Source organism: Orcinus orca, chromosome 6 (genome assembly GCF_937001465.1).
Source record: "Orcinus orca chromosome 6, mOrcOrc1.1, whole genome shotgun sequence".
Taxonomy (NCBI): domain Eukaryota; kingdom Metazoa; phylum Chordata; class Mammalia; order Artiodactyla; family Delphinidae; genus Orcinus; species Orcinus orca.
In genome coordinates, this window is record NC_064564.1 from 28,600,497 (window position 1) to 28,672,585 (window position 72,089).

Consider the following 72,089-nt stretch of genomic DNA (forward strand, 5'->3'; position numbering starts at 1 on the left):
AGAAATTACTCTTAAGTAAAGTGATTATTCATATCTTCATTTTGACTGAATTCAAATAGATCTTTGCGCCAACTTAGCCATCACAGTTATGATTGCCACTGCCCCTTACCCCACCCATCTTGTCTGAAACCCTTGAAAAGAAAATAACATAGGTTGAGTTCAATGAGTAATTTCAATGTCTTTCATTCCTAAAGAGAATTGAGGTATAAATATGTACACCAAACTGCATATGAAGTGTACAGTACAGATGATATTTGACATATGCATAAACACAAAAAACTATCACCAAAAATAGAGATCATAAAACTATACATCACCCCCAAAATCTTCCAGGCAATCCTTCCTTGGCAATGCTTCTCTTCTATTCCTCCCTACTAGGCAATCATTGACTAATTTTCTATCATTATAGATTTGTTTGCATTTTCTGGCATTCTATATAAGTAAAATCATGATTACATACTCTTGCTTATCTGGCTTCTTTCACTCACTGTGATTATTTTGAGATTCATCCTGTTGCAGGCTGTATCATCATCAGTCCATTCATATTTACTGGTCAGTAGTACATTGCATTATTACATATTATGGCCATATTACATATTATGGATATACCATAATTTTCACATTCACCAGTTGATGGACATTTGGGTTCATTCCAGTTTTTCCTAGTAAAAATAAAATGGCTATGAATATTCATGTACAAGTCTCTGTATAGATATATGCATTTTTTTTCGCTTGGGTAAGTACTTAGGAATGGAATGTCTGGAACAAATTGTGGGCATATGTTAATCTTCTTAGGAAACTATCAAGATAACATTCAAAGTGGCCCTACTGTACCATTTTTAAATTTACCAATTTAAAACTATGCCAATTTAAAACTTAATATCAGCAATATATGAGAATTCCAGCTTCTGTGCAACTTTTTCAGCAGTCAATATAGTCATTCTTTTTAATCCCTGCCATTCAAATAGGTAAGTGGTAATATGTCACTGAGCTTTTGGGTTACATTTCCCTAAAAATTAATGTTTACATACATCTTTTCACAGTCTTATTTCCTATCTGTATATCTGCTTTAATGAATTATCTTTTCGAATCTTTTGTCCATATTTTTAAAAATTGGGTTATTTTCTTAATATTATAAGAATACAAGTCCTTTATTAGATATAAATTTTGAAAATATTTTTATTAGGCTGTGGCTTTTCATTCATGTAATAGTGTCTTTTGAAGAGCAGAGGCTTTATAATTTTGACAAAGTCCAGTTTCTAAATTATTTTATGTATTATTCTTTAGGTATTATATCTAAGACATGTTTGCCTTACATTAGGAAAAAACTGTTTTCTGCTAGAAATTTTTTAGTTTTAGTTTTTACATTGAGATCTATGACCGATTTTGAATTCATTTTTAAATATAGTGCAAGGTAGGGACTAAAGTTTAAAAAGATAGTTGTCCACATATGTGCAGGCTTATTTCTGGACTCAATTCTATTTCATGTTCTACTTGTTTATCTTTACACAAATACCACACTGTCTTGATTACTATAGCTTTACAAGCAGCCTCAAAATCAGGTCATGTTAATTCTCTAACTTTACTTTTCATTTCATTTTTCATTTCAAAATAGTTTTGACCAATCTAGGTCCTTTGCATTTCTATACAAATTTTACTACGAACTTGTCAATTTTTATGAAAGGGTCACTTGGGCTTTTGATTGGATGAAAGTATATAATACAGTCATTGGATGGGACTGAATATATGTATTATATACATATAATAATATATAATTTGGGAGATTTGAAATCTTAATATTGAGTCTTCTGACCAAAAAACATAGTATATCTCAATATTTATGTCTTCTTTAATTACTCTTAGCAATTTTTTCTGTAGTTTTCAGTTGAAATATCTTACATATTTACATAATATACTTACATAAGTATCTGATAGTTTTCAGTGCTATTGTAAATTGTAATTTTTAAATTACAATTTTAGATTACAACTACTAGTATATAGGGAGACATTTGCTATTACCCTTCAACCTTGATTAACTTGCTAATAGTAGAGACTTTATTCACTTATTAGTTAAGAATAACTTGTAGCTTATTAGTTTTTAGTTTCTTTTTTGTAGATTCCATCAGAATCTACAAAAGCCCAAGTGAGGTATAGTCCTATTGAAAAACAATCTACCTGCCCTGCAGCAAACAGAAGGCTTCATCATGGACTTACCAGAGTCTGTTGGAACTTCCCTCCCATCAAGTGGATGGATTAAGGACATTCCCCAAACCAAAAAGTGCTTGTGCCCAAGTAATTGCACTGCAAAAGTGGCACACATACCTGCAACAACGTAGTGTGTACAACTCAAGCCTGCTGTCTGAAGAATTACATGCCCTCCATGGGCCAGTGTCTTATGTAGATCCGGACGTGGCTCCTTAGACATCACCCATCACTCCCCCTCTCAGCCAAGTCAGAGAGGGAACCAGGACCCCATGCCTCCCTCTGGAGACATGGTTCACCAATGGCAGCAGTTGAGGCAATACCCTCACTAGACATGCTTCAACAGTTTTCCTGGATTCTGACATCACTTGGTTTGAAGAAGGTACTAAGCACAGCAATCATGGATGAACTGAGGGTGGTAAGGATTGTGATCACTCACAAGTCTATGCCCCTCTACATAGCCACAGACAGCTGGGCTGTACAGGAGGGTCTGACCATGGATGCCACAATGGCATCAGAAAAGCTTGACTATCTTGAGATGGCCCCTGTGGTGAACTGATACAGACAAACTGGGACGTGTGCACACAACCTGGTACCACCATCATGATATGGTATGTCTCAGCACATTCTCTAACTACACTGCCTGAGAATCACGAATCAGATGCCTTAGCCATGGTGACAGCTGTTCTGGAAGGGTCACAGACTCTCAGATGTGGCAGTGGCTTCATGGGAAGTCAGGACATCGAGGCCTCAGTACCACTTGGGAAGCCAAAAGGTTACACCTGCCTTTAAAATACAGTGACCTACAGGCAGTAGATAGGAACTTCCATCATTGTACCTGCAGTGACAACCCCTGAGACACACCTTTCCTTTGGTCATATCAGATGAGCTACTAGGCCAGTGACCAGATGGCAACTGGATGATATTGGCCCCTGCCCTTAACAGAAGGACACAAGAATGCATTGACCTGTGTGGACCCAGCAATTGGGCTGACACAGACTTTTGCCAGTAAAAGGGCAAATCAAGTAACCACTATTAGGGGTTTGACCAAGTTGGAAAGTATTACAGTGGAAAGTACTACCCACTTGCGTTGAAAGCAACCAAGGGACCCATTTCACTGGACATGACATACAAGAACGGGCTAAACCCTGCGAGATTTTATGAACCTTTCATCTGTCGTATAACCCCAGAGCTGCAGGGTTGGTATTAAGAATGAATGGGTTACTGAAAGAGACACTGAAGTTTTCTCCAGATGGGTCTTTAAGGGGATGATCTCCAAGACTATTAGAGGCCATCTGGCTGTTAAACATTGAGCCCACCACAGGCCACATATCTGCTTGTGAGAGACCGACTACACCTGCTCTGCAAGCTACTGTAAAAGTCTTAGGAGGGCTGAGACTCATCCAACAGGATGCAGGTCTTAAAAGAGTGCCACAGGGGCTTCCCTGGTGGCACAGTGTTTAAGAGTACGCCTGCCGATGCAGAGGACACGTGTTCGTGCCCCGGTCCGGGAAGATCCCACATGCCGCGGAGCGGCTGGACCCGTGAGCCATGGCCACTGAGCCTGCGCGTCTGGAGCCTGTGCTCCGCAACGGGAGAGGCCACAACAGTGAGAGGCCCGCGTACCGCAAAAAAAAAAAACAAAAAACAAAACAGTGCCACAGGACCTCCCACTTGGGGAGACTATCTAAGGTTGGAGACTTAAATGATATCCTCCTTCCAAGTGTCTTAGCATCCTTATACCTTGGAGGGAAGGGCTAGCCTGCAGCATACTATCAATATTTCCTCAACCTTTCTAAGTGAAGGCCCAGCCATAACCAAGGTGATCCAGATGGGGGACTAAAGTAGGGCTCCCCTTATGGGCTCCTACTTAAGTTCTCGCATGTATCTCCCAGCAAACTTCTGAAATAAAGGGACAAAATGTCTGGCATTTTCCTCCAGGAAAAGTGTCAAAACCTGGGGTGATCCTGGCACATGGAGACTGGACTGCTACCTAACCCTAATCACGTAGAGACATTTCTTTTGCATACACCTTCACCTGTTGGTTGACCTCCTTTCCTGGCAAATGGGGAACTGCCCTGTTAGGCATTATTCTTTATCTAGCAGGGATCCTTTTTACTTGGTGTTGTGTATATTGCTGTTGAGGTATAAGCATGCAGGCTACCTCCTGACATCTGGCCCTAGGGTATTTGCAGAAGAATAGTGGATAAGATTGTGCAGGTCATATAGATGTTAGGTATGAAATATGTGGCTGAGCCACACTGACTCCATTTTGTCAGCTCCATCTTAGGCCTGCAGTCCCACCCCCTTCCTTTTCCATGTGGCTGAGCTTTAGCCTAACTCACAAGGAACGTGCCTAAGTCAGATGAGTTCCCTATAAACTTTTACCCGTGCCTCATCTGATATGAAAACTAGAAGAATGCCTTTTACTGATGCAGATGGTTAATGGTCATGAGACCACCCCCCAGGGGGAGGAAAAACCACTGGTTCCAGTTTGTGTGGACATGTTTCTCACTTGGTAGTCAGATTCTATTAAATTTCCCTGTATCCCTTTCGGTGGTACACAGTGCAGCTGCAAATGCCTCTGGATTTTCCGTCCACCACATCCTTTCTACCTGTAAGTTACCTACAGTAAACTTCATAATTGCACTGTATGGAACTGCCTACTGCGTTTTTTGGTCTCAAAGTTCCTTCTCAGTTCAGAGGATATTATTATATTATTATCTCCACCTCCCAACACAACACCCATTGCATGTGTGCAATAACGTATGGCCACATGTTCTTGCTTCGTTAGTAACTCTTGCTTCTCTATAATCTTTCCATAGTTTACTATTAAGCAACTATCTGGGAGTCACCATCTGCTCCTACATCTATCTCATTATGTCATCCACCTATAGCCTACATGTCTAAACTTAACTTTCTAATTATAACATGGCCATTCCTTTTAAATCTTACTAGTACCACAAAATTTATCAGTGCTTTTCGGAAACTGTATACCAGCAGTTGGTTTTTGATATCCCATCTTGCTCTCAATCCTGACTTATTTCTTCTATCATCGTAGATTTCTTAGTTACCATGGCTGGTCATTCTTTGTATCTCCCGACATTATCTGGGTTAATATAAATAACCTCTGGGTTAACTGGTTCATGAAATGCAGACAAACTTTCTTTCAGTCCATTCGTTACTCAGTCTTAACTCCTGTAGTTAAGAGGTAAGAAGAGTGTGGCATCACTCTCATGATGAGATATTAAGACAAATAAAATCCCGAAGTCCTGAGGAGCAAAGAAAAGGGCAATGATTCATTCATACTTCAATAAACACTAAAAACCAAAAATGTGGACTGTGAACTGAATCAGCTTGAGGCTCTTTTTCTGAGTGTTATTCTGGGTGTTATCACTTTTAACCAATCTGCATTTATATTGTTCCTAACATGAAAATCAAAAACATATAAAAAGGATTCTGATCTTATTTTATATACAATTGACAAACTAATAATTCATAAAAGACATTTTTACCAAGTAGCATGTATGATGCTTGCTACAGATGCTTTTAAGTTTAGGGACACCTCAACCAGGTGATCAGGATTAGCCTTTTCAGCGATCATTCATGTTGACAGCATATACTTTTAATATGATGAGAATGACATTTTATCTCTGTGGTCTTCCAACAAAAAACTTGTAACAGCAATGCAAATATAGAGCTATGAGAAAGCCAAAACTGAGGGATATCCTACAAAATACTTGACAAGTACTCCTCAAAACTGTCAAGGTAACAAAAACATGGAAGGTCTAAGAAACTGTCATAAACCGGTGGAAGCTAAAGAGACATGACAATTAAATGTAATGTGGCATCCTGAATGGGATCTTGGAATACAAACACATTAGGGGAAAAACCAGTGAAATCTGAAAAATTAGTGTTTAGTTAATAATGTATCAATGTTACTGGGTTATGACAAATGTACCAGAGTAATATAAAATGTTAATAATGGGAATTGGGTGAGCAGTATATAGGAACTATCCCTGTAACTTTTCTTTATATTTAGAACTATTTGAAGTTAATTTTAAATTTCTTAAAAAATGCTCCAGGTTAATTTTTTTGTCTATAATTTTCTGTAAAACTCAAGCATGTAGAAAGATATGCTTTTTGACTATTATTTCCCTTTTTGGCATTGTGAAATAAGCTAAAGTTGCATCAAGGTGTCAGAGACTGAGGAGGGGCAAACATATTCTCTTAGTGGCTAGATCGCTCCTGCCACCACGAGTGCTGATCCAATCTCTTGTGTGCTAGCCCTGGTGGTATGATACAGCACTCATCGAATGGTGGACTCTTGATCCTGGATCTTTTCTTTGACAATGATGCCACTAAGTTAAGTGATAGCAACGCAGTGTCAAAGAAATGTCTATTATCCAATTAATGCTAAAGATATACCATCATTTTCCCTCACAAAGTATTAACATATATGGAACAGAAAATTCAGGGAATAAACTTATGTCCTCATGCTCAATCTACCAGATAATATTTACAGAAAGCAACATGCCCATGGTAGAAATTCTTAGTGGTTCAGGTTTTAAAATGAGGATTTCATTTACTTTCTTTTCTGTGCTGACCAAACCATGCAGCTTGAAATGACAGCAGATTGATCAAATATTTTCTTGGCCAAGACTATAGTACATATATTGTTTCCCCAAAAGTAAGTCTGCTTTTCAATACCAGTGCAGTGCATATGACATGGAAGTAGTCCCTATTTTCATTCCAATTCCAAAAATATCAATGGTTTGCAATGCTGCAGTGTGAGCAAGCATCTTGAGATTGGAAAAAGACCCTAGACAGGATGCTCAGGCTACATGCATATAAGAGGACTTGCTTTATAATTACAAAATGAACCACAAGAGTGGCATAAAATGTAGGCCCCCAAACCTTTTAAGAATCAACACCCACCCCTCCCCCTAAACACACAAGAATGCTTGAGAAATCTGATGGATGTCCCAGAAAAACAAGGCCAGACTAATATTCAGACATAGCAGGCAGGCTATATTAGATACATATATATGGCATCAAGCTTTTAGAGCAAAGCCAACAGAAGGACATAGACTGTCACTCAAAAAAAGGAAAGGAACAGTCCAGAGCAGGTTTGGCTACTGCCTTCTACTAGAACTCACCAGCAATAATGAATCCTCTTGTTACACAGACTCATACAGATGTACCACATAGCTCGGAGACTAGTCAAATATTTATTGGTGTTGTCCACAGAATTCAAGTTATCCCTCCATCTCAAAAACTTCACATTACATAATGAGTTTGTGTACAGGAAAATATATTCTTACATAGTTTCTATAAAACTTGATATTACATATAAAACACAAATTTTGGTACATCAGTCCTGAGAATTTTATTTTCAATTCTGAAACTCATACATTCCCTCAGAAAAAATTTATCTGAAGCAAACTCAGTAATTGTTTAAAAATGTCATTTATCAAAATATAAGATTTTAGTCTAATCTTAACTATTTGATGTTTAAAGTTTACTCTGCAGAAAAGACTTTTGTGTTTTTCCCTGAGATTTCTGATTTTTATTGAAGCCTTCTGATCATTTAGGATATTGACAGAAGTTTTCTTCCCCATGAAAAATCTCTGATACAAACCTATAGGTTAAATTCTTAAAGGTCTTCTGACATTTATTATATTCATTGGTTTCATCCAACTCAACAGACAGTTGGCTAAGCTATATGCATTTAACCAACAGGCCAAAATCTTTAAGAGCTCAACAGAATAAAAACTTAATTCTGGCTTAAAAAAACAACAAAAAAACCCAAAAAAACAATTGGTGAAGATCTGTCAGTGGAGAATTGTTTCACTCAGTTATTGACTCTAGCTTCTTTCACCTTGTGCTCTGCCATATTTAATACACAGCACCCAAGTCTGCCATGGAAATCTCTCAATTCCAGTATAACACAGGATAGGAAGAATGTAAGGTGACTTATTAAGGCCATTTATTACTTAAATGTAATAGCATCATACTCCATGACCAGCCCCACCCAGACGAAGGAAAAATTGGGAAACTAAGACAAGCTATGTGCTCAGTGGAAAAGGAAACAGTTAAGGAAAATAATTTGCCAGTCTATGTGACTTGAGCTTTTCTACTGTGTTAACTAATAAGGTGTAACTTCCCTTAGCACATCCCAAATTCATTACATGCAAGGGTTTTCTCTCTGGAGTGCATTCTGGTGTGATGTACTCTAAGAGCTGCCTTACGGACAAAGGTTTTTCCACATTCATAACATTTGTAGGGTCTCTCACCTGTGTGAATTCTCAGGTGTACTCCAAGAGTTGAATTTTGGGCAAAAGCTTTCCCACATTCATTACACTCATAGGGTTTCTCTCCTGTGTGAATTCTCTGATGTGCACTAAGGTGTGACTTCTGAGAGAAAGTTTTCCCACATTCATTACATTTGTAGGATTTTACACCTGTGTGAATTCTCTGATGTACTCTGAGGGTTGAATTATGGGCAAAAGGTTTCCCACATATGTTACATTCGTAAGGTTTCTCCCCTGTGTGAATTCTCTGATGTGCACTAACATACGACTTCTGGGAGAAAGTTTTCCCACATTCATTACATTCATAGGGTTTCTCCCCTGTGCGAGTCCTCAGATGTGCTCTGAGGTGTGATGTCTTGGAGAAAGTTTTCCCACATTCACTACATTCATAGGGTTTCTCCCCTTTGTGAATTCTCTGATGTGCCCTGAGGGCTGAATTATCTGCAAAAGTTTTCCCACATTCCTTACATTCATAAGGTTTCTCCCCTGTGTGAGTTCTCTGATGTGCATAGAGGTGTGTCCTCTGGGAGAAAGTTTTCCCACATTCATTACATTCATAGGGTTTTTCTCCTGTGTGAATTCTTTGATGGACAATGAGGGCTGCCTTATAGACAAAAGTTTTCCCACATTCATTACATTCATAAGGTTTTTCCCCTTTGTGAATTCTCTCATGTCCACTGAGGTATGATTTCTGGGAGAAAGTTTTCCCACATTCACTACATCCATAGGGTTTCTCACCTGTGTGAATCCTCTGATGTGTACTAAGACGTGTCTTCTGGGAAAAAGTTTTCCCACATTCATTACATTTGTAGAGCTTCACCCCAGTGTGAATTTTCTGATGTGCTCTGAGGGTGGAATTATGGGCAAAAGTTTTCTCACAGTCATTACACTCATATGGTTTCTCACCTGTGTGAATTCTCTGATGTGCTCTGCGGGCTGAATTATGGGCAAAAGACCTCTCACAGTCATTACATTTGAAGGGTTTCTCCTCTGTGTGAATTCTCTGATGTGCTCTGAGGGTTGAATTATCAGCGAAAGTTTTCCCACATTCATTACATTCATACAGATTGACTCCCATATGAGTTCCAGGATAATGAATAGGATGTGAATATGAACAAAAGGATTTCCCACATTCCTCACATTCATAAGGTTTCTCCCCTGGGTGGGTCCTCTGATGCTGAATGAGGTGTGCTTTCTGGTAAAATGATTTCCTGCATTCAGTAAGTTCAAATGACTTCTCTCCTGTGTCACACTGCTGATGTACACTGAGGCCTGAGTTCTGATAGGAGGATTTCTCGTATTTATCACATTGATAGAATTTCTCTTCTTTGTGAATTCTCTGATGTACTGTAAAGTCTAACTTCTGGTAGATGGTGTTTGTAAATCCATTATAAACACAGAATGTATCTCTAGCTTGTGTCTTCTGATGTACTATACGGCCTGAGCTCTGGCTCAAGTTTTCTTCACACTTACTGCTTTCAAAGGCACCTTGTCCTGTAACAGTTCTCTGAGGCTGAGTGAGGGGTGAATTCCCACTGAAGTTATTCCCACTTTCATTACATTCATAGTGTGCCAAAGCCATGTGAACCTCATTGTATTCACAGGATTTACCACATTCATTAAGATCAAAGCATTTCTTCCTTGTGCCAGTTCTCATGTGGTTAAAAAGAGCTGCTTTATCACAATTTCCCCTAAATTCATTATCCTTACAGGATTCCTCTCCTTTTACTGAACTCTTAGCTGTAACACAGATGGTCTTATCATGTAAAACTTTTCCATATTCATTACATTCAAAAGATTGCTCCAGAGTTTGAAATTTATGATGATCTTTCACATAACTGAGAGCTTTCATATTTTCATTATATTTGTAACACTGCTCTCCAGTATGAGTTTTCTCACGCTGAATATCCAGCTGCAACTTCTCACATACATTTATGTAGTCAGTCTTGTTTCGTGAATAATTCCTATCACTAAGAATTAATTCAGAAACAACCGGCAAATTCATTCTACATAAGTCACGTTTAGAGGGCATTTTTCCTGAAAAATCTGGAGTTATACTGAAATAAAATGGTTTCTCTAAAGCTTTCTGCTCTTCTTTACTCAATATTTTGTTATCAGTGAATACTACTTGCCACAGAGGTTTCTCTTGTCTTTCCTGGTTCTCCTCAATATGGACATCAACTCTGTAACATCCTAAAATGAGAAAAATTGAAAACATCTTATGAACCCTACATTTCTTATGGAGAGAAGCTTAAGATCATATGTTTTGTTATTTATTGTATCTATTGTTTCTAGTCATATTTCCAAAGATTAATAATTCACACACAGAGAAAGACACATACACTCAATCTCTCCTCATCCATGTTATTAAAAAAAAAAAAAAAAGATATTATTTCCAGTGCTGGCCGAGATGGAGAAGCCTCATTTTTCCAAGGTCCACCCTCTTACAATTAAAATTTCCTGGACAAAAAAAAACATACAAACAAATGAAGATGCTACAAAATGGAACAGAGGTGAACTTTAGAAATGACATGGCAAAGAATTCCAAAGCTTTTCTTTCTGCTTCCCATATATCTTATACGGGGTACTGTTGAGCTGGAGGAGCCTAAAAAACAAAGTCAACAATAGGGGGAGATAATAAGAGCTTCAAGAAAAATCTGTTCCTTCTTAGTCAAACATTTGAGAAAAAGGTGGTCCCACAGAACAGAAAACTTTTTGACAATATTCACCTTACTCAAGCCAAAAAGAAAAAGGAACACTCTTCCCTATGGTTCTGCTACAGATATAAAGAATTCACACACTCTTCCAAAATTTTCCTCTATGAGCCAAACCAACAGCTCACAAGAAAGATCATGAATTCTGAGAAAGTTCAATTCATGGGACACTCTATGAGATGGTAACAGCAACCACCACCAAAATTCTGCCTGGAACCATATTCCTACTGACTCTATGGACTCTGCAAAGTCAAGAGTAACAAATCTGTTGTTTTAGGGCACTGGTAGCAACTCATAGCAGGTACAGGAAGGAGAGAAGGAAAATAAAGAACAGAAACAAGAAAAGAAGCAGGAATATATGGTAGGCCCAATATTACAGCTAGAAAAGATGAAGTAGGACTTGTAAAAATTACACCCTCAAACTCAAGAATACAGCATAGTTAAAAACAGGTGAATTCACATTATTCTCAAATGTGTATGAAGCATTCATGAAGATAGACCATATTCTGGACTGTAAGACAAATATTCACAAATATAAAAGAAGTCACATAAAGTATAATCTCAAGCCATAGAGAAATCATCATACTAGAAATCAGTAACACAAAATTATCTGGAGAAATACAAAATATTTGTAAATTAATAAGCTTCTAATTAACCCATAGGTCAAAGAGGAAGTCTCACAGAAAATTAAAGTATTTTACATATATGAAAACAAAACTGTCAAAAACATATAGAAATTTGTGGGATGCAGCTAAAGTAGTACTCAGAAATAAATTTATAGCTTAAAATTTTTATATGAGAAAAGAAAGCCCTCCAACAATTACCTAAGCTTCTACTTTAAGAAACTAGACAAAGAGAAGGTGAATCTAAAGAAAGCAAAATAAAAAATAATAAAGATTAGAGAAAACAATAAAATGGAAAACAACAGAGAAAAATCAATCAAACCAAAGCTTATTTATTTAAACATTTTTTTAATGATAAAATTAAAAGAAGAAAAAAGACATACATTATCAACATCAGAAAGAATGCAGAAGGGGATATAACTACTGACACAACAGACATTAAAGAGATAATAAAATATTAAGAGAAACTCTATGCCTATAAATTTGACAACTTACATGAAATAGACAAACGTCTTGAAAAATAAAACAAAACAACTAAACTCACTCAAGAAAAATGAAATAACGCAAATAGATCAGTAATTAAGAAACTGAATATGTGGTCAAAAAAACATATACTTCCAAGAAACAGCTCTAGGATCAGACTGTTTTAACTAGTGAGTACCACCAAACATTTAAATAAGAAATAATACCAATTTTATATAGTCTCTTCTAGAAAATACAAGATGAGGGAATGTTTCCTAAATATTTTATGAGGCCTGTACTATCCTCACAGCAAAACCAAACAAAATAATTCAAGAAAAGAAACCTAGTGACCAATATATCCCTCATGACATCAGTGCAAAAGTCCTGAAAAAAAAAAAAAGTAGCCAAAAGAACAGAGCAATATATAAAAATAATAAATCAGGATCAAGTGGAATTCATCCCAAGAATGCAAACTGTTGGCATGTTTTTAAAAAAAACCAATCAATATAATCCATTATATTAATCATCTATGGAATTAAAACTACAAAATCACAGAAATTCTGGCAAAAAAAATTCACAATATTCAAAATCCATTCATTAACCTAATAAAGGGAATCTATAAAAAGCCTGCAGCTAACATCATACTTAAGAGTGAGAGAGTGAACACTTTAACCCTAAGATTGGAAAAAGACAAGGGTGTTTACTCTTAGCACTTCTACTCAAACAACGTAAAAAGGCAAGAATAAAAATGAAGATACTGAGTAAGTCTACACAGAAAAATCACATGAAGATCTTTAAAAAACCTCCTTGAACTAATAAGTTTTGCAAGAGCAAAATATAAAGCCAATATACAAAATCCAATCACATACAAACAATGGTCAATTAAAATGTGAAACCAGGTAAATAACACGATTTACCATAGCACTAAAAAAACAAAACCCCAAAAAACTTGGTATCTGTATGCTGCAAAAACAGTGATAAAAGAATTCAAAGAAATCCTAAAGAAATCCTAAATAAATATGTTGTCTATCAATTGGAAGACTCTATATTGTTAAGATGCCATCTTCATTCTTCCTTAAAACTTTAAGCATCTTATATCTGTTATATATATATGTACTATATATATGCATACATATGTATGCATATGCACACATATGTATATGTAAATATACATATTTAACTGTACTTAGTGGATGGAGTAGGAAAGAATACATTTACTCCATCTTTTCCCTGGTTAATGCTTTTCATATCTTATTAATGCCTTCCTTAAACAGAGTCATAAACATGTTTTCCGTATCATATAGAATATTTTTAGTTTTGCTTTGATAATCAGGTTTTTAAGCCACCTTAATGCAGTTTTTTGATTTGATCCATAAGGTTACCTTGGGATTCTTTCTCCACTTTTCTGTGGGGTAGTGCCACCTGTCAAAGACCAGCTGTCTATAAAGTACATTTTTTTTCTTGAGCTTTCTCTTCTGTTTCACTAATTTATTAAACTATCCCACTCTCGGCTCCATAATACTTAACTACCCTGAGATTTACATAAAGCCTTGATATCTGGAAGAGCAAGTCCTTCCCACATCACTCTTCATTATGAATGGGATTTAGTTTGATATTGCATTAAATCTTTACTAATATACCCCCACTTGAACTTATTCAGTTCTTCCTTTCCTTTGTCCTTGTTAGGGTTAGCTAAAGTTTAATCTATTTGATTTTTATTCTAAGAACCATTCTATAATTTGTTTTCCAGTTTATTAATTTTTTTGGCTGCGTCGTTTTTTTGTTTTTTTTTGCTTAGTTGTGGTATGCGGGATCTTCGTTGTGGCATGTGGGATCTTTCGTTGCAGCATGCGGGATATTTCGTTGCAGCATGCGGGATCTTTGGTTGCAGCGTGGGATCTTTCATTGTGGCATGCGGGTTCTCTCTCTAGTTGTGGCATGTGGGCTCCAGAGCACATGGGCTCTGTAGTTAGTGGCATTCAGGCTCTCTAGTTGAGGTGCACAGCCTCAGTAGTTGTAGCGCATGGGCTTAGTTGCCCCATGGCATGTGGGATCTTAGTTCCCCAACCAGGGATTGAACCTGTGTCCCCTGCATTGTAAAGCAGATTCTTTACCACTGGACCACCAGGGAAGTCCCCAGTTTATTAACTTTTAACTTCACTTTTAAGTTCTGTTTTCATTAGTATATTTTTGTTATTGTTTTTGCTTAATTTATTAACATAAATATGAAACTAAAAATTTACCTGTTAACTATTTAGCTATCTCATAAGGTTTCTAACATGTAACATTTATTATTATTTTATAAATGTCATGCAGTTTTGGATTTGGTTTTCTTTTATGTACTATTATTTAAACAGATAATTTTTTAAATTTTCACATCCAAAGAATTTTTTTTTTACTCATTTTATCAATTTCTAGATTTATCAAACTATGTAGAGAAAATATTACCTGTGATGCTTTTAACTTGTTGGATTTATTGGTATTTTCTTTTTAGACTAACTATATTTTCACTATCTTACGATTATATTCTATGGGAAGCTGAAAGGCTTGTTATTTGATTTCAGCATACACATACACAAATGTTTCATTTTAATAAAATTATATCTTCTATAGGCATACATTTTAATGTCCACAGTATCTATTATTTAATGAGATATAATATCCTACTCCTAGTGAATTTTAAGTTCTTAGAACTCCATTATTTTGTGTTGTTTTTTTTTTTTTTTTTTTTGCGGTACGCAGGCCTCTCACTGCTGTGGCCTCTCCTGCTGTGGAGCACAGGCTCCGGACATGCAGACTCAGTGGCCATGGCTCACGGGCCTAGCTGCTCCGTGGCATGTGGGATCCTCCTGGACCAGGGCACGAACCCGCGTCCCCCTCATCAGCAGGCGGACTCTCAACCACTGCGCCACCAGGGAAGCCCCCTATTTTGTGTTTTATGATCACTGATATAGTATTCTTTGGTGCAGTCACTCCAATGCTTAAAGGTTTATTTTAACCTGTGCTCCTGAGCTAGAGGACTTTCTTTTAAGTTAATGTATTTATTGCCTAAATTCAAACTTGAATAACAGAATATGAAACTCTGAATTATTTTTATTGACTGAATAACTTTATCATTTTTTTATTACAATCTTTCTAAGATACTTATTTAGGGACAACTTTTTTAGCCAATCAGTATGATCCAATCATTTACATTTAGTGACTGGGAGATATTCTTCATCTAAATAATGTCAATCTTTATGTTATGGCTATTTAAATGGCTTCACAATGGATAAAGAAGATGTGGTACATATATAGATGGAATATTACTCAGCCATAAAAAGAAATGAAATTGAGTTACCTATAGTGAGGTGGATGGACCTAAAGTCTGTCATACAGAGTGAAGTAAGTCAGAAAGAGAAAAACAAATACTGTATGCTAACACATATGTATGGAATCTTAAAAAAAAAAAAAAAGGTTCTCATGAACCTAGGGGCAGGACAGGAATAAAAACGCAGACATAGAGATTGGACTTGAGGACACGGGGAGGGGGAAGGGTAAGCTGGGATGAAGTGAGAGAGTAGCCTTGACATATATGCACTACCAAATGTAAAACAGATAGCTAGTGGGAAGCAGCTGCATCGCACAGGGATATCAACTCAGTGCTTTGTGACCACCTAGAGGGGTGGGATAGGGAGGGTGGGAGGGAGATGCAAGAGGGAGGGGATATGAGGATATATGTATACATATAACTGATTCACTTTGTTGTACAGCAGAAACTAACACAACATTGTAAAGAAAATATACTCCAATAAAGGTGTTAAAAAAAATGGCTTCACAAACTTTCAATAAATAAACTTTCAATAAATACACTTAAGGTGATTTTATTTTTTTACTCCAGGAATTATTTTGAAATTATAACTTTTGAAATTCCTGGAATTGTTTATTAGTTTAGACAAAGGTCATTAAGCACATGAAAAGATGCTTGACAGCATTAGTGATCACGGAAATTGTAATGGACAATTTGTTCAATATGTTGAAGCCCTAACCCCTATGTAACTGTTTTTGGAGATAAGGCCTTTAGGGAGGTAATTAAGGTTAAATGAGTTCATAAGCGTGGGGTCCTAATTCTATAGGACTGGTGTTCTTATAAGAAAAGGAAGAGACATCAGAGCTCTCTCTCTCTCCATGCATGCACAGAGGAAAGGCCATGTGAGGACACAGTGAGAAGGTCATCTGCAAGCCAGGAAGAGAGACCTCACAAAAAAAATCAACCCTATTGCCACCCTGAGCTTGTACTTCCAGTCTCCAGAACAGTGAGAAATAAATTTCTTTTGTTTAAGCTATGGTATTTTGTCATGCCAGCCCAGCTAATACAGAATTGCAAATCAAAACCTTAATAACATACCACTTCACATCCATTGGGATGGCTAGAACAAAAATAAGTGTTGGTGGAGATGTGGAGAAATTAGAACCCTCACATGCTATCATCAGGAATGTAAAATGGTGCAGCCACTTTAGAAAAGTCTGGTAGTTCTTCAGAGTTACCATATAACCCAGCAATTCTACTCCTAGGTATAAACTCAAGAGAAATAAAAACATATGCCCATGAAAACACTTGTTAATAAATGTTTATATCAGCATTACTCAATAATAGCAAAAAGGCAGGATCCCAAATGTCCACTGACTCATGAATGGACAAACAGATGTGGTATATCCTGACAATGTTATATTATTTTGCCATAAAAAGGATGAAGTACTGATACAAGCTACAACATGAACCTTGTAATGCTAAGTGAAAGAAACCAATCACAAAAGACCATATAATGTGTGATTCCATTTATATGAAATGTCCAGAATAAACAAATCTACAGACAGAAAGTAGATTAGTGGTTGCTAGGGCTGAAGGGGACAGGGAGAGAGGGAGGTCATAGCTGGAGGGTATAGGGTTTCCTTTTGAGGTGAAGAAAACTGACTGTGGTGATGGGGTTTTTTTTCTTTTCTTTTTTTTTTTTTTTGCGGTACACAGGCCTCTCACTGTTGTGGCCTCTCCCGTTGTAGAGCACAGGCTCCGGACGCGCAGGCTCAGCGGCCATGGCTCAAGGGCCTAGCCACTCCGCAGCATGTGGGATTTTCCCGGACCGGCGCACAAACCTGTGTCCCCTGCATCGGCAGGCAGACTCTCAAACACTGAGCCACCAGGGAAGCCCTGTGGTGATGTTTATACATATCTGTGAGTCTATTAAGAGCCAGTGAATTGTACACTTTAAATGGGTGGATTGTGTGATATATACAATTGTATATTGAACTGTATCTTAGTAAAGCTGTTTAAAAGAAAAGAAAATAAACTTTCAAAAGTGGTCCCTTCTAAAGTCTAACTACCCCAGGTACTTCCTTGTGTCAACGCTCACTCACCTGGGTACTTCTGGTTTAGGAATTCTTCCTCTGAGGGCCAGGGCTCTTCACCGTGCTCCAACCTGAAGATCACCTGGGGTTTGATAATGCAGTACCCTGCAAATGTAACAACTAAAGCTATATATAGACCAGAACCATGAGCATTTCTGAAGGTGAAGCAAAATGAATGTGCTCATTTGAAGTTTTCAAAGGGAAAGTAATGACACACTGTTTCTGTTTCTGTAAAGGTCTCAGTTACCTTAAACTTCTTAATCAAAGCCTGAACAACAATCTCTATAAATGGTTCATGTGTTTTGATAATTAAAAAAAAAAGAAAATACTCCAGAGGGAGTCACATGGTAAGGTCTGCTCACCCAATGAGACGAGGTGGCTGTAGTTCTCCAGCATCACATCTTTGTACAGGGTCCTCAGAGCAGGGCCTACATACTGCCATTCATCCTGGGTGAACTCCACAGTCACATCTTCGAATGACACTGATCCCTGTAACAACAAATTTTATTCAAAAGTTCAAAATTAGTTGAAAATTATTATTTCTCCTGTTTACTTTTAAGGCTTTAAACCAAATCATTATAAAGAATGCTTATTTTTGACCTAGTATGTCTCTAAGTTTGGAGTTACCCAATTAGTTAAAAAGATTTTAGCAATTCATTTTTAACTTAATTCATTTATATATATTTAGGAATTACAGATTTTTTTAAGATTAAAAAAATTCAATATAAAGAGACTTCTTACAACTCTTCTTCTATATCCCAAGGGATTATACTGGGTATTCTAGATAATTCTAGAATGTCCATCTCTCTTTGGACATCATCACCGTAAATAATGGGAGACATGTTAGAGATATACATAAGTTGTAGAGATATTAGACATGATGGAATTTATGTATAAATAAATGTATAGAACTCATGAAGAGTGAAGAACAACGTACCAAGGATGGGTGTGAAAGAACACTATCAACACTGAAGTAACAGATATAGGAATATGGATATAATCAGACAGCAGAAACAGCAACCAATCTGATAACTACTTTCTTGTGTAGCTACCCATCTAGCAGTATGAGCAGCTTCCTTAATGCTGGTTCCAAACACTGATATTTGGGAAATAAAGGGAAAGAAATGTGTTAGAAGTTTTAGTGAGATAGATCTGTTCATGTTGCTACTAAAGGGTCTGTGAAACATAAAGCTGGAACAGTCCCTTAAGCGAGTATACACATAGTTTTAGAACACAGAAGGGAGGTCAAGGATGAAGACAAGCTTTAAGGAACTACTAGCAATTTAGGTGGTAACTGAAGTTATCCGAGGCAATCAGACAACAACTTGAGCACATACAGACTGAGGAAAGAAAAGTATCAAAAAACAGCGTTTGAGAAACCATGAATATTAAAGAGGCTGGCAGAAAAAGTAGAGGTCACAAAGCCAGAGGAGAAGTTTTCTGGAAAGTAATTATGAGAGAACAGTCTTAGAAACTGAGAAAAGGGAAAGTTTCCACAGCAAAAGACTTCAAAGAGGCTGGCAGGAGGGAGAAATAGTAAGTAGCTAATTCGATGGGTATGAAGTTTCAGTTATACAAAATCATTAAGTTCTAGAGATCTGCTGTACAACGTTGTGCCTATAGTTAACAATACTGTATTGTACACGTAAAGTGTATTAAAAGGGTTGATCTCGGGCTTCCCTGGAGGTGCAGTGGTTGAGAGTCCGCCTGCTGATGCAGGGGACACGGGTTTGTGCCCCGGTCCGGGAGGATCCCACATACTGCAGGGCGGCTGGGCCTGTGGGCCATGGCCGCTGAGCCTGCGTGTCCGGAGCCTGTGCTCCACAACAGGAGAGGCCGTGGCAGTGAGAGGCCCACATATCGCAAAAAAAAGTGTCGATCTCATGTTAAGTGTTCTTATCACAATTAAAAATAGGAAGAGGGCTTCCCTGGTGGCGCAGTGGTTGAGAGTCTGCCTGCCGATGCAGGGGACACGGGTTTGTGCCCCGGTCCGGGAGGATCCCACATGCCGCAGAGCGGCTAGGCCCGTAAGCCATAGCCGCTGAGCCTGCACGTCCCGAGCCTGTGCTCCACAGCGGGAGAGGCCACAGCAGTGAGGGGCCCGCGTACCGCAAAAAAAAAAAAAAAAAAAAAAGGAAGAAACAGAACTAGATTAAGAGGTAAAAGGACAGAAATAGCCTTTCCCCAGTGTTATTTATGCAATTATTTGTTCATTCATGTCTTCAGTGATACTGAGTAGATACCTCCTGTGTGAAGCTCAATGTTAGCAGTTGGTAACTATCAATAAAATAAATGAATAAAAGAACAGAAACACTTCTCATAAATTTTTTTTAATCTAAAAGAAAAACAAAGACAAGTTAACTGTATTTCCCAAAATGAAAAAAATTAATGAGAAAAGTGTCACTGTCTTCATTTTTGCCAATCTCTTTAATATCTGGCTTAATAAAACTCAGCTGAATTTAAAAAAATAAGCTAACAAGTGACAAAAGTGAAAATGATGAAGTGGGATCCAAGAAAATTTTCTCCTCCATAAAAGCAATGAAAAAAATGGCAAAAATTGTAGAAGTTAATAAAGGCAATCTACGGATCATTTATACAAGGGGAAAAAAAGGCTGAAGCACACTAAGAAAGTGATATTGTGCCCTTCTAACTTACCCTGTTTCCATTCCTCTCTCGCCATCTCTGAAGTAGTTTAAGAACCAACAGTCTGCAATCACAGTTAAAATTAGCAGCCTGGCAACCACAGGAGCAGCAGAACTGGGTTGGAGTTCTGTCAAAGCCTCACTCCAAGAAAACTCATTACTTGCTTCTGTTTGGAGGTTCCCTGAAAGACCTTTATTTGAGCTAACTCAGAGCTCACGTAGTATGAAAAGTCTTATCTCAGAGGCATTTGTCAAAAACATTTAAAGGCATTTGTTTAACTTAGTGGCTACCTGAGGCAGTGTTTAACAGTTGGGGCAACCAATGGCCTAATCAAAAAGCTTAAAAGGAAAAGCTGAGGAATGAGATGTCTATAAAGGTTCTGAAAAACTCCCATATATTCCTGAGAATCTAAAAGGGCACATACATGCACAGAACTGTGCATATGCCCAGGGCTATGAGCATGCTCCAGAAAGATGTGAGAAGGCCCTAAGCTCTCACCTCTAGGTAATCTTGAGGTTTGGTGTAAGAAGGAAGTGAAGGCTGATACAGAGTTGTAAACTGCCTGTCTGACTGTTGAAAGAATGCCCCGACATGCACAGAGCCCCTTAGCAAAAACTGGGAGACCTCCTGGTTCCAGGCATTTAAGGAATTTCTATAGAGACTTCAACAGCCACAGATGACAAGAAATACAGGCTGTACATAATTAGCTCACAAAAGTCACTAAGCAAATACATTTCAACAATGACCACAATGGAGGGGAGAAACTCAGATTCCTGAGGTTGCTATTTTATTTAAAATGTCCAATTATCAATACAATAAGAAAGTAAGACACATATGCAGGAAAAACTGTAATCAATAGAAACTGCTCCTGAGGAAGATGTTAGACTTACTAGGCAATGACTTTAAATTAGCTATTTTAAATATGGCCAAAGACCTAGTAGATGAAATAATGTCTAAGGACCAAAGGAAAAGTATGTGAACTATATTTCACTACTTAAAGAATATCAGTAAAGAAACAGAAATGATAAATAAAAAAGACTAAACAGAAGCTGAAGAGTTGAAAAGTATAAAAACTGAAACAAAACTTTCACTAGAAGGGTTCAACAGAAGATCTGAGCAGGTGAAAGTAAGTATGAACAAACTGGACAATATGCCTATTGAAATTCTACAATATGAGAAACAAAGATAAAATAATGACAAAAAATAAACTATGGGGTAGCATCAAGTTTACAAACATATGCATAATGAGAGTCCCAGACAGAGAGGAGAGAAAAAGTCTGAAAGAACACTTGAAAAAAATATTGACCAAGAAGTCTCCAAATCTGATGAAAAACAATAATCTACATATCCAAGACACTCAACAAACTCCAAGTAGTATAAACCTCGAGTAAGAGATCAACACCTGGACACAGGATAACCAAACTGTCAAAAAGACAAGAACTCAATATTGAAAAGCATTAAGAAAGAAGTGACTCATCATGTACAAGAGTAGTAAAAGCTGATTACTAATCAGAATCCATGGATGACAGAAGGCAGTGGTATGACATATTCAAAGTGCTGAAAGAAAAAGGCTGTCAACCAAGAATTCTACACCCAGCAAAAATGGAAAAATTAAAACTTTCCTAGATAAGAAAAACCAGAATTTGTCACAGGCAAAACTGCCCTATAAGAAATAATACAGGAAGTCATTGAGCAAATCTGTAGAGACAGAAAGTAAGTTAGTGGTTGCTTGTGGCCTGGGGGTAAGGGATGTAATGGGATTACAGGAGGGGGATAGTTGTATGTAGTGCATATACACTACAGTGTATACAGTTGCTTTTTAAGGTAATGGAAATGTCCTAAAACTGATTGTGATGATGTGTACACACATCTGTGAGCATACTAAAAAAATGAGTTTTTTTATACTTTAAATAAGGGTGAATTGTATGGTATATGATTTGAATCTCAATTAAGCTGTTTTTTTAAAAAAATGAGAGAGGATGAAATCATTTTGAGACAAAAGAGAAGATTAAAGGGCCAAGCATGGAAATGGGATAAGCCATGTAAAAGGATATGGAAAACAAGATGACTCCATGAAGACATTAGCAGGGGAAGGAAAGAGCCAGTGGAGGGTGTCAGACACTAACAGAGAAACTTTCCAGAATGATAATGTGAGAAGTAGAGGCAAGCACTACAGAGAAGTTCAAGGGAAATGATTAGACAAAACTCAATGGATTTGATTATAATCAAGTCTCTGGTCACTGGAGATCACAGGCAAGTGGTGAGAGGAACCAAGGCATCATGCAGAGAATTGAAGTGTGAATGGGAAGCGCTGAAACATTTGAAAGAGAACAGAATTTTAAACTGTCTGCTGAAAAATCTGAATATCATGGGTACTTGAGATATTTATGGAGAGTAAATTTAAGAATATTCAGTTGATTCATCAGAAAAATGTCTAATTCAACCCATGTCGGAGTTTCTGAAAAACAGTACTAACCAAGTTCTCATTTAGCTTTATGCCTTCTACTTTTATTGAAGAACATGTGGAGGCAACATTCTAGCAATCCTAGGGTTATCACCAGGAAGCTGTTAACTAAATCACCTATTTGAAGAATAACAAAGATATGTTTTTATCTTCGACTGTCTTTACTTTCTATGAGGAATCAGTTGGCTTTATCTTCCCACCAATGTGAACCTTTAAAGAAGTGTTGTCTGTCTGACACTCTGACATGGCTACCAAAAACCTCAGAAATAAATTTGGAGCTCCAATTTGATAAATTTGTAATATCAGAGGATCTGCTTATATCCACATACCACCTTTCCTCTTTGCTTTGTTATGCATCTGTACTGTTGACCCTTGAACAACTCGGTGGTTAGGGGCACCTGCACTCTGCAGAGTTGAAAATCTGCATATAACTTATAGTCAGTCCTCTGTATACACGGTTTCTCCTTATCTGCGGTTCCACCTCCCTGGATTCAACCAACTACAGATCATGTAGTACTATAGTTTATCGTTAAAAACAAAAAGAAACAATCCACATATAACTGGATCTGGGCAGTTCAAATCTGTGTTGTTCAAGGGTCAACTGTATTTCTACATGTTCCCTGAATACATCTGATTCATTTCTATTTCTACTTTTCCATGTTAATGTATAGACACTTAAACCCTTATAAAATCCATTGCAAAACAAACAGGTTATTAAAACTGAACTCACCTGAGCTGTGTTCATTTTCTACTGCTTCTGGAAAAACGTAAAGAACTGTGAAGGTTCAGCTGGGGAAGAGGAAAAAGAAACGGGGTCATGAAAAACCTACTCTGCCTTACAACTCCTATATTCATCTGCCTCACAATCTCATAACACCAGCTGGAGAAAAGGCTTCCCCATGGGAGAATGTTCCTTTCAACATTCTTGAGAAGGGACATGAAAGACCATACAAAGGTAGCACCACCTGAACATGTGCATCTCTGATACGATTATGTTGGTCTTAACCTTGCATTTTCACTGAGTAAGGTAAACTGCTTTTTATCAATGAATTAACAATTTATATTCCCTTCTAATAATAAACAACAATAAAAACAACAACAACAAAAGTAAAACAACAGAGGATTGGTTAAACAAATTCAGGTACACCAGGGGTGACATCCTCTACCTTCATTAAAAATAATGTTGTCAGGCTTCCCTGGTGGCACAGTGGTTGAGAGTCCGCCTGCCGATGCAGGGGACACAGGTTCGTGCCCCGGTCCGGGAGGGTCCCACATGCTGCGGAGCGGCTGGGCCCATGAGCCATGGCCGCTGAGCCTGCACGTCCGGAGCCTGTGCTCCACAACGGGAGAGGTCACAGCAGTAAGAGGCCCACGTACCGCAAAAAATAATAATAATAATAATAATAATAATGTTGTCAAAAAACTACTCAGGCTGGATTGTTAATCAAGTTCTTGTTGAGTTTACAACTTGAGTTAGAGCTGAAATAAAGATGGAATGCTCTATGCAAGAAATATGTTTTTTAATCCTTTGTTCTAAAATAGTTGCTATTTCTAAAAAAAAAGATATTTTGATAAGATGCTTATAGTACTTACCTGTGTAAGTAAATATCATTGTGCTTGGTTCTGCCCTGGTGACTCTACAAAAAACATTCATTTCAGTATTTTGGGGCTTCCAAAAGTGTCCAATATAGAAAACCCTTCTTCTACTACCATTTTATTATTCTCTATGTTCAAATACATAGAAAAAATTCTCTATGTTAACGTCCATCACCAAATGTGGCATCTAATGCTCATGGTGTGAGAGCAGCTCAGAATCTGAAAAGAGGGGAAAATGAAGGAAATGGGGTGCTGTTTAGGATTTCATCAACTCTGGCTGCTTATACCTTCCCTGGACATCATGTCCTTACCAGCCATCCAGTAAAGTACCTTTTCCTGTGTAGCTTGACAGTCACCCATACCTCTCAATCCCAGGTTACCACCTTCTGCAAGTTGGTCCACAAGTGTCCACTGTCATAGTCTGTGATGGCTTCTAGATGCAACAACATCATCAAGTCTGACTGACCAAATCTGACTCATGCTATACAGGGATCAAGAACTGCTTCTGGTGGAGCAACTCAGAACCCTCTCCTTTCTAGAACTTTTTGCCTCTGCTCTGAAGCTCTGTCAGAAGAGCTGTTCTTCCAAGTGGCATTTGTTCTTTCCTGCTTTAAAAGAGCTACTTTGCCCCAGAGGGGCCAGAGAAACAAATTCACTTTATTTGAAACCTTCACCTAACACTCAAAATCTCTTTGGGCATTCACTAGAAATGTACTATCTAGTATGGAGCCATTAGCTGCGTTCAACTACTACACCCGAAGTGTGGCTAGTGACACAAGTCTAAATAATATTTTGAATGTACTTAATTAAATACACCAGTAAAATTAACTTCACCTTTTTAATTTTTACTGCTCATACTGAAAAAAATTTAATTACATTTGGTTTGCATTATCTTTCTACTGGCCAGCACTGCGTTACATTATCAGACTATTCTTTTGAGAATGGAAACAGCCTGGACAGTTCAGTAAGGTTCAAGGGCCTCACTCTGAGAATCCACAAATCCCAGTATATATTTCCCACATGGTGACATTCTGTCTGCATTCACTTCACAATCATGTCCCTGGGAATTTGAGGACAGGCTGCCAGGAGCTGCTCCGCAGGTTGCAATTCTGGGTCTGAGGCAGGGAGGATATCAGAAGGAGCAAGAGATAGGGAGTAAAATCTATTTGTATTTGCATCCTAACTCTCACCTACCAGCTTGTATCCTGGGCTATATCACTCCGCACACACTAAATTCCTTTCATTTTTAAAAAATGGCGTGTTTATAAAAACAAGTAGACTTGTTGTGAGGGTTAAACGAAATACCAAACAAAGGGAACAAAGTGTCTTATGATAGCAGCTTACACAGTGATTATTACAATCACTTGACAAAATGTTTTGTAGATGACACCTTATTTAATTCTCAGAATAACTGCACAAGCTACTATTAGTAGCCTCCTGTTCATCGTGAATGTTATAAAGTTGCATTCTCCGCCCGCACCTGGCCGGCACCAAACACCTCCTCTAGACAAGGACTCAGCCTCACCTGCACTCCTGGAGCAGGCAGGGCCGGACCTGCCCGGGCTAGCGGGCTGGGGGAGGGGCGGGCCCGCCTAGAGGTTCCCGGGACTTCCCGCTCCCGTCCCCCGCACACAAGCCTACCGGACCCAGCAGGACCCCAAGCCGCGCGGAACCGGACCCCGTGCTCTCACCTCCAGTGGGCAGCCTTGGCTTCAGCACCGACCCAAAGACGGGAAGATGTTGCTCCTTTTAGGCCGGAGAGGTCGTTCGGCAGCAGGCGTGTCGGGACGTGCACATGCGCAGAGTGAGCTCTGAAAACCCATTCCCCGAGGCCTGAGATGTGGGCCCATAACATTCAAGACTACATTTCCCATAAGTCTTTGAGAGCGTAGGAAGTAATTTTTTAAGCATTTCCGCTTGGTTAGTAAACTGAAAGTCTTAACGTCTGCAGCTGATTCGTGGCGACTTTGCCTGAATTCGCAGTGGTATGGGTTAGACTTTAACTTTATGACATAAGAACATATTGCAGTGTGGTGTTCCATCGGATCTTGGTTGGAAAAAAATAACGGTGCAATAGACAACAATTTGGGAAATATAAATATGGACTAGGTATAAGAAATATTAAGGAAAATTAACATTACTTTGGTTAGTGTGATAATATTTGGACGATGTAGGAAATTGCTCTCATTTTTTAAAGATACATACTGAAATATTTACAATTATGAAATTATGTATTTGTAATTTACTTTTGAAAAATTCATCAAAACAGTTTGAGGAAACAAATATGGCAAAAGGTTAAGAATCGTTAAATCTGTGTACATGATGCTCATTTTACTATTTCTATTATTCTGAATGTTTGAATTTCTTTTTAACATACCGTAAAAGACATGTGGCTAGGGCTGGGAACCTTGGGGAGGAGGGTTAGGGAGAATTTACTGCCCCTCCAGAAGTGTACCTTTTAAAATCAAGCTGCCAGGAGCACTGAAGTTACACACAACTATCTGTTATGAATACGACTGTGAAATAGAACAAATATTAGAAAATGGAGCCAGTATTAACATAAAAGAGTAAATTCTGTGATCAGCAGCAGGGAGGAGGAGGGAGTAAGCTAGTTGTTCAAAATTATACAAGTAATACTTGAAAGTATGTACAACCCAAAATGAGGAAATTATTATCAATTAATAATTGTGATCAATTACTAATCTGGCTTGTATAGTGGAAATTATGTTCAGCTTTATAAAACTGCCACTCTGTCTTCCAAAAGTGGGTGTATCATTTTGCATTCTCACCAGCAATGAATGAAACTTCTCTTGCTCCATATCCTCACCAGCAATAGGTGTTGTCAGTGTTTTGGCTGTTGTACATTCTAATAGGAGTGTAGTGGTATATCATAATTTGCAATTCTGTAATAACATCTGATGCTAGGATTCTTTTTATATGCCTATTTGCCATATAAAAGTGGATCTTCCTTTGTGAAGATATTACATTTGAATAGTTATTTGTATATTTTACATAAAATTTCTTTAGTAGATCTGTCTTTTGCAAATATTTTCTCTCAGTCTGTGACTTGTCTTTCCATTCTCTCACAGAGCAGAAGTTTTTAACTTTGATGAATTCTAACGATTCATTCATGGTTTGTGCTTTTGATGTTATCCAAAATTTCATTGCCAAGCTCAGGGTTACCTAAACATTTTATTCTATGTTATTTTCTAAAAGTTTTATAGTTTTGCATTTTAGTTTTAAATTTATCATCCATTTTGAGTTAATATTTGTGAAAAGTATAAGGTCTGTGTCTACATTTATTTATTTTTGCACATGAATGTCTAATTGTTCTAGCACATTTGTTGAAAAGACTGTCTTTTCTTCATTGAATTGTCTTTGCTTCTTTGTCAAAGATTGGTTGATAATATTTGTGTGAATATATTTCTGGGCTCTCTATTCAGCTTTAATAATCTTTCTGTTGATTCTTTCTCCTGTATCACACTGGTTTGACCCTGTAGCTTTATAATAATTTTTGAAGTCAGGTATTGTCAGTTCTATGACTTTGTTCTTAAATATTCAGTTGGCTATTCTGGATCTTTTCCATTTCGATGTAAACTTTAGAATCAATTTTTTGGTGTCTACAACATAAGTTGCTGTGATTCTGACTGAAATTGAGTTGAAATTATTGATCAAGTTAGTTGGAACTGACTTCTTAACAATATTGAAACTTACAAGGGGACCTTCAAGGTGTCAGAGGAGTAAGACGTTTAGATCACCTTCCTCCCCATGAATACATCAAAAATACATCTAGATTTGGAACAACTTCTACAGAACACCTACTGCATGCTGGCAGACGACCTCAGACTTCCCAAAAGGCAGGAAAATCCCCACGTACCTAGGTAGGGCAAAAGAAAAAAGAAAAAACAGAGACAAAAGAATAGAGACAGGACCTGCCCCTCTGGGAGGGAACTGTGAAGGAGGAAAAGTTTCCACACACTAGGAAGCCCCTTCACTGGCAGGGACGGGGATGGGGGGCAGGGGGAAAGCTTCAGAGCCATGGAGGAGAGCGCAGCAATAGGGGTGCAGAGGGCAAAGCAGAGATATTCCTGCACAGAGGATCAGTGCCAACCAGCATTCACCAGCCTGAGAGGCTTGTCTGCTCACCCACCGGGGGTGAGGGGGTGGCTGAGAGCTGAGGCTTGGGCTTTGGAGGTCAAACCCGAGGGAGAGGACTGGGGTTGGCTGCATGAACAGAACCTGAAGCGGGCTAGTGCACCACAGCTAGCCAGGAGGGAGTACGGGAAAAAGTCTAGACCTGCCTAAGGGGCAAGAGACCATTGTTTCAGGCTGCATGAGGAAAAGGGATTCCTTCCCTGTGTGCCCACAGAAGACAGAGCACTGCCTAAACGAGCTCCAGGGATGGGCACAAGCTGTGGCTATCAGCTTGGACCCCAGACACTGGCATGAAATGCTAACACTGCTGCTGCAGCCACCAAGAATCCTGTGTGCAAGCACAGGTCACTATCCACACCACCCTGGGTGGCTGTGCAGCACACCACTGCCAGGGCCCCATGATCCAGGGACAAGTACCCCAGGAGAACACACGGTGTGCCTCAGACTGTTGCAATGTCATGTTGGCCTCTGCCGCTGCAGGCTCACCCCACATTCTAATTATAACTACTGTACCCCTCCCCCCCCCAGCATGAGTGACCCAGAGCCCCCTAATCAGCCTCTGCTTTAACCCCATCCTGTCTGGGCAGGAACAAATGCCTGAGGGCAACCTACATGCAGAGGTGGGACCAAAACCAAAGCTAAGCCCCAGGAGCTCTGCAAACAAGAGAAAAGGAAATTCCTCCATGCAGCCTCAGGAACAGCAGATTAAATCACCACAATCAACTTGATGTACCCTGCATCTATGGAATACCTGAATAGACAATGAATCATCCCAAAACTTAGGCAGTGGACTTTGGGAGCAACTGTAGACTTGGGGTTTGCTTTCTGTGACTGATTTGCTTCTGATTTTTAGGTTTCTCTTAGTATAGATTTTAGCACTTGTTATCTCTGGTGGATTTGTTTATTAGTTTGGTTGCTCTCTTCCTTCTCTTTTTCTTTCCTTTTTAAATTATTTTTTTATTTTAATAATTAAAAAAATATATTATTATTATTACTTTTTTTCTCCCTTTTTTTCTGAGCTGTGTGGCTGACAGGGTCTTGGTGCTCTGGCCTGATACTCTGAAGTGAGAGAGCTGAGTTCAGGACGTTAGACTACCAGAGACCTCCCAGCCCCATGTAATGTCAATCAGCAAGAGCTCTCCCAGAGATCTCCATCTCAGTACTAAGACCCAGCTCCACCCAACGACCAGCAAGCCCCAGTGCTGGACGCCCCATGCCAAACAACTAGAAAGACAGGAACACAATTCCATCCATTAGCAGAGAGGCTTCCTAAAATCGTACTAAGTTCACAGACACCCCAAAACACACCATCAGACGCGGCCCTGTGCATAAGAAAGAAAACATCCAGCCCCACTCACCAGAACACAGGCACCACTCCCCTCCACCAGGAAGCCTACGCAAGCAACTGAACTAACCTTATCCACTGGGGGCAGACACGAAAAACAACACGAAAATGTGAACTTGCACCCTGCAAAAAGGAAATCCCAAACACAGTAAGTTAAACAAAATGAGATGACAGAGAAAATATGCAGCAGTTGAAGGAGCAAGTTAAAAACCCACCAGACCAAACAAATGAAGAGGAAATAGGCAGTTTACCTGAGAAAGAATTCAGAATGATTAGAGTAAATATGATCCAAAATCTTGGAAATAGAATGGAGAAAATACAAGAAACATTTAACAAGGACCCAGGAAAACTAAAGAGCAAACAATGATGAAAACACAAGAGCAAACAATGATGAAAACACATGGATGAAAACAATGATGAAAACACAATAAATGAACTTAAAAAGTCTCTAGAGAGAATCAATAGCAGAATAACTGAAGCAGAAGAACAGATAAGTGACCTGGAAGATAAAATAGTGGAAATAAGTGCCGCAGAGCAGAATAAAGAAAAAAGAATGAAAAGAATTGAGGACAGTCTCAGAGACCTCTGGGACAACATTAAATGCACCAACATTCACATTATAGGGGTCCCAGAAGAAGAAGAGGAAAAGAAAGAAACTGAGAAAATATTTGAAGAGATTATAGTTGAAAACTTCCTTAATATAGGAAAGGAAATAGTCAATCAAGTCCAGGAAGTGCAGAGAGTCCCATACAGGATAAATTCAAGGAGAAACATGCCAAGACACATATTAATCAAACTATCAAAAATTAAATACAAAGAAAGCATATTAAAAGCAGCAAGGGAAAAACAACAAATAACATACAAGGGAATCCCCATAAGGTTAAGAGCTGATCTTTCAGCAGAAACTCTGCAAGTCAGAGGGAGTGGCAGGACATATTTAAAGCGATGAAAGGGAAAAACCTACAACCAAGATTACCCAGTAAGGATCACATTCAGATTCGATGGAGAAATTAAAACCTTTACAGACAAGCAAAAGCTAAGAGAAATCAGCACCACTGAACCAGCTTTACAACAAATGCTAAAGGAACTTTTCTAGGCAGGAAACACAAGAGAAGGAAATGACCTACAAAAACAAACCCAAAACAATTAAGAAAATGGTAATAGGAACATACATATCGATAATTCCCTTAAATGTAAAAGGATTAAGTCTCCAACCAAAAGACACAGGCTAACTGAAAAGATACAAAAACAACACCTGTATATATGCTGTCTACAAGAGACCCACTTCAGACCTATGGACACATACAGACTGAAACAGAGGGGATGGAAAAAGATATTCCATGCATATGGAAATCAAAATAAAGCTGGAGTAGCAATTCTCATATCAAACAAAATAGACTGTAAAATAAAGACTATTACAAGAGACAAAGAAGGACAGTACATAATGTTCAAGGGCTCTATCCAAGAAGAAGATATAACAATTGTAAATATTTATGCACCCAACATAAGAGCACCTGAATACATAAGGCAAATGCTAACAGCCATAAATGGGGAAATCGACAGTAACACAATCATAGTAGGCGACTTTAACACCACACATTCACCAATGGACAGATCATCCAAAATGAAAATAAATAAGGAAACACAAGCTTTAAATGACTCATTAATCAAGATGGCCTTAACTGATATTTATAGGACATTCCATCCTAAAACAAAAGAATACACTTTCTTCTCAAGTGGTCATAGAACTTTCTCATGGATAGGTCATTTCTTGGGCCACAAATCAAGCCTTGGCAAATTTAAGAAAATGGAAATCATATCAACTATCTTTTCTGACCACAAATCTATGAGACTAGATATCAATTATGGGAAAAAAACTGTAAGAAATACAAACACATGGAGACTAAACAATACACTGCTAAATAACCAAGAGATCACTGAAGAAACCAAAGAGGAAATCAAAATATACCTAGAAACAAATGACAATGAAAACACGATGATCCAAAACCTATGGAATACAGCAAAAGCAGTTCTAAGAGGAAAGTTTATAGCAATACAATCCTACCTCAAGAAACAAGAAAGATCTCAAATAAACAACCTAACCTTACACCTAAAGCAATTAGAGAAAGAAGAACAAAAAACCCCAAAGGTAGCAGAAGGAAAAAAATCATAAAGATCAGAACAGAAATAAATGAAAAAAATGAAGGAAACCATAGCAAAGATAAATAAAACTACAAGTTTGTACTTTGAGAAGATAAACAAAATTAATAAACCACTAGCCAGACTCATCAAGAAAAAAAGGGAGAAGACTCAGATCAACAGAATTAGAAATGAAAAAGGAGAAGTAACAACTGACACTGCAGAAATACAAAGGATCATGAGAGATTACTACAAGTAATTATATACCAATGAAATGGACAACCTGGAAGAAATGGACAAATTCTTTGAAAAACACAACCTTCTGAGACAGAACCAGGAAGAAATAGAAAATATAAACCGACAAATCACAACGACTGAAATTGAGACTGTGATTTAAAATCTTCCAACGAACAAAAGCCAAGGACCAGATGGCTTCACAGGCAAATTCTATCAAACATTTAGAGAAGAGCTAACACCTATCCTTCTCAAACGCTTCCAAAATATAGCAGAGGGAGGACCACTCCCAAACTCATTCTACATGGCCACCATCACCCTGAAACCAAAACCAGACAAAGATGTCACAAAAAAAGAGAACTACAGGCCAGTATCACTGATGAACATAGATGCAAAAATCCTCAACAAAATACTAGCAAACAGAATCCAACAGCACATTAAAAGGATCATACACCATGATCAAGTGGGGTTTATCCCAGGAATGGAAGGATTCTTCCATATATGCAAATCAATCAATGTGATACACCATATCAATAAATTGAAGGATAAAACCATATGGTAATCTCAACAAATGGAGAAAAAGCTTTTGACAAAATTCAACAGTGATTCATGATAAAAACTCTCCAGAAAGTGGTCATAGAGGGAACCTACTTCAACATAATAAAGACCATATATGACAGACCCACAGCCAACATCATCCTCAATGGTGAAAAACTGAAAGCATTTCCACTAAGATCAGGAACAAGACAAGGTTGCCCACTCTCATCACTGTTATTCAATATAGTTTTGGAAGTTTTTAGCCACAATAATCAGAGAAGAAAAAGAAGTAAAAGGAATCCATATCAGAAAAGAAGACATAACACTGTCACTGTTTGCAGATGACATGATACTACTATACATAGAGAATCCTAAAGATGCTACCAAAAAACTACCAGAGGTACGCAATGAATTTGGTAAAGTAGCAGGATACAAAATTAACGCACAGAAATCTCTTGCATTCCTATACACTGACGATGGAAAATCTGAAAGTGAAATAAAGGAAACATTCATATTTACCATTGCAACAAAAAGAATAAAATACATAGGAATAAACCTACCTAAGGAGACAAAAGTCCTGTATGCAGAAAACTATAATATATTGATGAAAGAAATTAGATGATACCAACAGATGGAGAGATATACCATGTTTTTCGATTGGAAGAATCAGCATAGTGAAAATGACTATACTACCCAAAGCAATTTACAGATTCAATGCAATGCTTGTGAAACTACCAATGGCATTTTTCACAGAACTAGAACAAAAAAATTTCACAATTTGTATGGATACACCACAGACCCCAAATAGTCAAAGCAATCTTGAGAAAGAAAAATGGAGCTGAAGGAATCAGTCTCCCTGACTTCAGGCTCTACTGCAAAGCTGCAGTAATCAAGACAGTATGGTACTGGCACAAAAACAGAAATATAGATCAATGGAACAGGATTGAAAGCCCAGAGATAAACCCATGTACATATGGTCAACTTATTATTGATAAAGGAGGTAAGAATATACAATGGAGAAAAGACAGCCTCTTCAATAAGTGGGGCTGGGAAAACTGGACAGCTACATGTAAAATAATGAAATTAGAACACTCCCTAACACCATACACAAAAATAAACTCAAAATGGATTAAATACCTAAATGTAAGGCCAGACACTATCAAACTCATAGAGGAAATCATAGGCAGAACACTCTGACGTGAATCACAGCAAGATCCTTTTTGACCCACCTCCTAGAGAAATGGAAATAAAAACAAAAATAAACAAATGGGACCTAATGAAACTTAAAAACTTTTGCACAGCAAAGGAAACCATAAACAAGACGAAGAGACAACCTTCAGAATGGGAGAAAATATTTGAAAGTGAAGGAACTGATAAAGGATTAATCTCCAAAATATACAAGCTGCTCATGCAGCTCAATATCAAAAAAACAAGCAAATCCAAAAATGGGCAGAAGCCCTAAACAGACACTTCTCCAAAGAAGATATACAGATTGCCAACAAACACATGAAAGGATGCTCAACATCACTAATCATCAGAGAAATGCGAATCAAAACTACAGTGAGGTATCATCTCACACCAGTCAGAATGGCCATCATCAAAAAAATCTACAAACAATAAATGCTGGAGAGGGTATGGAGAAAAAGGAACCCTCTTGCACTGTTGGTGGGAATCTAAATTGATACAGTCACTCTGGAGAACAGTATGGAAGTTCCTTATAAATCTAAAAATATAACTACCATACAACCCAGCAATCCCACTACTGGGCATATACCCTTAGAAAACCATAATTCAAAAAGAGTCATGTACCCCAATATTCATTGCAGCACTATTTACAATAGCCAGAACATGGAAGCAACCTAAGTGTCCATCAACAGATGAATGGATAAAGAAGGTGTGTCACATATATGCAATGGAATATTACTCAGCCATAAAAAGAAACAAAATTGATTTATTTCTAGTGAGGTGATGGACCTAGAGTCTGTCATACAGAGTGAAGTAAGTCAGAAAGAGAAAAACAATACCGTATGCTAACACATATATATGGAATCAAAAAAAAAAAAGGTTCTGACAAAACGAGGGACAGGACAGAAATAAAGATGCAGGCATAAAGAATGGACTTGAGGACAAGGGAAGGGGGAAAGGTAAGCTGGGACCAAATGAGAGAGTAGCAATTACATATATACACTACCAAATGTAAAATAGATAGCCAGTGGGAAGCAGCTGCATCGCACAGGGAGATCAGCTCGGTGCTTTGTGACCACTTATAGTGATGGGATAGGGAAAGTGGGAGGGAGATGCAAGAGGGATGGGATATGGGGATATATGTATACATATAGCTGATTCACTTATTTTTACAGCAGAAACTGACACACCATTGTAAAGCAATTATACTCCAATAAAGATGTTTAAAAATAAAATGAACAAGGTAAAAACTGGCATAAGGACTGGCTATTTGAAGAAATGGTGAAAGACCAAAGTGAATCTTTTGCTACCTTCCTAGTCAGTGTTCTGTTTCCTCCTAAGCCTAGAGATTATCTGACAGTCACCATCATTTTGAGAAAATTTCTGTCTAGATTATTGTAAACAAGATTAACAGACAATGAAGGAATGGCTGGTCTGAAGAAAGAAACTTACTTACTATCCATTAGTATCCATGGAACATCTCTCCATTTATTTAGTTCTTCTTAAACTTATTTTATCTGAGTTTTGTAATTTATATAGAACTTGTACATGTTTTGTTAGATTTATGCTTAAATATTTTATTATTTTGGTGAATGCAAATGGTATTGTGTTTTTTATTACAAATTCCAGTTACTTATTGCTGGTTTGTAGGAAGACAAAGTTTCTAAGTTTGTAGAAAGACAAAGTTTTCTATATCTTTTCTATAATAACCTTAAATCCTGCACCCTTGCTGCAATCACTTTTTAGTTCAGGACATTTTTTGCTCAATTGTTTGACATAGACAATAATGTCATCTATGAACAAAAGTAGTTTGTTTCTTTTTTCCCAATCTCTGTGTCTTTTATTTCATTTTCTTCTGCTGCTCCATTAGTTAGGATTTCCAGTATCATTGTTGAATCGGAGTGATGACAGAGGACATTTCCTCCTTTTTTCTATCTTGGGGGAGCTCATTTATTTTCTCAACATTAAGTATGATGTTAGCTGTCAGTTTTCTGTAGATGTTCTTTATCAAGTTGAATAAGTCCTCTCCATAATTTATTTCCTTTGAGTTTTTATTATGAATGAGTGTTGGATTTTGTCAGGTGTATTTTATGCAAATGTATTTTATGTATTGATATGATCATATGCTTTTCTTCTTTAGCCTGTTGATATCATTGATTACTTTAATTGATTTTAAATGTTGAGGCAGCCTTGCACACCTTGGATAAATACCTCTTGATTATGGTACATAATTGCTTATGTAATTCAATTTGCTAATAATTTGTTGAGGGGTTATGCATCTATACTCCTGTGTCCTGCACTTTTCCTGTCTTCTAATGTCTTTGACTGATTTTAGTATTAGGGTAATGCTGGCCTCATAGAATGAGTTAGGAGTGTGTCTTCTGCTATTTTATGGAAAAGATTGTAGAGAATTGGTATCATTTCATGTAAGTGTTTGGTAACATTTACCAGTAAAGCCATCTGGGCCTGGAGCATTTTTTAGAAAGGTTATTATTTATTGATTCAATTTCTTTAATAGGTATAGAGCTATTCAAATTATATCTTTCTCTTTGTGTGTATTTTGGTAGATTGTGTCTTTTAAGAAATTGGTCCATTTCATCTAGGTTATTAAATTTGTAGGCATATGATCTATAATCTCCTGCTGTTGTGCAGGGGCCCTAGTGATATGATGGTGGGAGGAGGGCAAGCCTTCTCTAGTTTTATGATTAGGTCTCAGACTCTTAGCAAGCCAGAGTTATGTATTTCCCGTCCTCTTTGTCGAAGTCTAAAGAGGATTGGAGTTGGGTGTTTCCCTTTCCCAGGTTCGTTAGGCTTTGGTGAAACCCCATTACGTTAGACTCTAGTAAATAGTTTCCTTCGAGGGCAGGTCTTGTTTAAGGAGAAGAGATATATTTCAAAAATGGTTACTTTTCCTCTCTCTCTGTGGGAAACATTAGAGGATCTTTCTCTGATCTTCATAGTGAGAAACTGGTAGGGTTCTTTCAAGAGAAACTATGGAAAGTCTGGGAGCCTCCCTAACACTAGGGTCCTTCAGAGTTTTAAACTCTAAATCTTGTTCACACTGAGCCTCCAGCAATTCATCAATTACAGTGTAAATATACCAACTTCAGCTCTGGTCTTCTGCTCTTGGTAAGCTATAATTTTCTATAACTGCCTGTTTCTTCAGTTTCCAGGACAATAGTTTGTCTTATGATCTCAATTTTCTGGTAGATCTAAGAAGAGTTGTTGGGTTTCAGTTTGTTCAGCTTTATTCTTGTTGTGAGGATGGGAGTGATGACTTTCAGGCTTTTTACATATCAGATGGAAACCAGAAGTTTATTTTTGTTTATTGTATTTTGAATTTCATTGTTTTTAAGCTGTATGAACATATCTTTTGAAATTTAGTCAAACTCCATACATGATACTCTATGCTTACCTTGGGGTGCTGATGTAATTCTCAGGATCTCTTTTTTTGTTTGTTTGTTTGTTTGCAGTACATGGGCCTCTCACTGTTGTGGTCTCTCCCGTTGTGGAGCACAGGCTCTGGACGCGCAGGCTCAGCGGCCATGGCTCACGGGCTTAGCCGCTCTGTGGCATGTGGGATCTTCCCGGACCGGGGCATGAACCCATGTCCCCTGCATCGGCAGGCGGACTCTCAACAACTGTGACACCAGGGAAGCTCTCTCAGGATCTCTTTTGTTAGTTTTCAGTATTTTTTAGAAAGTAGTATGAAGTGTTTTGTCATTTATGTAGTTTACAATTAAAATTCAATCTCTTGATGCTGTAGCCATTTAATTATTTCAAACTAATGATGTAGAATTATTTGACCAAATGAATTAGCTTATGATGACTTTTAAATAGTAGCATAAGGCTTTCCAAATGTGATCAATAAAAATGCTGAGAAGCTGGACTTTGAAAATAGGCATTTGTGATATTAACAATTTTTTTAGCATAATGTGTAAAGTAGTGAAATGCAAGAAGAAAATAATGGTTTGTCTGAAACACATTCTCTGACCATGGAAATTTTAATAAGGGAAATTATTTTAAATATGTACACTAATAGTTACCTCAGGTAGGTTGTTTGCTTTAGGATGTGTACATTATGATCCCTTGTGATGTGTTTTTATCCTTTTTACAGAAAAAGCCTACCTGGATGTTCTATTTTCAGTGTAGATAGCATAGCAGTTTTCAGGAGGGAAAAAAATGATTGAATATTTTGTCATTGTTTTATGCTAATGTTAGTGCTTTAGAATTAGAATGATACCCTAGAACTAGCAAATAGAAAAATACTCTTGCAGCAAAATGGCAAAAATTATTTTCAGACATAAGCTAAAATGTGAATTGAAGCAGAATGATTGGCTACTAGTTCTCCTTTAAGTAAAGTTTTAAAAGTTTTAAAAAAGGTAACTGCAACAGAGTAAAGTGCCAAGAAATGGCCCCAACTTGTCTCAGAATCACATTTTGTATATTCTTTGTATAGGATCAACTTGCAGTTGGACTCCTTTTTCATACCTTTTCATTTACACTTTATTTTAACGATTTTTGGACACACACACACATACACACACACCCCAAAGATCTGAATCCACACTGTCACAATTTATATCATCAATATACATGTTAAATGTAAAGGAAAGTCAATGAAAAATTCCTGACTCATAAATACAGATATTTCTAATTTAGTGTATACTAGATAACTTTTATTGAAATTATTATTTACTTATTTCAACTTTTATTGAAATTTTAAGTTAAAATACATACTTTTAAAACTTTAGTAAATTAAGTTGAATTCTAAAACTTGTACTTGCCTAGTCAATGGTGGATGATTAGTTATCTACCTCAAATATTATTTCTTTTTGTTCTGGGGTGGATTACTAGTTGTCCCTGTTTTCATAGACTGGGACCTCCTATTCAGGAGGTAAAACTGGGCAGTTATTTATTTATTCACAGTATTTTTAGATCTGAATTTTTTTGCAAGTCCTTGCGCATTTGAATTGTGTAGTTTCTGATTAAAATTATATGACCACGGGGAAATGTTATCTTTTCTTTTTTTCCCTTTTTAAAATTGTGATGTTATTGTTTCTATGCATCCCAAATAGTTGTTTTGTTCAAGTGCAGACTTAACATTATGCCTTCCCTATACAGTTATAAAAACATAAATACAACATATACATTCATATTTTCTTAGTACATTCGTCAATCTTGGTCTCTCACTTATGGATATTTTTCTAGAAATCTGATAGCTCTTTATAAGATGGGGAATTCTGCCACTAGAACTATCTGAGTTAGATGCCTTTCTTGTCTAGGTAAGATTTGGAAATAAACCCTGAATTTAGAGTCAGTTAAACATGTGTTTCAATGCCTATATACAGTGTGAAGGACTTTTAGACAGATTGATAAAATAATCATAAAACCATCTGTCAAAAGTTAAGTTTTTGTTTTATTAACACCACACTTTTGTGTCTATATACATAAATATTTCTCAATAGACCCATGTGACCATTCCACAGCTTGGGAATGAATAGCAGCATATTTATTCTCCATCACTTAAGCTACAATTCTCTGAGGAAAGAGAGCCCAGGATATCTCTTCCCCCAAAAATCTCCTTCTGCCTTAATTGTCCAAGAATGCTCACAGCTTACTCAATCCAAAGGGGCCAATCTAATTTTGAACCTGGAACTATCTGGGAATGACTGTTCCACTGGAGGAAGCTATTGCTTCATTTTGCACAAGGTTTGGGGATCAAGACCTGGCCTAAGGCTTTAATAGTCATTGGTCTAAAGCCAATCATGTTGACCTCCTTTCCTTTAAGAGATATTTTCTTACATGTAAAAATGTGACTTGATTCGGGCAATCAACTATGAGCAACAGGCTCTAGAGAGTTCTCAGAAATCTTTTCCTCACAGACAGTGGTATGGTCTGCAGAGACAGATGGTCCCCCATCCAAATACTGATTTGGATGTAAAGATCAATGATGTCACAGACACACCAAGATTGTATGAAATGTTTATTACTTACATAAATGAGGTCCTTGGGGAGAAAAGAACATGCCTCTCAAGATCTAAAATGGCTTGAGAGAGCAAGGAAAGGAGACCAGCCTGGGTTATTATTGGCGGTTAGAGAGTGGGTTGGGGTGAAAATTTCCAAGCCTCAGTAGGGTACATTTTGCTGCCAGTACTAAAAAGGATCACTCAGGCTTTCTTATCAGCTTACCTAGATGTGGGCACAAAGGGTAGAGGGAGAGGTGAAGCTTAAAAGCTGTCATCAAACATTAAAAAATGGTGTCAGACTCTTTATTACAGAAAAATACTCAAAAGGAATAAACTGTCCTTTGCTTCCTTTAGTCATTATTATAGACTGTAGTGTAGTCTCTCATAACCATAAGAAGAGCTCTAAGGTTAAACCAACATGATGAGTAGATATAAGAGTCTTGTTGTCATTAGTTCATTGAATGACCAAATCCTGAGTGACTTACCTCCAGGTTTCTAGTTATTTCAGGAAATATATTTTCATAGAAGTAAAGCTAATTGAGTTGGTGAGTGTTCATAGTAGCATTACACTCCTTAGTTACTCTTATCTTTCTTTTTCCCTTAGTTCTTTCACTTCATAACTTTTCCTAAGTGTGTCTATTGCAACAGAAGATCAGCTTCCTGAGGACAGGGATCTTGTCTCTGTTTCACTGATGATGTGTATTTAAAAATATTTCCTCAGTAAAGAAAAACTATCTACATCTGCCAGATACTACTAAAAAGCTGGTTCCTGGTGATACACAGGACATAGCTTGCCTTCCTGGAGCTTAGAGTCTATAGGTGGAGATAAGGACCATGTTGGGAGCAGAAGGCAAGGACGGGAATTCTCAAGGTAGTTGGAGAAGGTTTCTCTGAAGAGGTGGCACTTAAACTGAGATTTGAAGGATGACATGGAGGAAACCATGTGAAGAAGAAAACCATGTGATGAATGGAGGAGTAAGCCCTTAGGCAGGAAAAGCAAGAGCCCTGTATGGGAGATTTTTTTTTAAGATTTATTTATTATTTATCAATTTATTTAATTTATTTTTTACTCCGTTGGGTCTTAGTTGTAGCACACGGGATATTCGTTGTGGTGTACGAGCTTCCCTCTATCTGTGGCACGCGGGTTCCAGAGCATGTGGGCTCTGTAGTTTGTGGCACACTGGCTCTAGTCGAGGTGTGCGGGCTCAGTAGCCCTGCAGCATGTGGGATCCTAGTTCCCTGACCAGGGATCGAACCCACGTCCCCTGCACTGTAAGGCAGACTCTCTACCACTGGACCACCAGGGAAGTCCCTGTATAGGAGATTTTGTTACAGTTATAGAAAATAACTGTATATAACTTGAGGCCTTTAACAATTTTCCTTTGATTTGCTCAAAGAGAACAAGTCAGACTATTGAACTAGTTCCTCTTTTGTATCAGCTAGATTGTTAAGGAAATTTCAGTAATAAAGAATGCAAAGCAATGTGCACTTCTTTCCTTTATAAAGTCACTACTTCTTATTTTTTTAAAAGTTCAATATATGAAAATGTTCATCTCTCCCAGTTTAACTAGACCAAGACAATGATAATCAAAGAAATGGAGAGCAAGAGCAAGAACTAGTGAGAAAAAATACCAAAATCCTATTATGTACCACCAGAAAGGGGGCTATTTAGAAGTCTGGTGGGATATAAGTTGGCCTTAGCTCTTTGGAGAATCATTCTGAGTTATTTAGCATTTATATAATGGAAGAGATATGTACCCTACACCCTGTCTTTCCCAGGACGTAGGAAAAAAATACTGCAGGGATCAGATCTCCAGGATAACTGGGGCATGTGAAGGGGTTTGTCAGGCAGAGACGTGAAAAGGTGCATCACTTAGTTGTTTGGCACTTTCTCTAAATTGCCTGACATGGGTGAAAAGAGGAGAGTCTACTCCCTGCCCTTATCCCAGAGCTCTTCATGCATTTCACTCCTCCCAACACATCCCTTTCTCTGCCTCCCCCTCTAAGTGAGCCTTCTTTTAAAACCCCACCATCATGGAAGGGAACTGTGGGGGGAAGAATGAGAGACCTCTAGACTCCCTCTACCTCCAACCCCTCCTGCAACTGCCCAGAGCCCTGAGATCCCACTGGGAAAGTGGGGAAGACGAGGGTGTTTATATGCATGCGTACTTGCATACGTGGGTGTTGGAGGAATCAGTGTGGATAGAGGGAAATTGGTGAGAATGGGACTATAGAGGGTGAAGGAGAAAAGTGGTACTGGAAAAGGGCAAGGACTACAAACCCAGCAGATCATACCTGGTTCTCTGGGCTCTCCCCACTTATCCCCAGTTCCCAGAACTTGTCCTTAGAAGCAGAAACCAGGTGGAGAGCCCCAGACCTGGCCCTGTGCCTCTGCGTTTGGATGTTGCTCTCTTGCTTCCGGTCAAGGGACTGTGGCTTCCATGGAAGGTGAGTGTAAAAATGGAGAGTTATTATTTAATGAGTATAGAGCTTCAGGTGGAGAAGAGCAACCCAGGCCCAGGACATCACCATTCTACTTTCTGATTCTATGAATTTGACGACTCTAGGTACCTTGTATAAGTAAAATCATACAATATTGGTCCTTTTATGATTGGTTATTTCACCTAGCATAGTGTCTTTAAGATTCATCCATGTGGTAGCAGGTCTCAGAATTTCATTCTGAATATACTCGATTGTATGTGTATATCATATTTTGTTTAGCCATTTATCAGTTAATGGACACTTGGTTTGCTTCCACATTTTGGCTGTTATGAATAATGCTGCTGTGAACATGAGTATATAAATATTCGAGTTCTTGCTTTCAATTCTTTTAGGTATATGCCCAGAAGTGGAATTTCTGGATCATGTGGTAATGCTGTTTAATTTTTTGAGGACCGACTATATTTTTTCCTACAGTAGCTACACCTTTGCAGCAATGTACAAACATTCCAATTTCTCCACATCCTCATCAACACTTGTTATTTTCCAGTGGTTTTTTGTTTTGTTTTGTTTTTGAATAATTACCATACTAATGAGTATGAAGTGTTATCTCATTGTGGTTTTAATTTATATTCCTTAAGACTAATGATATGGAAAATCTTTTCACTTGCTTATTGACCATTTGTATATCATCATTGGAGAAATGGCTATTCAAGTCTTTTGCCCATTTTGAATAAGATTGTTTTCTGTTAATGAGTTTTGAGAATTCCTTATATGTCTGGCTATCAATCCGTTATCAATTACATGATTTGCAACTATATTCTCTGATTCCATGGGTTGCCTTTTTACTGTTGATAATGCTTTATGTACAAAACTTGTTGATTTTTATGAATTCCAATTATTTTTTCTTTTGCTGCCTGTGCATTTGGTATCATATTCAAAAAAATCGTTGCCAATGCCAATGTCATGATTTCCCCCTGTTTTGTTCTAAGAGTTGTATAGCTTTTGAGCTTACATTTAAGTCTCTGATTCATTTTGAGTTAATGTTTGTATATAAGATAAGGGACCAATTTCATTTTTATTTTTGTATGTGAATATCCAGTTTTCACAACACCATCCGTTGAAAAGACTGTTCTTGTCCCATTAAATGCTCTTGGCTTCCTTGTCAAAAATATTTGACCATGTGTGCAAGGGTTTATTTCTGGGATATCCATTTCATTCCATTGGTCTACTTGTCTGACTTAATGACAGAACCACACTATTTTGATTACAATAGCTTTGTAGTAAGTTTAGAAATCAGCAAGTATGAGATCTCCAACTTGTTGTTTTTCAAGATTATTTTGGCTATTCAGGGTTCATATGAATTCTAGGAGATGAACCTAGGAGATTTCATATGAATTTTAGGATTAATTTTTCTATTTCTGCAAAAAAACAGTCATTGTGATCTTGAGGAGACAGCAGTGAGTGGCGGCTTAAAGTGAAATCTTAGTTCCCTGCCCAGGAATTGAACCTGGGTAGCCTGGGTGAAAACCAGGAATCCTAGCCACCAGTCCACCAGGGGCTAGAGGCTAGAAGCAAAGTTGCCCTGATTCTTGCCCCCATTGAAAAATGAATTTCTTAAGGAGGCAAAAACTGTAGAAACAGAAAAAAAAGTTTATTGTTAGAGACACAACACAACATGTGGGAGAACACACAGAGAAACAGTTTGTTTATTTAAAACAGAAGCAAGGCAGAGATACATACCTGGAGAGAAATGGTGTGGGCGTCCTCCCTAATGAGGAGGAGCACACCAGAAAAGTGATTCAAATCACTTATATGGGGCAGTTCTTCTGGGTCTTTGTTTACCTTTGGCCATTTATCTCATTTCTTTTCCTAGGGCCCTGTCCAACATGCATGCGCATCTTTTTGCCAAGATGGATTCCAGCACAGAGGCCTATGGGGAGGTTGACACCACCTATTATGGGGTGGCACTCCCTCCCTTCTTGACCCCCCAAGGGGGTATTCCTGAACATATGTAGTCGGGGAAGTTTCCTTGACCTCAAGGATGAGAAATATGAGAAATATGTGGTTTCTTTATCTTTTATCCAAGCGGGATTCAGCTCTTCCTTGCTCCTGCCATTATCTTTATCTTGGAGTATCTGTCCACAGGGGACAGATTCCAGATGCTAAGCCTGGTGGCCCATCTATCTCCTGCCTTAATTGGGAATTTGATAAGGATTGTATTGACTCTGTAGATAGCTTTGAGTAGTATTGTCACCTTAACAATACAGCCATGTCTTGTTTTATTGCACTTTGGCAATCCTGCATTGAGCAAGTCTATTAGCAAGTCTATTAGCACCATGTTTAAAAAGCATTTGCTCACTTCATGTCTCTGTCACATTTTGGTTATTCTCACAATATTTCAAACTTTTTCATTATTATTGTATTTGTTGTGGTCATCTGTGATCAGTGATCTTTCACATTACTTCTACCACTTGCTGAAGGCTCAGATGATGGTTAGCATTTTTTAGCAATAAAATTTTTTAAATTAAAGTATGTATATTTTTTAGACATAATGCTATTGCACACTTACTATACAGTGTAAACATAGTTTTTATGCACTGGGAAACCAAAAAATCCGTATGACTCACTTTATTGCAATGTTCACTTTATTATGGTGGTCAGGAACTGAACCTGCAATGTTTCTGAGGTATGCCTGTAATAAGTCTTCAAATCTATGAACATGGGATATCTTTCTATTTATTTGTGTTTTTTTTAACATCTTTCAGTCACCTTGTAGTTTTCAGTCTACAAGTTTTCACCACCTTGGTTGTTTATTCCTACATATTTTAATTTTATTTTTTTGATGCTACTATAAGTGGAATTACTTTTAAATTTTAATATTTTTTTTGAGGTACGTGGGCCTCTCACTGTTGCGACCTCTCCCATTGTGGAGCACAGGCTCCAGAAGCACAGGCTCAGTGGCAGGCCCAGCCACTCTGCAGCATGTGGGATCTTCCTATACCGGGGCATGAACCCATGTCCCCTGCATCGGCAGGCAGACTTCCAACCACTGCGCCACCAGGGAAGCCCCTAAATTTAATTTTTTAAATTTCCACTTCAATTTGTTCATTGCCAGTGTATTGAAACACAACTGATTTCTGCATGTTAATTTTGTATTCTTCATACTGAATTTGCTGACTTTTTATTAGTTCTAATTAGTTTAATGTGGAATTTTTAGGATTTTCCGCTTATAAGTTCATGTTGCCTGTGAAGAGTGATAACTACTTCCTTTGCAATTTTCATGCTTTTTATTTCTTTTTGTTGCCTAATTACTCTGGCTAGGACTCACAGTACTGGTTAATAGAAGTATTGTCAATTTAATGGAAGTGGCAAGGGTATCCTTGTCATGTTTCTTATCTTAGAGGAAAAGCTTTCAGTCTTTCACCATTGAGTATGATACTGGCTGTGGGTTTTCATATATGGCTTTTGTTTTCTTGATGTAATTCCCTTCTAGTTCTAGTTTGTTGAGTTTTTATATTATTAAAGGATGTCAAATATTATCAAATCCTTTTTCTATAGCAATTTAGATGATCATGTGATATTTTTTCTTTGTCCTGTTAATGTGGGGTATTACATTGATTTTTATATCTTGAACCATCCTTGCATTATAAAATTAAATCCCATTTGGTCATGGTGCATAATACTTTTAATAAGTTGCTCAATTTGGTTTGATAGTATTTTCTTAAGAATTTGTGCATCAACATGCATATGAAATGTTGGTCTGTACTTTCCTTATACTGTATTTGTCTGGCTTTGATATGAGGGCAATGCTGACCTCTCAGAATGAGTTAGGAAATGTTCCGTCCTCTTTAATTTTTTAGGAAGAGTTTGAGAAGGGTTAGTGTAACTTTTTCTTTAAATGTTTAGTGAAATTCACTAGTGTAGACATCTGGTCCTGGGCTTTTCTTTGTTTGGAAGTTTTTGACTTGATTATTAATTCAACTTGATTTAATTTGATTTAGTCTGATTACTGATTCAATATTTTTATAATACTTATAGGTCTCTTCAGATTTTCTCTTTCTTCATGATTCCATCTTGGTAGATGTCTGTTTCTAGGAATTTGTCCATTTCATCTAGGTTTTTCAATTTGTTAGCATACAATTGTTCATAGTACTCTCAGAATTCTTTTAATTTCTGTAAATTTAGTATCTTCTGATTTTAGTTATCTGAGTCTTTTTCTCTTAATATAGTTAAAAGTTTGTTGATTTTGTTGAACTTTAAGAAGAACCAACACTAATTTTTACTCATTTTTTTCTATTGTTTTCTATTCTCCATTGTGTTTATCACTGCTCTAATCTTTATTATTTCCTTCCTTCTGCTAGCATTTGCTTTGACTTTTGCTTCTTTTTCTGGTTACTTCAGGTGTGAAGTTTGGTTGTTAATTTGAGACTTTTTTTTATGTAAGGCTTTTCAGCTATAAATTTCTCTCAGTACTGCTTTTGCAGTATTTCATAAGTTTTAGTATGTTGTTTCCATTTTCATATGTCTCAAGATATTTTACAATTTCTCTTGTGATTTCTTTTTTGACCAATTGGTTGTTAAAGAGTGTGTTTAATTCCTACATATTTGAGAATATTCCAATTTTCCTTTTGATGTTGATTTCTTGTTTCTTTCCTTTGTGATCAGAAAAGATACTTTGTATGATTTGTCTTTCAAATTTTATTAAGACTTGTTTTGTGTCCTAACATGGTATATCATGGAAAATGTTCCATGTACACTTGCAAAAATGTGTATTCTGCTGTTGTTGGGTGGTATATTCTGTATATGTTTGTTGTATCCAATTGGTCTATAATGTTGTTCAAATCCTCTGTTTCCTTGTTGATCTTTTGTCTGGTTGTTTAATACAGTGTTTAAGTCTCCTAATATTAGTGTAGAGCTGTCATTTTCCCCATCAATTCTGTCAGTGTTTGCTTCATAATATTTGGTGCATATGTATTTATAATTGTGACATATTCTTGGTGAATTGACTCTTTTACCATTATATAATGTTCTTCTTTGTCTCCTGTAACACTTTTTGACCTAAAGTCTATCTTTTCTGTTGGTATAGCCACATTTGATCTCTTTTGATTAATATTTGCATGGAGGTTTTTTCTATTCTTTCATTTTCAAGTTATATATGTCCTTAGATCTAAAATGAGTAACTAGAAGAGTATATCTTGTTTTCTTTGGATCTTGTTTTCTTTATCTTTTCTACCAGATAAAGAACTAGAGATTATGATTCATTTACATTTAATGTAATTACTGATAAGCAAATCAGTCTGCCGTTTTATTTGTTTTCTGTATCTTTTTTGTTCCTCACTTCCTCCATTAGGTCTTCTTTTGAGCTTAATCAGTCTTATTTAGTGTACTGTTTTGATTCTGTTCTCATTGTCTTTTTCTGTGTATTTTACACTTATATTCTTAGTGGTTATTCTGGCAATTACAGTTACTATCTTAAATTTTAACAATATATTTTGAATTAATACCAACTTAGTTCAATAGTATACAAATTAGTCTCAGTAGTATACAATTGAACTCCTTTACAGCTCAGTCCCTTCCACTTTATGTTTTTATTGTCACAACATACATCTTTATACATTCTGCCCATTGACAGATTTTGTAATTACTGTTTTATGCATTTGTCTTTTAAATCATATACAAAAAAGTTACAAACCAAAATACAACAGTGGCTTTTATATTTACTTATTTAATTATCTTTACCAGTATTCTTTATTTCATCATTTGGCTTTGAGTTAATGTCTAGTGTCCTTTTATTTCAGCCTGAAGGACTCCTTTTAACATTTTTTAGGACTGTTGTAGAGAAAACAAACTCCCTATTCTTCTGTTTATCCTGGAATATCTTATTTATCCCTCATTTCTGAAGAACAATTTTGTTGGATATAGAATTATTGATTGATGGTTTACTTCTTTGAGCACTTTACATATGTCTTCGCACTGCTCTCTGGCTTCCATGGTTTCTGATGGGAAATTTGTTGTTAATTTTATTGAGGATCCCCTGTACTTGACAAGTTACTTCTCTCTTACTGCTTTCTAGATTCTCTCTTTGGCTATGGCTTTGGCTTTTGACAATTTGAGTATAATGTGTCTTGGTGTGTATCTCTTTGTGTTTATCTTATTTGGGACTTGATTGAGCATCTTGGATGTGTAGTTTCATGTCTTTTACCAAATTTGGAATGTCTCAGCCATTATTCAAATATTCTTTATGCCTCTTTCTTTTCGTCCTCTCTTTCTGGCACTCCCATTATGTATACGTCTATATGTGTGTTCCACAGGTTTCTTAGGTACTACTCACTTTTGATCATTCTTTTTTCTTTCTGGTCCTCAGACTGAAGAATTTAAAATGTCCTGTCTTCAAGTGTGTTTATTCTTGTTTCTGCCTCCTCACATTTGTTGTTTGAAAGCCTCTAGTGACTTGTTCATTTTTTTATTGTACTTTTCATGTCCAGAATTTCTATTTGGTTCCTTTTATAGTTTCTATTTCCGTGTTGTTGTTTTTTTAACATCTTTATTGGGGTATAATTGCTTTACAATGGTGTGTTAGTTTCTGCTTTATAACAAAGTGAATCAGTCATACATAAACATATGTTCCCATATGTCTTCCGTCTTGCATCTCCCTCCCTCCCACCCTCCCTACCCCACCCCTCCAGGCTGTCACAAAGCACCGAGCCAATATCCCTGTGCCATGCGGCTGCTTCCCACTAGGTATCTACCTTACTACGTTTGTTAGTGTGTATATGTCCATGACTCTCTCTCGCCCTGTCACAGCTCACCCTTCCCCCTCCCCATAACCTCAAGTCCATTCTCTAGAAGGTCTGCGTCTTTACTCCTGCCTTACCCCTAGGTTCTTCATGACATTTTTTTTCTTAAATTCCATATATGTGCATACGGTATTTGTCTTTTTCTTTCTGACTTACTTCACTCTGTATAACAGACTCTAGGTCTATCCACCTCATTACAAATAGCTCTATTTCGTTTCTTTTTATGGCTGAGTAATATTCCATTGTATATATGTGCCACATCTTCTTTATCCATTCATCCGATGATGGGCACTTAGGTTGTTTCCATCTCCGGGCTATTGTAAATAGAGCTGCAATGAACATTTTGGTACATGACTCTTTTTGAATTTTGGTTTTCTCAGGGTATATGCCCAGTAGTGGGATTGCTGGGTCATATGGTAGTTCTATTTGTAGTTTTTTAAGGAACCTCCATACTGTTCTCCACAGTGGCTGAACCAATTCACATTCCCACCAGCAGTGCAAGAGTGTTCCCTTTTCTCCACACCCTCTCCAGCATTTATTGTTTCTAGATTTTTTGATGATGGCCATTCTGACTGGTGTGAGATGATATCTCATTGTAGTTTTGATTTGCATTTCTCTAATGATTAATGATGTTGAACATTCTTTCATGATTTTGTTGGCAGTCTGTATATCTTCTTTGGAGAAATGTCTATTTAGGTCTTCTGCCCATTTTTGGATTGGGTTGTTTGGTTTTTTGTTATTGAGCTGCATGAGCTGCTTGTAAATTTTGGAGATTAATCCTTTGTCGGTTGCTTCATTTGCAAATATTTTCTCCCATTCTGAGGGTTGTCTTTTGGTCTTGTTTATGGTTTCCTTTGCTTTGCAAAAGCTTTGAAGTTTCATTAGGTCCCATTTGTTTATTTTTGTTTTCATTTCCATTACTCTAGGAGGTGGGTCAGAAAGGATCTTGCTGTGATTTATGTCATAGAGTGTTCTGCCTATGTTTTCCTCTAAGAGTTTGATAGTTTCTGGCCTTACATTTAGGTCTTCAATCCATTTTGAGCTTATTTTTGTGTATGGTGTTAGGGAGTGATCTAATCTCATACTTTTACATGTACCTGTCCAGTTTTCCCAGCACCACATATTGAAGAGGCTGTCCTTTCTCCACTGTACATTCCTGCCACCTTATCAAAGATAAGGTGTCCATATGTGCGTGGGTTTATCTCTGGGCTTTCTATCCTGTTCCGTTGATCTATCTTTCTGTTTTTGTGCCAGTACCATACTGTCTTGATAACTGTAGCTTTGTAGTATAGTCTGAAGTCAGGGAGCCTGATTCCTCCAGTTCCTTTTTTCGTTCTCAAGATTGCTTTTGCTATTCGGGGTCTTTTGTGTATCCATACAAATTGCAAAATTTTTTGTTCTACTTCTGTGAAAAATGCCAGTGGTAGGTTGATAGGGATTGCATTGAATCTATAGATTGCTTTGGGTAGTAGAGTCATTTTCACAATGTTGATTCTTCCAATCCAAGAACATGGTATATCTCTCCATCTATTTGTATCATCTTTAATTTCTTTCATCAGTGTCTTATAATTTTCTGCATACAGGTCTTTTGTCTCCTTAGGAAGGTTTATTCCTAGATATTTTTTTCTTTTTGTTGCAATGGTAAATGGGAGTGTTTTCTTGATTTCACTTTCAGATTTTTCATCATTAGTGTATAGGAATGCAAGAGATTTCTGTGCATTAATTTTGTATCCTGCAACTTTACCAAATTCATTGATTATCTCTAGTAGTTTTCTGGTAGCATATTTAGTATAGTATCATGTCATCTGCAAAGAGTGACAGCTTTACTTCTTTTCCGATTTGGATTCCTTTTATTTCCTTTTCTTCTCTAATTACTGTGGCTAAAACTTCCAAAACTATGTTGAATAAGAGTGGTAAGAATGGGCAACCTTGTCTTGTTCCTGATCTTAGTGGAAATGCTTTCAGTTTTTCACCATTGAGGATGATGTTTGCTGTGGGCTTGTCATATATGGCCTTTATTATGTGGAGAAAAGTTCCCTCTATGCCTACTTTCTGCAGGGCTTTTATCATAAATGGGTGTTGACTTTTGTCAAAAGCTTTCTCTGCATCTATTGGGATGATCATATGGTTTTTCTCCTTCAATTTGTTAATATGGTTTATCACATTGATAGATTTGCGTATATTGAAGAATCCTTGCATTCCTGGAATAAACCCCACTTGATCATGGTGTATGATCCTTTTAATGTGCTGTTGGATTCTGTTTGCTAGTATTTTGTTGAGGATTTTTGCATCTATGTTCATCAGTGATATTGGCCTCTAGTTTTCTTTCTTTGTGGCATCCTTGTCTGGTTTTGGTATCAAGATGATGGTGGCCTCGTAGAAGGAGTTTAGGAGTGTTCCTCCCTCTGCTATATTTTGGAAGAGTTTGAGACGGATAGGTGTTATCTCTTCTCTAAATGTTTGATAGAATTCGCCTGTGAAGCCATCTGGTCCTGGGCTTTTGTTTGTTGGAAGATTTTTAATCACAGTTTCAATTTCAGTGCTTGTGATTGGTCTGTTCATATTTTCTATTCTTCCTGATTCAGTCTTGGCAGGTTGTGCATTTCTAAGAATTTGTCCATTTCTTCCAGATTGTCCAATTTATTGGCATAGAGTTGCTTGTAGTAATCTCTCATGATCTTTTTTATTTCTGCAGTGTCAGTTGTTATTTCTCCTTTTTCACTTCTAATTCTATTGATTTGAGTCTTCTCCCTTTTTTTCTTGATGAGTCTGGCTAGTGGTTTATCTATTTTGTTTATCTTCTCAAAGAACCAGCTTTTAGTTTTATTGATCTTTGCTATTGTTTCCTTCATTTCTTTTTCACTTATTTCTGATCTGATTTTTATGATTTCTTTCCATCTGCTAGCTTTGGGATTTTTTTTTTCTTCTTTCTCTAATTGCTTGAGGTGCAAGGTTAGGTTGTTTATTCGAGATGTTTCCTGCTTCTTAAGGTAGGCTTGTATTGCTATAACCTTCCCCCTTAGAACTGCTTTTGCTGCATCCCATAGGTTATGGGTCGTTGTGTCTCCATTGTCATTTGTTTCTAGGTATTTTTAAATTTCCTCTTTGATTTCTTCAGTGATCACTTCATTATTAAGTAGTGTATTGGTTAGCCTCCATGTGTTTGTATTTTTTACAGATCTTTTCCTGTAATTGATATCTAGGCTCATGGCGTTGTGGTTGGAAAATATACTTGATACAATTTCAATTTTCTTAAATTTACCAAGGCTTGATTTGTGACCCAAGATATGATATATCCTGGAGAATGTTCCATGAGTACTTGAGAAAAATGTGTATTCTGTTGTTTTTGGATGGAGTGCCGTATAAACATCAATTAAGTCCATCTTGTTTAATGTATCATTTAAATCTTGTGTTTCCTTATTTATTTTCATTTTGGATGATCTGTCCATTGGTGAAAGTGGGGTGTTAAAGTCCCCTTCTATGAATGTGTTACTGTCGATTTCCCCTTTTATGGCTATTAGTATTTGCCTTATGTATTGAGGTGCTCCTTTGTGGGTGCATAAATATTTACAATTGTTATATCTTCTTCTTGGATCGATCCCTTGATCATTATGTAGTGTCCTTCTTTGTCTCTTCTAATAGTACTTATTTTAAAGTCTATTTTGTCTGATATGAGAATTGCTACTCCAGCTTTCTTTTGATTTCCATTTGCATGGAATATCTTTTTCCATCCCCTTACTTTCAGTCTGTATGTGTCTCTAGGTCTGAAGTGGGTCTCTTGTAGACAGCATATATAAGGGTCTTGTTTTTGTATCCATTCAGCCAGTCTGTGTCATTTGGTGGGAGCATTTAGTCCATTCACATTTAAGGTAATTATCGATATATATGTTCCTCTTCCTATTTTCTAAATTGTTTTGGGTTCGTTATTATAGGTCTTTTCCTTCTCTTGTGTTTCTTGTCTAGAGAAGTTCCTTTAGCATTTGTTGTAAAGCTGGTTTGGTGGTGCTGAACTTTCTCAGCTTTTGCTTGTCTGTAAATATTTTAATTTCTCCATCATATCCGAATGAGATCCTTGCTGGGTAGAGTAGTCTTAGTTGCAGGTTTTTCTCCTTCATCACTTTCAGTATGTCCTGCCACTCCCTTCTGGCTTGTAGGGTTTCTGCTGAGAGATCAGTTGTTAACCTTATGGGGATTCCCTTGTGTGTTATCTGTTGTTTTTCCCTTGCTGCTTTTAATATGCTTTCTTTGTATTTAATTTTTGACAGTTTGATTAATATGTGTCTTGGCATAGTTCTCCTTGTATTTATCCTGTATGGGACTCTCTGAGCTTCCTGGACTTATTAACTATTTCCTTTCCCATATTAGGGAAGTTTTCAACTATAATCTCTTCAAGTATTTTCTCAGTCCCTTTCTTTTTCTCTTCTTCTTCTGGATCCCCTATAATTCGAATGTTGGTGTGTTTAATGTTGTCCCAGAGGTCTCTGAGACTGTTCTCAGTTCTTTCATTCTTTTTTCTTTATTCTGCTCTGCAGTAGTTATTTCCACTATTTTATCTTCCAGGTCAATTATCCATTCTTCTGCCTCAATTATTCTGCTATTGATCCCATCTAGAGTACTTTTAATTTCATTTATTGTGTTGTTCATCGTTGCTTGTTTCATCTTTATTTCTTCTAGGTCCTTGTTAACTGTTTCTTGCATTTTGTCCATTCTATTTCCAAGATTTCGGATCATCCTTACTATCATTATTCTGAATTCTTTTTCAGGTAGACTGCCTATTTCCTCTTCATTTGTTAGGTCTGGTGCATTTTTATCTTGCTCCTTTATCTGCTGTGTGTTTTTCTGTCTTCTCATTTTGCTTATCTTACTGTGTTTAGGGTCTCCTTTTTGCAGACTGCCGGTTTGTAGTTCCCGCTGTTTTTGATGTCTGTCTCCAGTGGCTAAGGTTGGTTCAGTGGGTTGTGTAGGCTTCCTGGTGGAGGGGACTAGTGCCTGTGTTGTAGTGGATGAGGCTGGATCTTGTCTCTCTAGTGGGCAGGTTCACGTCTGGTGGTGTGTTTTGGCGTGTCTGTGGCCTTATTATGATTTTAGGCAGCCTCTCTGCTAATGGGTGTGGTTGTGTTCCTGTTTTGCTAGTTGTTTGGCATAGGTTGTCCAGCACTGTGGCTTGCTGGTCGTTGAGTGAAGCTGGGTGCTGGTGTTAAGATGGAGGTCTCTGGGAGATTTTCGCCATTTGATATTATGTGGAGCTGGGAGGTCTCTTGTTGACCAGTGTCCTGAAGTTGGCTCTCCTACCTCAGAGGCAGAGCCCTGACTCCTGGCTGGAGCACCAAGAGCCTTTCATCCACACGGCTCAGAATAAAAGGGAGAAAAAGTAGAGAGAATTAGTAGAAGTATGAGGAAAGAAAGAAGGAAAGGAGGGAAGGAAGGAAGGAAGGAAGGAAGAAAGAAAGAAAGTAAGAAGCAATGAAGGAAAGAAGGCAAGAAGGAAAGAAAGGAGGGAGGGAGGGAGGGAGGGAGGGAGGAAGGAGGGAAAGAAGGAAAAAAGACAGAAAGAAAGAAGATACAGTAAAAATAAAATAAAGTATAATAGAGTTATTGAATTAAAAAGTTCTTATTTAGAAAAAAAAAAAAGGGACGGATAGAACCTTAGGACAAATGTTGGAAGCAAAGCTATACAGACAAAATCTTACACAGAAGCATACACATACACCCTCACTAAAAGAGGTAAAGGGGGAAAAATCATAAATCTTGCTGTCAGAGACCACCTCCTCAATTTCGGATGATTCGTTGTCTAAAGGAGGGAAGGAAGGAAGGAAAGAAAGAAAGAAAGAAAGAACGAAGATAAAGTATAATAACGTTATTAAAATTAAAATTGATTATTAAGAAAAAAATTTTTTAAAAAAACCATGGATGGATAGAACCCTAGGACAAATGGTGAAAGCAAGACTATACAGACAAGATCTCACACAGAAGCATACACATACACATTCACAAAAAGAGGAATAGGGGAAAAAATCATAGATTTGGCTCCTAAAGTCCACTTCCTTAATTTGAGATGATTGGTTGTCTATTCAGGTATTCCACAGATGCAGGGTATATCAAGTTGATTGTGGAGCTTTAATCCGCTGCTTCTGAGGCTGCTGGGAGAGATTTCCCTTTCTCTTCTTTGTTCTCACAGCTCACAGGGGCTCAGCTTTGGATTTGGCCCTGCCTCTGCGTGTAGGTCGCGGGAGGGCGTCTGTTTTTTGCTCAGACAGGATGGGGTTAAAGGAGCCGCTGATTCGGGGGCTCTGGCGCACTCAGGCCGGCGGGGAGAGAGGGGCACGGAGTGCGGGGCGGGCCTGCGGTGACAGAGGCCAGCGTGACTTTGCACCAGCCTGAGGCCCGCCGTGCGTTCTCCCGGGGAAGTTGTCCCTGGATCCCGGGAACCTGGCAATGGCGGGCTGCACAGGCTCCGCGGAAGAGGGGTGTGGAGAGTGACCTGTGCTCTCACACAGGCCCCTTGGTGGCGGCAGCAGCAGCCTTAGTGTCTCCCGCCCGTCTCTGGGGTTCGCGCTTTTAGCCGCGGCTCGCGCCCGTCTCTGGGGTTCGCGCTTTTAGCCGCGGCTCGCGCCCGTATCTGGAGTTCCTTTAAGCAGCGTTCTTAAACCCCTCTCCTCACGCACCAGGAAACAAAGAGGGAAGAAAAAGTCTCTTGCCTCTTCGGCAGGTGCAGACTTTTCCCCCGGACTCCCTCCCGGCTAGCCGTGGTGCACTAACCCCTTCAGGCTATGTTCAAGCCGCCAACCCCAGTCTGAAACCGAAACCCGAGCCACAGAGCCTCAGCTCGCAGCCCCGCCCACACCGGCGGGTGAGCAGACAAGCCTCTCGGGCTGGTGAGTGTCGGTCGGCACCGATCCTCTGTGCGGGAATCTCCCCACTTTGCCCTCCGCACCCATTGCTGTGCACTCCTCCGAGGCTTCAAAGCTCCCCCCTCCGCCTCCCGCAGTCTCCGCCCGCGAAGGGGCTTCCCAGTGTGTGGAAATTTTCCTCCTTCGCAGCTCCCTCCCACTGGTGCAGGTGCCGTCCCTATTCTTTTGTCTCTGTTTTTTCTTTTTTTTTTTTCTTTTGCCCTACCCAGGTATGTGGGGAGTTTCTTGCCTTTTGGGAGGTCTGAGGTCTTCTGCCAGCCTTCAGTAGGTGTTCTGTAGGAGTTGTTCCACGTGTAGATGTATTTCTGGTGTATCTGTGGGGAGGAAGGTGATCTCCGCGTCTTACTCTTCCGCCATCTTCAAGGTCCCCCCTATTTCCGTGTTTATATTCTGTAATTTCTTCATACATTTTGTTCCCAGTTTTATTGATTCTTTTGTCCATGGCTTCCTTTAGCTCTTTTACCATATTAAGACATTTGGTTTAAAGTCTAGTAAGTCCAGCGTCTGTTCTTTCACAGGGACACTTTCTCTTTTTCTTTTTTTTACATCTTTATTGAAGTATAATTGCTTTACAATGGTGTGTTACTTTCTGCTTTATAACAAAGTGAATCAGTTTTACATATACATATGTTCCCATATCTCTTCCCTCTTGCATCTCCCTCCCTCCCACCCTCTATTCCACCCCTCCAGACGGTCACAAAGCACTGAGCTGCTTTCCCTGTGCTATGTGGCTGCTTCCCACTACCTATCTACCTTATGTTTCGTAGTATATATATGTCCATGCCTCTCTCTTGCTTTGTCACAGCTTACCCTTCCCCCTCCCCATATCCTCAAGTCCATTCTCTAGTAGGTCTGTATCTTTATTCCTGTCTTGCCCCTAGGTTCTTCATGACATTTTTTTCCCTTAAATTCCATATATATGTGTTAGCATACAGTATTTGTCTTTCTCTTTCTGACTTACTTCACTCTGTATGACAGACTCTAGGTCTATCCACCTCATTACAAATAGCTCACTTTTGTTTCTTTTTATGGCTGAGTAATATTCCGTTGTATATATGTGCCATATGTTCTTTATCCATTCATCCAATGATGGACACTTAGGTTGTTTCCATCTCCGGGCTATTGTAAATAGAACTGCAATGAACAATTTGGTACATGACTCTTTCTGAATTATGGGTTTCTCAGGGTATATGCGCAGTAGTGGGATTGCTGGGTCTTATGGTAGTTCTATTTGTAGTATTTTAAGGAACCTCCATAGTGGCTGTACCAATTCACATTCCCACCAGCAGTGCAAGAGTGTTCACTTTTCTCCACACCCTCTCCAGCATTTATTGTTTCTAGATTTTTTCATGATGGCCATTCTGACTCGTGTGAGATGATATCTCATTGTAGTTTTGATTTGCATTTCTCTAATGATTAATGATGTTTAGCATTCTTTCATATATTTGTTGGCAGTCTATATATCTTCTTTGGAGAAATGTCTATTTACGTCTCCTGCCCATTTCTGGATTGGCTTACTTTTTTTTGTTGTTGTTATTGAGCTGCATGAGCTGCTTATAAATTTTGGAGATTAATCCTTTGTCACTTACTTCATTTGCAAATATTTTCTCCCATTCTGAGGGTTGTCTTTTGGTCTTGTTTATGGTTTCCTTTGCTGTGCAAAAGCTTTGAAGTTTCATTAGGTCCCATTTGTTTAGTTTTGTTTTTATTTCCATTTCTCTAGGAAGTGGGTCAAAAAGGATCTTGCTGTGATTTATGTCATAGAGGGTTCTGCCTATGTTTTCCTCTAAGAGTTTGATAGTTTCTGGCTTTACATTTACGTCTTTAATCCATTTTGAGCTTATTTTAGCATATGGTGTGAAGGAGTGATCTAATCTCATACTTTTACATGTACCTGTCCAGTTTTCCCAGCACCACTTATTGAAGAGACTGTCCTTTCTCCACTGTAATTCCTGCCTCCTTTATCAAAGATAAGGTGACCATATGTGCGTGGGTTTATCTCTGGGCTTTCTATCCTGTTCCATTGATCTATCTTTCTGTTTTTGTGTCAGTACCATACTGTCTTGATTACTGTAGCTTTGTAGTAAAGCCTGAAGTCAGGGAGCCTGATTCCTCCAGCTCCGTTTTTCGTTCCCAAGACTGCTTTGGCTATTTGGGGTCTTTTGTGTTTCTATACAAATTGTGAAATTTTTGTTCTAGTTCCGTGAAAATTGCCAGTGGTAGGTTGATAGGGATTGCACTGAATCTGTAGATTGCTTTGGGTAGTAGTCATTTTCAAAATGTTGATTCTTCCAATCCAAGTACATGGTATATCTCTCCATCTGTTTGTATCATCTTTAATTTCTTTCATCAGTGTCTTATAATTTGGTGCATACAGGTTTTTGTCTCCTTACGTAGGTTTATTCCTAGATATTTTATTCTTTTTGTTGCAATGGTAAATCGGAGTGTTTTCTTGATTTCAATTTCAGATTTCTCATCATTAGTGTATAGGAATGCCAGAGATTTCTGTGCATTAATTTTGTGTCCTGCTACTTTACCAAACTCATTGATTAGTTCTAGTAGTTTTCTGGTAGCATCTTTAGGATTCTCTATGTATAGTGTCATGTCATCTGCAAACAGTTGACAGGTTTACTTCTTCTTTTCTGATTTGGATTCCTTTTATTTCCTTTTCTTCTCTGATTGCTGTGGCTAAAACTTAAAAAACTATGTTGAATAAGAGTGGTGAGAGTGGGCAACCTTGTCTTCTTCCTGATCTTAGTAGAAATGCTTTCAGTTTTTCACCATTGAGGATAATATTGGCTGTGGGTTTGTCATATATGGCCTTTATTATGTTGAGGAAAGTTCCCTCTATGCCTACTTTCTGCAGGGCTTTTATCATAAATCGGCGTTGACTTTTGTCAAAAGCTTTCTCTGCATCTATTGAGATGATCATATGGTTTTTCTCCTTCAATTTGTTAATATGGTTTATCACATTGATTGATTTGCATATATTGAAGAATCCTTGCATTCCTGGAATAAATCTCACTTGATCATGGTGTATGATCCTTTTAATGTGCTGTTGGATTCTGTTTGCTAGTATTTTGTTGAGGAGTTTTGCATCTATGTTCATCAGTGATATTGGTCTGTAGTTTTCTTTCTTTGTGACATCCTTGTCTGGTTTTGGTATCAAGGTGGTGGTGACCTTGTAGAATGAGTTTGGGAGTGTTCCTCTCTCTGCTATATTTTGGAAGAGTTTGAGAAGGATAGGTGTTAGCTCTTCTCTAAATGTTTGATAGAATTCGCCTGTGAAGCCATCTGGTCCTGGGCTTTTGTTTGTTGGAAGATATTTAATCACAGTTTCAATTTCAGTGCTTGTAATTGGTCTGTTCATATTTTCTATTTCTTCCTGATACAGTCTTGGCAGGTTGTGCATTTCTAAGAATTTGTCCATTTCTTCCAGGTTGTCCATTTTATTAGCATAGAGTTGCTTGTAGTAATCTCTCATGATCTTTTGTATTTCTGCAGTGTCAATTGTTACTTCTCCTTTTTCATTTCTGATTCTATTGATTTGAGTCATCTCACTTTTTTTCCTGACATGTCTGGCTAATGGTTTATCAATTTTGTTTATCTTCTGAAAGAACCAGCTATTAGTTTTATTGACCTTTGCTATCGTTTCCTTCATTTCCTTTTCATTTGTTTCTATTCTAATGTTTATGATTTCTTTCCTTCTGCTAACTTTGGGGTTTTTCTGTTCTTCTTTCTCTAATTGCTTTAGGTTCAAGGTTATGTTGTTTATTCGAGATGTTTCCTGTTTCTTAAGGTAGGATTCTGTTGCTCTAAACTTCCCTCTTAGAACTGCTTTTGCTGCATCCCATAGATTTGGGGTCATCGTGTCTCCATTGTTATTTGTTTCTAGGTATTTTTTTATTTCCTCTTTGATTTCTTCAGTGATCACTTCGTTATTAACTAGTGTATCAGCCTCCATGTGTTTGTATTTTTTACAGATCTTTTCCTGTAATTAATATCTAGTCTCATAGCATTGTGGTCAGAAAAGATACTTGATACAATTTCAATTTTCTTAAATTTACCAAGGCTTGATTTGTGACCCAAGATATGATCTATCCTGGAGAATGTTCCATGAGCACTTGAGAAAAATGTGTATTCTGTTGTTTTTGGATGGAATGTCCTATAAATATCAATTAAGTCCATCTTGTTTAATGTATCATTTAAAGCTTGTGTTTCCTTATTTATTTTCATTTTGGATGATCTGTCCATGGGTGAAAGTGGGGTGTTAAAGTCCCCTTACTATGAATGTGTTACTGTCGATTTCCCCTTTTATGGCTATTAGCATTTGCCTTATGTATTGAGGTGCTCCTATGTTGGGTGCATAAATATTTACAATTGTTATATCTTCTTCTTGGATCGATCCCTTGATCATTATGTAGTGTCCTTCTTTGTCTCTTCTAATAGTCTTTATTTTAAAGTCTATTTTGTCTGATATGAGAATTGCTACTCCAGCTTTCTTTTGCTTTGCATTTGCATGGAATATCATTTTCCATCCCTTTACTTTCAGTCTGTATGCAGCTCTAGGTTTGAAGTGGGTCTCTTGTAGACAGCATATATATGGGTGTTGTTTTTGTATCCATTCAGCCAATCTGTGTCTTTTGGTGGGAGCATTTAGTCCATTCACATTTAAGGTAATTATCGATATGTGTGTTCCTATTCCCATTTTCTTAATTGTTTTGAGTTCATTATTGTAGGTCTTTTCCTTTTCTTGTATTTCTTGCCTAGAGAAGTTCCTTTAGCATTTGTTGTAAAGCTGGTTTGGTGGTGCTGAACTCTCTCAGCTTTTGCTTGTCTGTAAAGGTCTTAATTTCTCCATCAAATCTGAATGGGATCCTTGCTGGATAGAGTAATCTTGGTTGCAGGTTTTTCTCCTTCATCACATTAAATATGTTTTGCTAGTCCCTTCTGGTTTGCAGAGTTTCTCCTGAAAGATCAGCTGTTAACCTTATGGGGATTCCCTTGTGTGTTATTTGTTGTTTTTCCCTTGCTGCTTTTAATATGTTTTCTTTGTATTTAATTTTTGACAGTTTGATTAATATGTGTCTTGGCATATTTCTCCTTGGATTTATCCTGTATGGGACTCTCTGTGCTTCCTGGACTTGATTAACTATTTCCTTTCCCATATTTGGGAAGTTTTCAAGTATAATCTCTTCAAATATTTTCTCAGTCCCTTTCTTTTTCTCTTCTTCTTCTGGATCCCCTATAATTCGAATGTTGGTGCATTTAATGTTGTCCCAGAGGTCTCTGAGACTGTCCTCAGTTCTTTTCATTCTTTTTTCTTTATTCAGCTCTGCAGTAGTTATTTCCACTATTTTATCTTCCAGGTCACTTATCCGTTCTTCTGCCTCAGTTATTCTGCTATTGATCCCATCTAGAGTATTTTTTATTTCATTCATTGTGTTGTTCATCATTGTTTGTTTCATCTTGTTCTTCTACCTCCTTGTTAAAAGTTTCTTACATTTTGTCTATTCCATTTCCAAGATTTTGGATCATCTTTACTGTCATTATTCTGAATTCTTTTTCAGGCAGACTGCCTATTTTCTCTTCATTTGTTAGGTCTGGTGGGTTTTTAATCTTGCCCCTTCATCTGCTCTGTGTTTTTCTGTCTTCTCATTTTGCTTATCTTACTCTGTTTCTGGTCTCCTTTTTGCAGGCTGCAGGTTCATAGTTCCCGTTGTTTTGGGTGTCTGTCCCCAGTGGCTAAGGTTGGTTCAGTGGGTTGTGTAGGCTTCCTGGTGGAGGGGACTAGTGCCTGTATTCTGGTGGATGAGCCTGGATCTTGTCTTTCTGGTGGGCAGGTCCACATTTGGTGGTATGTTTTTGGGTGTCTGTGGACTTATTATGATTTTAGGCAGTCTCTCTGCTAATGGATGGGGCTGTGTTCCTGTCTTGCTGGTTGTTTGGCATAGGGTGTCCAGCACTATAACTTGCTGGTCATTGAGAGAAGCTGGGTGCTAGTGTTGAGATGGCGATCTCTGGGAGATTTTCACCTTTTGATATTATGTGGAGCTGGGAGGTCTCTTGTGGACCAGTGTCCTGAAGTTGGCTCTCCCACCTCAGAGGCACAGCACTGACTCCTGGCTGCAGCACCAAGAGCCTTTCATCCACACGGCTCAGAATAAAAGAGAGAAAAAGTAGAAAGAAAGAATTAGTAGAAGTAGAAAGAAAGAAATAAAGGAGGGAGGGAGGGAGGGAGGGAGGAAGGAAGGAGGGAAAGAAGGAAAAAAAGAATGAAAGAAAGAAAATAAAGTAAAATATAATAAAGTATGATAAAATATAATAAAGTTATTAAAATAAAAATAATTGTAAAGAAAAAAATTTTTTTTAAAAACGGACTGATAGAACCATAGGACAAATGGTGGAAGCAAAGCTATACAGATAAAATCTCACACAGAAGCATACACATACATACAAAAAGAGGAAAAGGGGAAAAAATCATAAATCTTGCTCTCGACGTCCACCTCCTCAATTTGGGATGATTCGTTGTCTATTCATGTATTCCACAGATGCAGGGTACATCAAGTTAATTGTGGAGCTTTATTCTGCTGCTTCTGAGGCTGCTGGGAGAGATTTCCCTTTCTCTTCTTTGTTCTCACAGCTCCCAGGATCTCACCTTTGGATTTGGCTTCACCTCTGCATGTAGGTCGCTGGAGGGCATCTGTTCTTCGCTCAGACAGGACGGGGTTAAAGGAGCCGCTGATTCAGTGGCTCTGGCTCACTCAGGCCGCGGGGAGGGAGGGGCACAGAGTGCAGGGCGAGCCTGCAGCGGCAGAGGCTGGCGTGATGTTGCAGCAGCCTGAGGCGTGTCATGCGTTCTCCTGGGGAAGTTGTCCCTGGATCCAGGGACCCTGGTAGTGGCGGGCTGCACAGGCTCCCTGGAAGGGGTGTGTGGATAGTGACCTGTGCTCACACACAGGCTTCTTGATGGTGACAGCAGCCGCCTTAGCATCTCATGCCTGTCTCTAGGGTCCGCACTTTTAGCCGCGGCTCGTGCCCGTCTCTGGAGCTCCTTTAAGCAGCGCTCTTAATCCCCTCTCCTCGTGCACCAGGAAACAAAGAGGGAAGAAAAAGTCTCTTGCCTCTTCGGCAGGTCCAGACTTTTCCCCAGACTCCCTCCTGGCTAGCTGTGGTGCACTAACTCCTTCAGGCTTTGTTCACACTGCCAGTCCTCCCGGCGCTCCGACCAAAGCCGAAGCCTCAACTCCCAGCCTCGCCCACCCCAGTGGGTGAGCAGACAAGCCTCTCGGGCTGGTGAGGCCGGTCGGCACCAATCCTCTGTGCGGGAATCTCTCCACTTTGCCCTCCGCACCCCGGTTGCTGTGCTCTCCTCTGCGGCTCCGAAGCTTTCCCCCTCTGCCACCCACAGTCTCCGCCCGCAAAGGGGCTTCCTAGTGTGTGGAAACCTTTCCTCCTTCACAGCTCCCTCCCACTGGTGCAGGTCCCTTCCCTATCCCCCTGTCTCTGTTTGTTCTTTTTTCTTTTGCCCTACCCAGGTACATGGGGAGTTTCTTGCCTTTTGGGAGGTCTGAGGTCTTCTGCCAGCGTTCAGTAAGTGTTCTGTAGGAGTTGCTCCACTTGTAGATGTATTTCTGGTGTATCTGTGGGGAGGAAGGTGATCTCTGCATCTTACTCTTCTGCCATCTTCCCCTCCTCCAGGGACACTTTCTCTTAATTTCTCTTTTCTTGTAAATGGGTCATCCTTTCTTGTTTCTTTGCATGCCTCATCATTTTATTGCAAATAGGACATTTAAAATACTATAATGTGGACACTCTGGTAATAAAATTATTTCCTATCCTCAGGGTTTATTACTGTTGCTTCCTGTAGGTTGTAATTGTTTTGTTGTTTAATGGCTTTTATAAATTAATTTTTAAGACTATTTTCTTTGTCTTGCATAGCTTCTGAAATGTGTTTCTTATGAAATGTGTATTCTTCTAGTGGTTTGACAGAGATTACTTAAACACCATGTTTAAGTTGTCTCTTTTTTGGCTTAGCATTTGTGTGGTTGCATTGTTGACTATCTTCCAGAGTTTTGATAAATTTGATTCTGAGTTTTTGCTATTAATTAATTTATTTAAATTTTTTGGTGCTTCTATGAAGGGATTGGCCTTTGAGGCCCTCCACTCCCCCATTTTCACTGGCATCATTCAACAGTTCTAAAGTGTATAACATTTTGACTATCCTTATAGGATATGTTTCCAATATTAGTCATCTGATCTCTAATATTGAGGAGCCATTTTGCTTTTTCGAATATTGATGATGTAGTGTCATATTTATGGGCCATTTTTCTTGAAGAAAATATATTTATGCCCAGATTTCATGTTTCCTTAGAAACTTTCTCTTGCTCTGTAGAAATTTTTTTTGGTAGTGAATAAAACTTGTCACAAGTATTTTCTTTATTCTTTGCTCTTTTGTAAAAGATTATCAAGTTGATAGTCTTTTAAAAATGAGGAATATATTAAAATTTCTTAGGAATCTTATCATCTTTCTTATGAAGTTGGGCTTATATATTTAGGCCCTATTGTTAAATTGACACTATGATTTCTGGCCTAGCATCTGGATAACAGCATGATTATAAGTGTATATTTTCTATACTTTCTTTGTTTGGAAAAAATATGTCTGGAAAAATTTTCTGTGTTTGAAAAGTGGAGAAGAAACTGGTATTTATCATTTTAGAAATAATGAGTTTTGAAGCCTAGTAGTGAAGGAAAATAAGGGAAGGGTGGGCAATGAGTAGAGCACAAGGGGTTTTAGGATTGGTTAATTGTGGGGACTGGCAAATCAGATAATAGGATGAATTAAACAAAGATTATGAACAGTAAGTAGAATAAAAAGGAAAATCAATGCATGATCAGGGTATTATTGGGAAGGAATAGTAGGGTCTATATTCGCAAATTGTCACATACAGATTATAGTGATAGGATATTTATTAGTCTATATGCTTCCAAGTTTCATTTCTCTCTTTTCCATTCTATACATCCTCAAAATAAAGTTAAAATGGCAAAAATTTCCTATATTTAAGAGACTAGACTTACAGCTCAAGCTCTAATTTTCTTGGCTTTTATTCACAGATACACAAATGCAGAAGGCGAAGTATAAAACTGGTAGAAGTAAAAGTCCTCTTTCCACCTGGACTGGGTTTTTTGCTCTATCTTGGCTCTGATATCTTTATTATATCAGTGTCGTTCACAAGTGATCCTCCTCATCATCAAATTTTAATTTCCTTCTTTTTAACTTGTTCACTCATTTTTGCCATTCTAGTCATTCTCCTGACTGGTCTTTAACTCTTTTATCCATCTACTTCACAAGATATCTAGTTTTGTTATGTTTTCCAGACTTTCAAAAATTTATTTTGATACTGATGTTTCAAGTTACATGTGGGGACAGTCTTTCAAGAGGTATGCCCATCCACCTGATTATATCTGTCCCACCATGGAAAATGAATTTTTGTTTCACACACATTCTCAGATTACAAATTCTTGACTCTGTACATTGAACCCACAGTCATAACCAGGAATTATAATCCTCCCTATCAACCACTTACTTGATGACTTGAGGTAAGTTATTGAATGTTTTCATATTATATAGAAAACTATAAATTTCCAGTTTGCCACTTACTAGTCACGTAACTTAGAAGTATTGAATGTCTCTGAACTTCAGTGTCTATTAAATTGCAGATGAGGATACATATCCTGCACTTTTTTCAGGTAGTATTAGATGTGAGTATAAGAACCTGACACAAAATAGGTACTTAGTAAATGGAACTTTCTATTACATAACCACATATAGCATATAACACACATATATACATACACACTTTATTTTTTCAGGGGATATAACTTCAGCTCTGAGCTTCTTTATTTCTTGAAGGTTATTGAGGTGTTGCTGACAAATAAAAATTGTATACATTAGAAGTGATGGATATGTTAAATTGATTGTGGTAATTATTCCACAATGTATATGTATATTAAATCTTTGAAAAATCATTGTACATCTTTGAAAATCATGTTTTACAATCAAGCTATCTAGTTTTTATTGACTCTGAGAACCTTATACATATTCTTTATGTTTGTCATAAAAGTTTTTGTGTATACTTGATTTTTATTCTCCTGCTACTACCCACATTCCACAGAACAATGTCAGGCCTATGATAAAGACCTAATATGGCCCTGAGCTCACTGCTTTAAGTACCAACAAATGGAAGAATTAAGAGACAGCATTCTAGAAAACGTTTTATACCAACCGCATGCACATTAGCTGTCATGCCACCACTCCAAAGTCCACTTTGTTATCTGTTCTAGTGTAGACAGCCTATTTGTCCCTCTTAAATTTTTCATTTCCAAACATAACCTTGTACTCAGAATATCTAACAAACTCTGCATTCCATCCAAATAACAAAAACTTGATGTACTCTGGATATTTTTATTGCTGTGTACAATGAAGTCTTTTGTCTTTGACCTGGAGTCTTATCTTCTGCCAGCATCCATTAAACTAGTTTGTGTATAGGATAAAATTTCATACCTTTTACAGTTCTTAAAATTTGTAAACTAGAATCTTATATAATTCCAAAAAATATCTATTTGTGGAGATTTTTGCTATCTGCTGATGTAGCCACTAGCTACATTTAACATCTTTACATTTAAATTATTAAATGCAATTAAAAATTCATTTCCTCATTAGTTTTTATCTTTTAATGTTATGTATAGTTATATTATTTAATTTATCAGATTTAAGTAATATTCCTGGTGCCTACCTTTGAAAAAATGAGAAAATAAGAAATTTTATGTTCTATACCCTACCATATACCTTACTCTTTCACTTTAAATATATTGTTCTAAACTTCCAAAGGTAAGGATTATAAAAAGAGCACCTTTTAAAATGTTAAATGTCCACTTCTTACTATTCTAGGATTTAATTTACCCCAAATACTGTAATGTAAGTGCCTGACATTAAGCTTTTGATTGCCAAGGCATCTATTTTAAAATATATCCTTCTTGAATAAACATACTGCTATTTGTATGACACAATTACTAGTGAAAAAGCTAGATAAAGAATTAAGCTTCCTCCACCCACTTTCAAACTCTGGGTAACCTAGATAACTGATGGCTTGATTGACCCCCTCTTCTCCCTTCTTGTACCCTAATTCCCACTCTTGTGCTTTCAATTAGCCAATAAAGAGTGAACCTGCAAAACTCTAGACACCCCACCCTTGCACCCTAATAAAGGCAAATCCTAGGTCTGCTTATGCTTTCTCTCTCTCTCCCTCACTTTCTCTCTGCTACCTGAAATCTCACTTTATGGCCCTTAGGCATGCCATGTACCCTCTAGTACCTATGAATAATAAATTTTTTCCTCAAAGGTCCCTGATGGTTCGTGCTAAAGTATGTCTTGCAATTATCAGAACCGCAAGGGCAGGTTCAGCCACAACTTTGAGCCCAGTGGAGGAAATATCTGTGGGAGCTTGATGTGAGTAATATTGGGCCAGGTGCATGCCCAAGAACATAAACAAGAGCATCACTATTTTTTTAAGACTTTTTTTTTGATATGGACCATTTTTTTAAGTCTTTATTGAATTTGTTACAATATTGCTTCTGTTTTATGTTTTGGTTTTTTGGCCATGAGGCATGTGGGACTTAGTTCCCTGACCAGGGATTGAACCCATGCCGCCTGCAGTGGAAGCACAAAATCTTAACCACTGGACTGCCAGGGAAATCCCGAGCATCACAACAGATACTTTCTGCCAGTATTCAATAACTCATCTGGGCCCTTCTCTTCAGAAATTCTTCCTCTAATAACAATGGACGTTCTCCTTGATCCAACTTGAATATCACTTAAGGTTTTGTAAAACAGATTAGTTATTTTATTTTATTTTATTTTATTTTTTATTCTGGGAAGACTACAACATGAGATCTACTCTAACACATTTTAAAGTGTATAATACAGTATTGTTAACTGTAGGTACCATGTTGTACTGTAAATCTCTATCATCTTGTATAACTGAAGCGTTATATATGTTGAACAGCAATTCCCCATTTCCTCCCTCCCCAAGCCTTTGGCAACCACCATATTATTCCCTGTTTCTATGAATTTATTTTATATTTTTTATATACATGAAATTATGCAGTATTTGTCCTTTTGTGACTGTCTTAGTTCACTTACTATAATGTTCTCTAGGTTCATCCATGTTGTCGCATTTGGCAAGATTCTTTTCCTTTTGTTTTTTCTGTTTTGTGGTACGTGGGCCTCTCACTGTTGTGGCCGCTCCCTTTGCAGAGCACAGGCTCCAGACACGCAGGCTCAGTGGCCATGGCTCATGGGCCCAGCCGCTCCGTGGCATGTGGGATCTTCCTGGACCAGGGCATGAACATGTGTCCCCTGCATTGGCAGGCGGACTCTCAACAACTGCACCACCAGGGAAGCCCCCCTTTCCTTTTTAATGATAATATTCCATTGTATGTATATAACACATATTCTTTGTTCATCCATCAATGGACATTTAGGTTTTCATATCTTGGCTGTTTTGAATAGCACTGCAATGAACATGTAAGTGCAGGTATCTCTTTGAGATCCTAATTTAAATTTTGAATACATACCCAGAAGTAGGATAACTAGATCATACGGTAGTTCTGTTTTTAATTTTTCTGAGAAAACTCCATACCATTTTCCATAATGGCTGCCCCATTTTACATTTCCAGCAACAGTGTACAAGGGTTCCAGTTTCTCCACAGTGCAGTTTAAATGAGAAATAATTTATGATATTGTCCAGCCACATGGATTTTGATGCTTCTGAAGGTAGAGAAAGATACAACTTCAGTACTGGTCAAATGAAGTTTTCATATTAACTTTTTTGGAGGAGGTGACAACAAAAGCATTTTTTGCATTGTCCAAATGGGATCAATCATCTTATACCCCTAAATCACAAGCTTAAATGACATTAAACTTTAATAGAAGTCCATGTGTGTTCGTTTTTAAAAAAGGGATTGGAAAATGACTTCACTTCTGGTCATAGTGGAATTATAGGAAAGAGCTTTATTTTCTCATTTTAAACAACTGGAAAATTATGAAATAAATGTGTTAGACATCAGACAACAGGCAGTGCAGGATGGTGATCTCTTTGACAGGGAAAACAAATAAAGTGGAAATATATGGTTGTCACAATCTACTACCTGGAGCTTTTCCAGGCAATAGGACAGAAAAAGGAAACTAATAACCTGCCTGGTAATTTCACTGACTTAAGGAGACAGAATTCAGAGTTGATATAGGTGAATGTGACTAGAATTTATATGAAAAAAATCAGAGAAAAAAGAGGTGACCAAAGGAAAAGCTATGAGAATTGGCAGAAAGTTCTCTTTGAGTATTTGGCAGAATATTGGCCTGTGTATACATGTAAGGAAACTATCCAAGGTCAAGGAAAGAACTACCAGAAAGGAATATGTTGAAAACATACCAAAAACTAGATACAGCTGAAAATAGTTTGTGTTTCCACCTCTTATATATGGGTGACTGTGTAGAGTTCTCATAAGTTTGTTGCCTTAGTAAAGGGGCTAAAGTAATCCTAGAGTAAAGGATGGTCCAGACCCTTCATAATGAACCCTAAAAGCCATTCTTGAAAGGATCAAACTGATTCCAAGTAACTTAACTGCATGTGAAAATAAAGTTCAAAAATACTTTAAAAATTAACTCAGAATATAGCACTCAACAATGTAAATTCACATTATCTACCATCTAATAAAAAACTACCAGTTATGCAAAGAAGCAGAAAAATACAACCTAAAACCAGGAGGAAAAATAAAAAGTAGAAACAGAACAAGAAATAAACCATGTGATAAAAATTAAAAGACATAGATGTTAAAATAACTCATAAATATACTCCATATGTTTAATAAGATAAAGGAAATTATGAACATGAGAAAAGATATGGAAGGTATAAAAAAGACCCAAATTGAACTTTAAGAAATTAAAAATAATTTTTCAAAAATCCAACACTGGATTGGATTAACAGATCAGACACTGCAGAATAAATGATTAGTGAAGTTAATAAAGAAGATGTGAGCTCTATCTATCTATATATCTATATAGATAGATCTCACATCTAGATATATATGGAATATTACTCAGCCATAAAAAAGAATAAAAGCTTGCCATCTGCAATGACATGGATAGACCTAGAGGACATACTAAGTGAAATAAATCAGAGGAAGATACTGTATGATCTCTCTTATCTGTGGAATCTAAACAAAAGAAAAGGAAAAAAAACAAGCTCATATATAAAGAGAACAGACTGGTGGTTTCCAGAGGTTGGGATGGGTGTTTGAAGAAGTGGGTGAACTGTTTGTTTTTTTGCTGTTGTTTAAATGTTTTTAAAAAGACAGCATAAAAAATTACAGACCAATTTCGCTTATGAATACTGATGCAAAAATCCTCAAGAAAATACTGGCCAGGGCTTCCCTGGTGGCACAGTGGTTGAGAGTCTGCCCGCTGATGCAGGGGACATGGGTTCATGCCCCAGTCCAGGAAGATCCCACATGCCATGGAGCGGCTAGGCCCGTCAGCCATGGCTGCTGAGCCTGTGCGTCTGGAGCCTGTGCTCCACAACGGGAGAGGCCACAATAGTGAGAGGCCTGCGTACTGCAAAAAAAAGAAAATACTGGCCAACTGAATTCAGCAACCTATTAAAAGTATCATGACCAAGAAAGATCTATTGCCAGAATGCATGGATGGTTCCTTATTAAATTCAATCAGTTTAATACACCATATTCCCTGAAGGAAGGGAAAAAATAAACACAATTGATGTATAAAGACATTTGACAAAAGTCAACACCCTCTCATGATTAAAATTCTTAATAATTGAGGAATAAAAGGAAACTTCCTCAACATCATAAAGACCATAAATGAAAAATTCACAGCTGATGTCATATTTGATGGTGAAAGTCTTTTCCATGAGATCAGAAATAGGGCAAAGATGCCTGCTTTGGGCACTTCTACTCAGCATAGTATTTGATGTTCTGGCTATAGCAAATGGATAAGAAAAGAAATAACAAGTCCAACTTGGAAATGAAAAAGTAAAATTATCTCTGTTCACAGAAAACATGATCATTATGTATAAGACCATAAATATTCCATTACTAGAACCTATTAGAGCTAATAAATTCGACAAGTTTCAGGATACAAAATAAACACACAAAAATCAGATGCATTTCTAAATACTAACAATGAACAAGCTGAAAAGGAATAAGGAACCAATTCAATTTACAATAGCATCAAAAAGAATAAAATACGTAGGAATAAATTTAATGAAGAAGGTGAAAGACTTGTACACTGAAAACTACAAAATGTTGCTGAAAGAAATTAAAGAAGATATAAATAAATGGAAAGACATCCTATATCCACAGGTTAGAATATTTAATATCATTAAGTTGGAAATACTCCCAAAGCTGACTACAGATTCAATACAATCTCTAGCAAAATCCCAGTGACTTTTTTGCAGAAATAGAAAAACCCATCCTAAAATTCATATGGAATCTCAAAGGACCATGAATAGTTAAAGCAATCTTCAAAGTAACAAAGTTGGAGATCTCACACTTGTTGATTTCAAAACTTACTTCAAAACTACAGAAATCAAAGGAGTACTGGCATAAGATAGACATATGGACCAGTGGAATAGAATATAGAGCTCAGAATTAAATCCTCATTTATATGGCTAATTTATTTTCAAAAAGGTTACCAAGACTATTCAATTGGAGTAAGGAGAGTCTTTTCAACAAAAAGTGCTAGAAAACCTGCATATCCGCATGTAAATGAATACATTGGATCCTTATGTTACACCATATACAAAAATTAACTCAAAATGAATCAAAGACCTAAATGCAAGAGCTAAAACTATACGTCTCTTAGAAGGGAAAAATCTTCATGACATTGGTTGGGGAAAT

At 37.7% G+C, this 72,089-nt stretch overlaps 1 protein-coding gene and 1 long non-coding RNA gene across 5 annotated transcripts; one reads left to right on the top strand and one right to left on the bottom strand.

Annotated features, from left to right (window-relative positions):
- Positions 1-7,212: 7,212 nt before the first annotated feature.
- ZNF658 (zinc finger protein 658) lies at positions 7,213-26,190 on the bottom strand. 4 transcript variants are annotated; one of them, XM_033400073.2, is made up of 6 exons: positions 26,095-26,190; positions 24,401-24,444; positions 23,538-23,596; positions 18,063-18,189; positions 17,710-17,820; positions 7,213-10,709 (listed from the first exon to the last, which is right to left on the bottom strand). In XM_033400073.2, the coding sequence occupies exons 3-6, from the start codon at positions 23,550-23,552 to the stop codon at positions 8,371-8,373; spliced, it is 2,592 nt and encodes an 863-aa protein (XP_033255964.1). In that variant the 5' UTR covers positions 23,553-23,596; positions 24,401-24,444; positions 26,095-26,190; the 3' UTR covers positions 7,213-8,370. The 4 variants fall into 4 exon arrangements, with proteins under 4 accessions (XP_033255964.1, XP_004276877.1, XP_033255966.1 ...); XM_004276829.3 differs by having other exon boundaries at positions 17,710-17,805; positions 26,095-26,188; XM_033400075.2 differs by lacking the exon at positions 24,401-24,444 and having other exon boundaries at positions 26,095-26,170.
- A 118-nt stretch (positions 26,191-26,308) lies between these two features.
- Positions 26,309-37,756, top strand: LOC125964864 (uncharacterized). The gene is made up of 2 exons (XR_007478148.1): positions 26,309-26,388; positions 37,472-37,756. It is a non-coding gene; the product is annotated as an uncharacterized LOC125964864 (long non-coding RNA).
- Positions 37,757-72,089: the final 34,333 nt, after the last annotated feature.

What these genes read in the sequence shown, in the direction of transcription:
- ZNF658 (XM_033400073.2), bottom strand. An exon ending in CAGCCACCTCGTCTCATTGG is followed by an intron (nt 17,821 to 18,062) that starts GTGAGCAGACCT and finishes ATATAGCTTTAG; the next exon opens with TTGTTACATTTGCAGGGTAC. An exon ending in CCTAAACCAGAAGTACCCAG is followed by an intron (nt 10,710 to 17,709) that starts GTGAGTGAGCGT and finishes TTCTCATTTTAG; the next exon opens with GATGTTACAGAGTTGATGTC.